A 72,089-nucleotide genomic window follows, 5' to 3' on the forward strand; every position below is an offset into this window, starting at 1 on the left:
ATATGATGTGTGATACATGATGTGTGATATATGATGTGTGATACATGATGTGTGATATATGATGTGTGATATATGATGTGTGATACATGTTTGATACATGATGTGTGATACATGTGTGACACATGATGTGTGATACATGATGTATGATACATGATGTGTGATACATGATGTGTGATACATGATGTGTGATATATGATGTGTGATACATGATGTGTGACACATGATGTGTGACACATGTGTGATATATGATGTGTGATATATGATGTGTGATACATGACGTGTGATACATGACGTGTGATACATGATGTGTGATACATGATGTGTGATACATGATGTGTGATACATGATGTGTGATACATGTGTGATACATGATGTGTGATACATGATGTGTGATACATGATGTGTGATACATGAAGTGTGATACATGAAGTGTGACACATGAAGTGTGACACATGATGTTTGATACATGATGTGTGATACATAATGTGTGATACATGATGTGTGATACATGATGTGTGATACATGATGTGTGATACATGATGTGTGATATATGATGTGTGATACATGATGTGTGATACATGATGTGTGATACATGATGTGTGATATATGATGTGTGATACATGATGTGTGATACATGATGTGTGATACATGATGTGTGATACATGATGTGTGATACATGACGTGTGATACGTGACGTGTGATACGTGATGTGTGATACATGATGTGTGATACATGATGTGTGATACATGATGTTTGATACATGTGTGATACATGTGTGATACATGATGTGTGATATATGATGTGTGATACATGATGTGTGATACATGATGTGTGATACATGATGTGTGATACATGATGTGTGATACATGATGTGTGACACATGTGTGACACATGATGTGTGATACATGTGTGATACATGACGTGTGATACAAGATGTTTGATACATGATGTGTGATACATGATGTGTGATATATGATGTGTGATACATGTGTGATACATGATGTGTGATACATGACGTGTGATACATGATGTGTGATACGTGATGTGTGATACATGATGTTTGATACATGACGTGTGATACATGATGTGTGATACATGACGTGTGATATATGATGTGTGATACATGATGTGTGATACATGACGTGTGATACATGATGTGTGATACATGACGTGTGATACATGACGTGTGATACATGATGTGTGATACATGATGTGTGATACATGATGTGTGATACATGACGTGTGATACATGATGTGTGATACGTGATGTGTGATACATGTTTGATACATGACGTGTGATACATGATGTGTGATACATGTGTGATATATGATGTGTGATACATGATGTGTGATACATGACGTGTGATACATGATGTGTGATACATGACGTGTGATACATGTGTGATACATGATGTGTGACACATGTGTGACACATGATGTTTGATACATGATGTGTGATACATGATGTGTGATATATGATGTGTGATACATGATGTGTGATACATGATGTGTGATACATGATGTGTGACACATGATGTGTGATACATGACGTGTGATATATGTGTGATACATGATGTTTGATACATGATGTGTGATACATGACGTGTGATACATGATGTGTGATACATGACGTGTGATACATGATGTGTGATACATGATGTGTGATACATGTGTGATACATGACGTGTGATACATGATGTGTGATACATGATGTGTGATGTGTGATACATGAAGTGTGACACATGATGTGTGATACATGATGTTTGATACATGATGTGTGATACATGTGTGATACATGTGTGATATATGATGTGTGATACATGATGTGTGATATATGATGTGTGATACATGATGTGTGATACATGATGTGTGATACATGATGTGTGATATATGATGTGTGATACATGATGTTTGATACATGATGTGTGATACATGATGTGTGATACATGATGTGTGATACATGATGTGTGATATATGATGTGTGATACATGTGTGATATATGATGTGTGATACATGATGTGTGATACATGATGTGTGATATATGATGTGTGATACATGTTTGATACATGATGTGTGATACATGATGTGTGATACGTGTGTGATATATGATGTGTGATACATGTGTGATATATGATGTGTGATACATGATGTGTGATACATGATGTGTGATATATGATGTGTGATACATGACGTGTGATATATGATGTGTGATACATGTGTGATATATGTGTGATACATGATGTGTGTTACATGATGTGTGATACATGATGTGTGACACATGTGTGACACATGATGTGTGATACATGACGTGTGATATATGATGTGTGATACATGATGTTTGATACATGTGTGATACATGACGTGTGATACATGACGTGTGATACATGACGTGTGATACATGACGTGTGATACATGATGTGTGATACATGATGTGTGATACATGACGTGTGATACATGATGTGTGATACGTGATGTGTGATACATGATGTTTGATACATGACGTGTGATACATGATGTGTGATATATGATGTGTGATACATGATGTGTGATACATGTGTGATACATGTTTGATACATGATGTGTGATACATGATGTGTGATACATGACGTGTGATACATGTGTGATACATGACGTGTGATACATGATGTGTGATACATGATGTGTGATACACGATGTGTGACACATGTGTGATACATGATGTTTGATACATGATGTGTGATACATGATGTGTGATATATGATGTGTGATACATGACGTGTGATATATGATGTGTGATATATGATGCGTTCAAAGGACTCCGGCTTGTTAGTGATTCCTAAAGCCCTAAAAAAGTCTGCGGGCTATAGAGCGTTTTCCGTTCGGGCTCCAGTACTCTGGAATGCCCTCCCGGTAACAGTTGGAGATGCCACCTCAGTAAAGCATTTAAGTCTCACCTTAAAACTCATTTGTATACTCTAGCCTTTAAATAGACTCCCTTTTTAGACCAGTTGATCTGCTGTTTCTTTTCTTTTTCTTCTGTGTCCCACTCTCCCCTGTGGAGGGGGTCCGGTCCGATCCGGTGGCCTTGTACTGCTTGCCTGTGTATCGGCTGGGGACATCTCTGTGCTGCTGATCCGCCTCCGCTTGGGATGGTTTCCTGCTGGCTCCGCTGTGAACGGGACTCTCTCTGCTGAGTTGGACCCGCTTTGGACTGGACTCTTGCGACTGTGTTGTATCCATTGTGGATTGAACTTTCACAGTATCATGTTAGACCTGCTCGACATCCATTGCTTTCCTCCTCTCTAAGGTTCTCATAGTCATTATTGTCACCAATGTCCCACTGGGTGTGAGTTTTCCTTGCCCTTATGTGGGCCTACCGAGGATGTCGTGGTGGTTTGTGCAGCCCTTTGAGACACTAGTGATTTAGGGCTATATAAGTAAACATTGATTGATTGATTGATTGATGTGTGATACATGATGTGTGATACGTGATGTGTGATACATGACGTGTGATACATGACGTGTGATACATGGTGTTTGATACATGTGTGATACATGACGTGTGATACATGACGTGTGATACATGACGTGTGATACATGACGTGTGATACATGATGTGTGATACATGTGTGATACGTGACGTGTGATACGTGACGTGTGATACGTGATGTGTGATACATGATGTGTGATACATGATGTGTGATACATGATGTTTGATACATGATGTGTGATACATGTGTGATACATGATGTGTGATATATGATGTGTGATACATGATGTGTGATAAATGATGTGTGATACATGATGTGTGATACATGATGTGTGACACATGTGTGACACATGATGTGTGACACATGATGTGTGACACATGATGTGTGATACATGATGTGTGATACATGTGTGATACATGATGTGTGACACATGATGTGTGATACATGATGTGTGATACATGTGTGATACATGATGTGTGATACATGATGTGTGATACATGATGTGTAATACATGACGTGTGATACAAGATGTTTGATACATGATGTGTGATACATGTGTGATATATGTGTGATACATGTGTGATACATGATGTGTGATACGTGACGTGTGATACGTGATGTGTGATACGTGATGTGTGATACATGTGTGATACATGATGTGTGATATATGATGTGTGATACATGACGTGTGATATATGATGTGTGATACATGATGTGTGATACATGATGTGTGATACATGACGTGTGATACATGTGTGATACATGATGTGTGATACATGATGTGTGATACATGTGTGATACATGATGTGTGATACATGATGTGTGATACATGACGTGTGATACATGTGTGATACATGATGTGTGATACATGATGTGTGATACATGATGTGTGATACATGATGTGTGATACATGTGTGATACATGATGTGTGATACATGACGTGTGATACATGACGTGTGATACATGACGTGTGATACATGATGTGTGATACATGACGTGTGATACATGATGTGTGATACATGAAGTGTGACACATGATGTGTGATACATGATGTTTGATACATGATGTGTGATACATGTGTGATACATGATGTGTGATACATGTGTGATATATGATGTGTGATACATGATGTGTGATATATGATGTGTGATACATGATGTGTGATATATGATGTGTGATACATGTGTGATATATGATGTGTGATACATGATGTTTGATACATGATGTGTGATACATGTGTGATACATGATGTGTGATACATGATGTGTGATATATGTGTGATACATGATGTGTGATATATGATGTGTGATACATGATGTGTGATACATGATGTGTGATATATGATGTGTGATACATGACGTGTGATATATGATGTGTGATACATGATGTGTGATATATGATGTGTGATACATGATGTGTGATACATGATGTGTGATACATGTGTGATACATGATGTGTGACACATGATGTGTGATACATGACGTGTGATATATGATGTGTGATACATGATGTTTGATACATGATGTGTGATACATGACGTGTGATACATGATGTGTGATACATGACGTGTGATACATGATGTGTGATACATGATGTGTGATACATGACGTGTGATACATGATGTGTGATACGTGATGTGTGATACATGACGTTTGATACATGATGTGTGATATATGATGTGTGATACATGATGTGTGATACATGATGTGTGATACATGTGTGATACATGTTTGATACATGATGTGTGATACATGACGTGTGATACATGTGTGATACATGACGTGTGATACATGATGTGTGATACATGATGTGTGACACATGTGTGACACATGATGTGTGATACATGATGTTTGATACATGATGTTTGATACATGATGTATGATACATGACGTGTGATATATGATGTGTGATATATGATGTGTGATACATGATGTGTGATACATGATGTGTGATGTGTGATACGTGATGTGTGATACATGATGTGTGATACATGTGTGATACATGATGTGTGATACATGATGTGTGATACATGATGTGTGATACATGACGTGTGATACATGGTGTTTGATACATGTGTGATACATGACGTGTGATACATGACGTGTGATACATGGTGTGATATATGATGTGTGATACATGATGTGTGATACATGATGTGTGACACATGATGTGTGATACATGATGTGTGATACATGATGTGTGATACATGTGTGACACATGATGTGTGATACATGATGTTTGATACATGATGTGTGATACATGTGTGATATATGATGTGTGATACATGATGTGTGATACATGATGTGTGATACATGACGTGTGATACATGTTTGATACATGATGTGTGATACATGTGTGATACATGATGTTTGATACATGATGTGTGATACATGATGTAAGTAGACACAGCATCGACCATAGACATGTTGTAAGTAGACACAGCATCGACCATAGACATGTAAGTAGACACAGCATCGACCATAGACATGTTGTAAGTAGACACAGCATCGACCATAGACATGTTGTAAGTAGACACAGCATCGACCATAGACATGTAAGTAGACGCAGCATCGAGCATAGACATGTTGTAAGTAGACGCAGCATCGACCATAGACATGTTGTAGACACAGCATCGACCATAGACATGTTGTAAGTAGACGCATCATCGACCATAGACATGTAAGTAGACACAGCATCGACCATAGACATGTTGTAAGTAGACACAGCATCGACCATAGACATGTTGTAAGTAGACACAGCATCGACCATAGACATGTTGTAAGTAGACACAGCATCGACCATAGACATGTTGTAAGTAGACACAGCATCGACCATAGACATGTAAGTAGACACAGCATCGACCATAGACATGTTGTAAGTAGACACAGCATCGACCATAGACATGTTGTAAGTAGACACAGCATCGACCATAGACATGTTGTAAGTAGACACAGCATCGACCATAGACATGTTGTAAGTAGACACAGCATCGACCATAGACATGTAAGTAGACACAGCATCGACCATAGACATGTTGTAAGTAGACACAGCATCGACCATAGACATGTTGTAAGTAGACACAGCATCGACCATAGACATGTTGTAAGTAGACACAGCATCGACCATAGACATGTTGTAAGTAGACACAGCATCGACCATAGACATGTAAGTAGACACAGCATCGACCATAGACATGTTGTAGACACAGCATCGACCATAGACATGTAAGTAGACACAGCATCGACCATAGACATGTAAGTAGACACAGCATCGACCATAGACATGTTCCAAGTAGACACAGCATCGACCATAGACATGTTGTAAGTAGACACATCATCGACCATAGACATGTTGTAAGTAGACACAGCATCGACCATAGACATGTTGTAAGTAGACACAGCATCGACCATAGACATGTAAGTAGACACAGCATCGACCATAGACATGTTGTAAGTAGACACAGCATCGACCATAGACATGTAAGTAGACACAGCATCGACCATAGACATGTAAGTAGACACAGCATCGACCATAGACATGTTCCAAGTAGACACAGCATCGACCATAGACATGTTGTAAGTAGACACATCATCGACCATAGACATGTTGTAAGTAGACACATCATCGACCATAGACATGTTGTAAGTAGACACAGCATCGACCATAGACATATTGTAAGTAGACACAGCATCGACCATAGACATGTTGTAAGTAGACAGAGCATAGACCATAGACATATTGTAAGTAGACACAGCATGGCACTGAGGAGACGTGGGGCCGCCATCTTGGAGTGGTGATGAGTACAATACATTAGTCAGGAGCAATTAAGTGTCAGCACATTTCATTCATCTTACCTCACTGAATACCACTCATTGTCACCCCTTTGTTCTCATGCGTGTAGCTATGATAAAGGACACATGTTTTCTTAACAGTAATAGAATATTCTTATATGCTAGAAGTGAGCAGACGTCCCAGATCTAAACTGGGAAGGGTCGGCTATTCCTAAGTTGAAGAAACAATATGATGAGGTTATATATACATGTTACATAAACAATATGATGAGGTTATATATACATGTTACATAAACAATATGATGAGGTTATATATACATGTTACATAAACAATATGATGAGGTTATATATACATGTTACATAAACAATATGATGAGGTTATATATACATGTTACATAAACAATATGATGAGGTTATATATACATGTTACATAAACAATATGATGAGGTTATATATACATGTTACATAAACAATATGATGAGGTTATATATACATGTTACATAAACAATGTATGATTACATTAAATATCTATATATCTTATAGACTGTATCTCTGTTTATTCTGTTTATTTATTCTGTCTTGACACTTTGTTTTGATATTTTCTATGACATTCTTCCCTTATATGATCATGTTTACACTGATTAACTTATATGTATTTTTGATGAATGTCGCTTTGCATAAAAGCAAGACTTGTATTGTTCAGCCACTGTTTGTTTAGTTAGCCAACATATATTAACTCCACACTGTAGTCCTAACTTTTAACCCCGTTGGCTTTTACAAACTTTATTTTCATCATTTATTTCAAGTTTGTTATATGACATTTTAAAATGTAAGTAATTTAATTGACCAAATATTCTATAATGGTCATACTCTTGTTTGCTAGCAGCTAGGACGTCAGCACTGTTGAAGATCTTTGCTCCTTCTCAACTCTGTGCTAATATTCTTTTCACAAAATACAAGCAATAGTACTTTAAGGTTAAATCTTACTTGTGAAAAGTAATCCCACGATTGCTATTTTCAACAGTCCGCTCATTCTGGCCAACCTTCAAAGAGAACAATATGACATTTTCATTCCCTAGAAAGTCCTAACAAACACAATCCTCATGATTGAATAAACGTTGACTTTATTCTGGAACAGAACATCATTCTAAGCATTTCCCATAAAAGTCTGTGTGCTAGCACCATTTATTAGTCCAGTTGCTTGATTCTTTTCACAGTTATGTTCTCTGGCAATAACTTATTTGTATATTTGGAGGGGAGAACAACTAAATAAACACCTGTACACCAAAACCCACTTTCTTTTTAGAAATAGATATGAACAAAGTAATGAAGATAATTTTGCACTCCTTGAAAAACAAATGATATTTACATGTTAAAAGCCAAGCATCTGCATGATGCCTTTTCTAGACTACATGTAGAAATGTCACATCCTGAAATGTTACATCCTCCATGTAGAAATGTTACATCCTCCCTGTAGAAATGTTACATCCTCCGTGTAGAAATGTTACATCCTCCATGTAGAAATGTTACATCCTCCATGCAGAAATGTTACATCTTCCATGTAGGAATGTTACATCCTCCATGTAGAAATGTTACATCCTCCATGCAGAAATGTTACATCCTCCATGTAGGAATGTTACATCCTCCATGTAGAAATGTTACATCCTCCATGCAGAAATGTTACATCCTCCATGCAGAAATGTTACATCCTCCATGCAGAAATGTTACATCCTCCATGTAGAAATGTCACATCCTGAAATGTTACATCCTCCATGTAGAAATGTTACATCCTCCCTGTAGAAATGTTACATCCTCCATGTAGAAATGTTACATCCTCCATGCAGAAATGTTACATCTTCCATGTAGGAATGTTACATCCTCCATGTAGAAATGTTACATCCTCCATGCAGAAATGTTACATCCTCCATGTAGAAATGTTACATCCTCCATGTAGAAATGTTACATCCTCCATGTAAAAATGTCACATCCTCCATGTAGGAATGTTACATCCTCCATGCAGGAATGTTACATCCTCCGTGTAGGAATGTTACATCCCCCGTGTAGAAATGTTACATCCTCCGTGTAGGAATGTTACATCCTCCGTGTAGAAATGTTACATCCTCCGTGTAGAAATGTTACATCCTCCATGTAGAAATGTTACATCCTCCATGTAGAAATGTTACATCCTCCATGTAGAAATGTTACATCCTCCATGTAGAAATGTTACATCCTCCATGCAGAAATGTTACATCTTCCATGTAGGAATGTTACATCCTCCATGTAGAAATGTTACATCCTCCATGCAGAAATGTTACATCCTCCATGTAGAAATGTTACATCCTCCATGCAGAAATGTTACATCCTCCATGTAGGAATGTTACATCCTCCATGTAGAAATGTTACATCCTCCATGCAGAAATGTTACATCCTCCATGCAGAAATGTTACATCCTCCATGCAGAAATGTTACATCCTCCATGTAGAAATGTCACATCCTGAAATGTTACATCCTCCATGTAGAAATGTTACATCCTCCCTGTAGAAATGTTACATCCTCCATGTAGAAAGAAATGTTACATCCTCCATGTAGAAATGTTACATCCTCCATGTAAAAATGTTACATCCTCCATGTAGGAATGTTACATCCTCCGTGTAGGAATGTTACATCCCCCGTGTAGAAATGTTACATCCTCCGTGTAGAAATGTTACATCCTCCATGTAGAAATGTTACATCCTCCATGTAGAAATGTTACATCCTCCATGTAGAAATGTTACATCCTCCATGTAGAAATGTTACATCCTCCATGCAGAAATGTTACATCTTCCATGTAGGAATGTTACATCCTCCATGTAGAAATGTTACATCCTCCATGCAGAAATGTTACATCCTCCATGCAGAAATGTTACATCCTCCATGTAAAAATGTTACATCCTCCATGTAGGAATGTTACATCCTCCATGCAGGAATGTTACATCCTCCGTGTAGGAATGTTACATCCCCCGTGTAGAAATGTTACATCCTCCGTGTAGGAATGTTACATCCTCCGTGTAGAAATGTTACATCCTCCGTGTAGGAATGTTACATCCTCCGTGTAGGAATGCTACATCCTCCGTGTAGAAATGTTACATCCTCCGTGTAGAAATGTTACATCCTCCATGTAGGAATGTTACATCCTCCATGTATAAATGTTACATGCTCCATGTAGAAATGTTACATCCTCCATGTAGAAATGTTACATCCTCCATGTAGGAATGTTACATCCTCCATGTAGAAATGTTACATCCTCCATGTAGAAATGTTACATCCTCCATGTAGGAATGTTACATCCTCCATGTAGAAATGTTACATCCTCCATGTAGAAATGTTACATCCTCCATGTAGAAATGTTACATCCTCCATGTAGAAATGTTACATGCTCCATGTAGAAATGTTACATCCTCCATGTAGAAATGTACATGCTCCATGTAGAAATGTTACATCCTCCATGTAGAAATGTTACAGGCTCCATGTAGAAATGTTACATGCTCCATGTAGAAATGTTACTTGCTCCATGTAGAAATGTTACATCCTCCATGTAGAAATGTTACATCCTCCATGTAGAAATGTTACATCCTCCATGTAGAAATGTTACATCCTCCATGTAGAAATGTTACATCCTCCATGTAGAAATGTTACATGCTCCATGTAGAAATGTTACATGCTCCATGTAGAAATGTTACATCCTCGTCCTTCCAAGCTTCAGCTTGTTCATCCAGTGGCATTGTGCTCCTTTTATACTTGAATGGTCCTTCACAGATTCTACAAGTCAAATATGAAGTTTCATGCAGAGCCAAATGTGACAGGGAAGGTGTTAGCGTCTTTGACAGGAAGGCAACTTGCTATCATTGCTTGTGATGTCCATGTTGCTAAAGTAAGAAAGAGCAGCTTGTGTAGCCAGAAAGAGGTCTTGTCTGTCTGCTGCAACACACCTTTCACTGCTTGTTGGGATCCCAGCTTGGCAGCCGCTCCAGGATGGACTTATGATCCACACCCACGCTGGCCACCAGACCCCCTGTGGTGAGCGCCGTCTCACTGTAGTCAATGTCTTCTCCCTTCAGAGATGTCATGTGTCCCCCTACAAGCAGGGTGACACACACACACACATTACAATGACATGTGTCCCCCTACAAGCAGGGTGACACACACACACATTACAATGACATGTGTCCCACTACAAGCAGGGTGACACACACACACATTACAATGACATGTGTCCCCCTACAAGCAGGGTGACACACACACACATTACAATGACATGTGTCCCCCTACAAGCAGGGTGACACACACACACATTACAATGACATGTGTCCCCCTACAAGCAGGGTGACACACACACACACATTACAAAGACATGTGTCCCCCTACAAGCAGGGTGACACACACACACACATTACAATGACATGTGTCCCACTACAAGCAGGGTGACACACACACACACACATTACAATGACATGTGTTCCACTACAAGCAGGGTGACACACACACACATTACAATGACATGTGTCCCACTACAAGCAGGGTGACACACACACACATTACAATGACATGTGTCCCCCTACAAGCAGGGTGACACACACACACATTACAATGACATGTGTCCCCCTACAAGCAGGGTGACACACACACACACATTACAATGACATGTGTCCCCCTACAAGCAGGGTGACACACACACACACATTACAATGACATGTGTCCCCCTACAAGCAGGGTGACACACACACACATTACAATGACATGTGTCCCACTACAAGCAGGGTGACACACACACATTACAATGACATGTGTCCCCCTACAAGCAGGGTGACACACACACACATTACAATGACATGTGTCCCCCTACAAGCAGGGTGACACACACACACACATTACAAAGACATGTGTCCCCCTACAAGCAGGGTGACACACACACACATTACAATGACATGTGTCCCCCTACAAGCAGGGTGACACACACACACATTACAATGACATGTGTCCCCCTACAAGCAGGGTGACACACACACACATTACAATGACATGTGTCCCCCTACAAGCAGGGTGACACACACACACATTACAATGACATGTGTCCCCCTACAAGCAGGGTGACACACACACACATTACAATGACATGTGTCCCCCTACAAGCAGGGTGACACACACACACACATTACAAAGACATGTGTCCCCCTACAAGCAGGGTGACACACACACACATTACAATGACATGTGTCCCCCTACAAGCAGGGTGACACACACACACACATTACAATGACATGTGTCCCCCTACAAGCAGGGTGACACACACACACACATTACAATGACATGTGTCCCCCTACAAGCAGGGTGACACACACACACATTACAATGACATGTGTCCCACTACAAGCAGGGTGACACACACACACATTACAATGACATGTGTCCCCCTACAAGCAGGGTGACACACACACACATTACAATGACATGTGTCCCACTACAAGCAGGGTGACACACACACACATTACAATGACATGTGTCCCCCTACAAGCAGGGTGACACACACACACATTACAATGACATGTGTCCCACTACAAGCAGGGTGACACACACACACATTACAATGACATGTGTCCCCCTACAAGCAGGGTGACACACACACACATTACAATGACATGTGTCCCCCTACAAGCAGGGTGACACACACACACATTACAATGACATGTGTCCCCCTACAAGCAGGGTGACACACACACACATTACAATGACATGTGTCCCCCTACAAGCAGGGTGACACACACACACACATTACAATGACATGTGTCCCCCTACAAGCAGGGTGACACACACACACACATTACAAAGACATGTGTCCCCCTACAAGCAGAGTGACACACACACACATTACAATGACATGTGTCCCACTACAAGCAGGGTGACACACACACACATTACAATGACATGTGTCCCCCTACAAGCAGGGTGACACACACACACATTACAATGACATGTGTCCCCCTACAAGCAGGGTGACACACACACACATTACAATGACATGTGTCCCCCTACAAGCAGGGTGACACACACACACACACATTACAAAGACATGTGTCCCCCTACAAGCAGGGTGACACACACACACATTACAATGACATGTGTCCCCCTACAAGCAGGGTGACACACACACACACACATTACAATGACATGTGTCCCCCTACAAGCAGGGTGACACACACACACATTACAATGACATGTGTCCCCCTACAAGCAGGGTGACACACACACACACATTACAATGACATGTGTCCCCCTACAAGCAGGGTGACACACACACACACATTACAAAGACATGTGTCCCCCTACAAGCAGGGTGACACACACACACATTACAATGACATGTGTCCCCCTACAAGCAGGGTGACACACACACACACATTACAATGACATGTGTCCCCCTACAAGCATGGTGACACACACACACATTACAATGACATTTGTCCCCCTACAAGCAGGGTGACACACACACACATTACAATGACATGTGTCCCCCTACAAGCAGGGTGACACACACACACACATTACAATGACATGTGTCCCCCTACAAGCAGGGTGACACACACACACACACACATTACAATGACATGTGTCCCACTACAAGCAGGGTGACACACACACACATTACAATGACATGTGTCCCACTACAACCAGGGTGACACACACACACACACATTACAATGACATGTGTCCCACTACAAGCAGGGTGACACACACACACACACACACATTACAAAGACATGTGTCCCACTACAAGCAGGGTGACACACACACACACACATTACAATGACATGTGTCCCACTACAAGCAGGGTGACACACACACACATTACAAAGACATGTGTCCCACTACAAGCAGGGTGACACACACACACACACATTACAAAGACATGTGTATGTTCACAGTGTGTGGCAGAGTAATACAGTAAGTGAGTACATGAAACATGAACACATGAAAAATGTGAATTAGTGGTAGCCCTTGGTTTTTTTTCCCCCTCTTTTGTTTTTGAGTCTTCTTTGCTAGTAGTAGGCTTTTTTTTGTCTTGAGTGTGTGATGTGTTGTTGGTACTGCTGTAACGGTACGCAAATATATATATATATATATATATATATATATATATATATATATATATACATATATATATATATATATATATATATATATATATATATACATATATATATATAAGGGGTGTAACGGTACACAAACATTTTGGTTCGGTACGTACCTCGGTTTAGAGGTTACAGTTCGGTTCATTTTCAGTACAGTAAGAAAACAACAAAATGTAAATTTTGGGGTTATTTCTATACCAAATTTGCAAAAATATTTTTTCTTAGTGGAATATTTGATGTGAAGTAATGGGGAACTTGGATAGGTCAATAATTCATAATGGCATTGATTTTGATTCAATATTGTGTTTTAAACAATGACAGTTTGAAAGAAAAAACAGCTTTTTTTTATTAGTAAACGTTACAAGTTTTTCTAAATTACATTTAGCCTTTAAGCTTTTTTATTTTCACTTCGGTTTTTGTTTATTTTAATAGCATTTTTAGAATGTGCCGTGGGTCTTTAAAACATTAGCTGTGGGCCACAAATGGCCTCCAGGACACACTTTTGACACCCCTGCTATAGATAATAAAAATAAAATCTGATAAATCTATGGATAAAAAGCAGAGGCTGGCGACGCATGCACATTTATCATAACTCTGTCTCTGCTCCTCCCTCACCAATGCTGCTGCGTGCACAATCTGTTTTCTTTTTAACCCCTTCTTAACCCTGAACGTACATTGAAAATACGCACAGCCCTAACTGAAAATGCTGGACATTTGAGGCATTTAAGAAACTCCACCCAGACAGCCCCGCAAAAGAGGACATGTCCGGTGAAAAGAGGAGGTATGGTCAGTCCATCGTAGCCCGTTAGCTGCTAGCATGCCTTGTGTTTTGCCTCGGTGTGCATTGTTTACCCAACGTGTATTACACTACTTAACATGTCCGTGTGGAAACTCGTTCGGTACCCCTCCGAACCGAACCGGAACCCCCGTAGTGAAACGGTTGAATAGAAATAGACGTAGCGCTACACCCCTAGTTGTTGGTGATACACGGCATTCAGGGACAAGAGCCAGAAATACTTGCCACTAGTAAGAATGCATTTCCATTTCCATTGTAAAAGTGATGTATTCATATGATATGATATATATATACCGCAGGGAATGGTGCTGGCCCCTCTTCTCTTCACCCTGTACACCGCTGACTTCTGCTACAACTCAGAGCTGTGTCACATCCAGAAGTACGCGGATGACACAGCCATGGTTGGGTGCATCAGGGACGGCAGAGAGGAGGAGTTTGGGAACCTGGTGAGGGACTTTGTTGTCTGGTGCCACACCAACCTCTTGCAGATCAATCCATCAAAGACCAAGGAGCTGGTCAGTGACTTTGGGAGGCCGAGTCCACGGTCACAACCTATTGTGATCGAGGGAGTTGAGGTACAGACCGTGGACTCATTCAAGTACCTCGGGGTTTGGGTGGACAATAAGCTGGACTGGACTGTTAACACGGACCATCAGTACAAGAAAGGACAGAGCAGGCTGTACTTCCTCAGGAGACTGCACTCCTTCAACATCCTGTGGATGTACTACCAGTCTGTGGTTGCCAGTGTTCTGTTCTACATGGTAGTGTGCTGGGGGGGGCAGTACATCTAAGAAGGACAGCTCCAGACTTGAGAAACTGATCAGGCGGGCCGGTTCTACAATGGGAATGAAAGTGGACTCACTGGTGAGGGTGGCAGAGAAGAGGACTGTGGACAAACTAGTGAGCATCCTGGATGATGCCAGTCACCCTCTGCATAGCCAGAGGAGCCTGTTCAGTGCTAGACTGCTTCACCCAAGTGCTGGACTAATAGACCCAAAAACTCCTTTGGGGGCGGGGGGTACTAGGATGACAGGGGATGCAAAACAATAACAGTGCGATAAGTTTTCATAACATGCTCACTATTGCGTACTTTGTCTTGTTAAAGTCTTATTTTACTGTTAGATTTTTATTCCCATTGTTGCTTTTTAGTTTTTATCCTTATTGTAATATTTCTCTATTTTGTTTCCATTTAAACCCCCATTATTTACTTTTTACTTCTATTTAAATTGATCTCAACTCTACACTGCTGCTGGAATTTTAATTTTCCTGAAGGAATCAATAAAGTACTATCTATCTATCTATTTATCTATATATGTCATATATTATTTATTATTATTATTGTTTATTGTGAGCAAACTGTGGTGCTGAATTTCCCCCAGGGATCAATAAAGTACTTTCTATTCTATTCATGTTAGCTTGTTTTGCTCCAATGTTCCATGCTAACTACTTGTGTAAGAGGACTTTGTGCAATAATATACTGCTGTGTATTTCCTTCCTTCTGCACAATTATTCAATGCAACAATGGAGCACTTCTGGTGACTTTGGTCCTGATCTTAGCTCACCACCCTGCTGCAGACTGCAGATGGAACCATTTACCATTCAGCATGACATCCTATATATTTCTTCAAGTGCGTTGTCACAAATGGTGACTTCCCATCAGGAGTTTTAGGAAGAAGCTGCTTGATAGGTGGGACTGGGGGTTCTAAATGATGTGTGCTCCAGAACCACTGCTTCAAAAGTCAGACTATTTCAATTGAAGACAAATATTCTTCTAAAGCATGCGCCTCCACCACTCTAATATTTACACTCAATCAGCAATCTTACTCTTCATTTCGATCACATTCAAGAACCTACTTGCAGTTTAACAGAATAAACCTTGTCATGTGTTCATCTTAAAGATAATTAGGTCAGGCTGATTACTAAAGAAACACTAATTAAATAGACTGCAAATGAAGGGAATACATTTAAATACAATTATGCAGTGCTAAAGTAAATACATTTTAATTAAATGAATACTACATAATAATAATGTAAATAAATAAACTGTAAATAAAATTCAAATGCAAATGAAAATACATCCTTCACCACTTGAGTCGTACTTTTTGCGCTTAAGAAACGTCATTGTAACTTTTGCCTCATACTTCCACAGTTTGTTTGATATCAGGGGTGGAAAAGAACATTACAAGAGTGCAAACCACAGCTGGGAAACTGCTCTTTAATCTCCCTACGCAGCTGGAAAGACCTGCTCATGGATTTGACTTCAGCATTGACTTTGCTTCCTAAATCCTTCTCTAGCACTCACGGACCAGGTCGCGGACCAGGCCCCGCGAGGTCACGGACCAGGTCACGCCAGGTCACGGACCAGGTCACGGACCAGGTCATGGACCAGATCGTGAACCAGGTCATGGACCAGGTCGTGAACCAGGTCATGGACCAGGTCGTGGACCAGGTCACGCCCCAGGTCACGGACCAGGTCACGCCCCAGGTCACGGACCAGGTCGCGAACCAGGTCATGGACCAGGTCATGGACCAGGTCATGGACCAGGTCACGGACCAGGTCATGGACCAGGTCATGGACCAGGTCATGGACCAGGTCATGGACCAGGTCATGGACCAGGTCACGCCAAGTCGCGGACCAGGTCATGGACCAGGTCACTGACCGGGTCACGCCAGGTCGCGGACAGGGTCACGGAACGGGTCACGGAACGGGTCACGGAACGGGTCACGCCATGTCATGCAAACATCGCCAGCATCCTAAAGCCCTTTCATCTCAGAGGCTCCATTGTCACATCCGTCCATTTTCTACCTTTTGTCCCTTTTCACAGTCAAAAAGCGAAAAAGTCAATGACTAATTAGAGGTGTTATGGTTGTTGAATTACCCATGGCAGTCAGAAGTGCTGCCCCAGCACAGATGTCCCACTTCTTAATGAAAGTGATGTGGACGTAGACGTCGGCCTGGTCCACATCGTCCTGATCACCTGCCGGCATTTGCAACAGCGACAGCACCTTGTACCCTGAAAGGAGAGGAAAGATGTTGGACGTGTTCTGTTGATGTGACACCAGTAAAGTATTCTGTTGATGTGACACCAGTAAAGTATTCTGTTCTTGTGACACCAGTAAAGTATTCTGTTGATGTGACACCAGTAAAGTATTCTGTTGATGTGACACCAGTAAAGTATTCTGTTGATGTGACACCAGTAAAGTATTCTGTTCATGTGACACCAGTAAAGTATTCTGTTGATGTGACACCAGTAAAGTATTCTGTTCATGTGACACCAGTAAAGTATTCTGTTGATGTGACACCAGTAAAGTATTCTGTTCATGTGACAGCAGTAAAGTATTCTGTTGATGTGACACCAGTAAAGTATTCTGTTGATGTGACACCAGTAAAGTATTCTGTTGATGTGACACCAGTAAAGTATTCTGTTCATGTGACACCAGTAAAGTATTCTGTTGATGTGACACCAGTAAAGTATTCTGTTCATGTGACACCAGTAAAGTATTCTGTTGATGTGACACCAGTAAAGTATTCTGTTCATGTGACACCAGTAAAGTATTCTGTTGATGTGACACCAGTAAAGTATTCTGTTCATGTGACACCAGTAAAGTATTCTGTTCATGTGACACCAGTAAAGTATTCTGTTCATGTGACACCAGTAAAGTATTCTGTTGATGTGACACCAGTAAAGTATTCTGTTGATGTGACACCAGTAAAGTATTCTGTTGATGTGACACCAGTAAAGTATTCTGTTCATGTGACACCAGTAAATTATTCTGTTCATGTGACACCAGTAAAGTATTCTGTTCATGTGACACCAGTAAAGTATTCTGTTGATGTGACACCAGTTAAGTATTCTGTTCATGTGACACCAGTAAAGTATTCTGTTCATGTGACACCAGTAAAGTATTCTGTTGATGTGACACCAGTTAAGTATTCTGTTCATGTGACACCAGTAAAGTATTCTGTTGATGTGACACCAGTTAAGTATTCTGTTCATGTGACACCAGTAAAGTATTCTGTTCATGTGACACCAGTAAAGTATTCTGTTCATGTGACACCAGTAAAGTATTCTGTTCATGTGACACCAGTAAAGTATTCTGTTCATGTGACACCAGTAAATAGAGGGCAAACTACAATTTCAATGTTTCTCTTCTCCAACTTCCCTCCTCATGTTTATATTCCTCAGGCAGAAGATGCTGCCTTCTATGGATTTTAACATAAGTATGTCAGTGCAGCTTTAGTATGTCCTAAATAATATTCACAACTAATTAGGACTTTAACATAAGTATGTCAGTGCAGCTTTAGTATGTCCTAAATAATATTCACAACTAATTAGGACTTTAACATAAGTATGTCAGTGCAGCTTTAGTATGTCCTAAATAATATTCACAACTAATTAGGACTTTAACATAAGTATGTCAGTGCAGCTTTAGTATGTCCTAAATAATATTCACAACTAATTAGGACTTTAACATAAGTATGTCAGTGCAGCTTTAGTATGTCCTAAATAATATTCACAACTAATTAGGACTTTAACATAAGTATGTCAGTGCAGCTTTAGTATGTCCTAAATAATATTCACAACTAATTAGGACTTTAACATAAGTATGTCAGTGCAGCTTTAGTATGTCCTAAATAATATTCACAACTAATTAGGACTTTAACATAAGTCTGTCAGTGCAGCTTTAGTATGTCCTAAATAATATTCACAACTAATTAGGACTTTAACATAAGTATGTCAGTGCAGCTTTAGTATGTCCTAAATAATATTCACAACTAATTAGGACTTTAACATAAGTATGTCAGTGCAGCTTTAGTATGTCCTAAATAATATTCACAACTAATTAGGACTTTAACATAAGTATGTCAGTGCAGCTTTAGTATGTCCTAAATAATATTCACAACTAATTAGGACTTTAACATAAGTATGTCAGTGCAGCTTTAGTATGTCCTAAATAATATTCACAACTAATTAGGACTTTAACATAAGTATGTCAGTGCAGCTTTAGTATGTCCTAAATAATATTCACAACTAATTAGGACTTTAACATAAGTATGTCAGTGCAGCTTTAGTATGTCCTAAATAATATTCACAACTAATTAGGACTTTAACATAAGTCTGTCAGTGCAGCTTTAGTATGTCCTAAATAATATACACAACTAATTAGGACTTTAACATAAGTATGTCAGTGCAGCTTTAGTATGTCCTAAATAATATTCACAACTAATTAGGACTTTAACATAAGTATGTCAGTGCAGCTTTAGTATGTCCTAAATAATATTCACAACTAATTAGGACTTTAACATAAGTATGTCAGTGCAGCTTTAGTATGTCCTAAATAATATTCACAACTAATTAGGACTTTAACATAAGTCTGTCAGTGCAGCTTTAGTATGTCCTAAATAATATACACAACTAATTAGGACTTTAACATAAGTATGTCAGTGCAGCTTTAGTATGTCCTAAATAATATTCACAACTAATTAGGACTTTAACATAAGTATGTCAGTGCAGCTTTAGTATGTCCTAAATAAGATGTAGAGCTCACTAGGATGAAGTAGAATACATGATAAGATAAAAAGAGGTGTTATATGGGATATTGTTCTGGTAGTTAGGGGTGTCCCAATACTACCTTTTTATTGCCATAAGTACGGGCCGATACTGCTATGAATCTGACAGGATATTATTGACCTGTATACTTCTATCCAGTGTGGATGTTAGAAAGGTCTCGGTCAAGTGGTATTTTATTGTGATCACGTGGTATCTGGAATGGACTGCTTGTATTGCAATGCTTACATCGGACATTTTAGGCACACTTATTTTTCAGGGATGATACTTGTGAGAAACTTACTTTGGAGGCAAGGATTAGTGACTTTGAAGGAGCTTCAACATTGCCAACTGCACGTCAGCTGCTAGCTAGCTATGTTTTAAAGGAGAGCAGTGTAGCACTTCTGTTGTGTCCATTCTCCTCTCATGTCTCCACACTGTGTCTGCTTGGAAGTACTCTAGTGTCTAATGACCAAGCAGGACAGCACAATAAGACACTTGTGTCCATTCTCCTCTCATGTCTCCACACTGTGTCTGCTTGGAAGTACTCTAGTGTCTAATGACCAAGCAGGACAGCACAATAAGACACATGTGTCCATTCTCCTCTCATGTCTCCACACTGTGTCTGCTTGGAAGTACTCTAGTGTCTAATGACCAAGCAGGACAGCACAATAAGACACTTGTGTCCATTCTCCTCTCATGTCTCCACACTGTGTCTGCTTGGAAGTACTCTAGTGTCTAATGACCAAGCAGGACAGCACAATAAGACACTTGTGTCCATTCTCCTCTCATGTCTCCACACTGTGTCTGCTTGGAAGTACTCTAGTGTCTAATGACCAAGCAGGACAGCACAATAAGACACTTGTGTCCATTCTCCTCTCATGTCTCCACACTGTGTCTGCTTGGAAGTACTCTAGTGTCTAATGACCAAGCAGGACAGCACAATAAGACACATGTGTCCATTCTCCTCTCATGTCTCCACACTGTGTCTGCTTGGAAGTACTCTAGTGTCTAATGACCAAGCAGGACAGCACAATAAGACACTTGTGTCCATTCTCCTCTCATGTCTCCACACTGTGTCTGCTTGGAAGTACTCTAGTGTCTAATGACCAAGCAGGACAGCACAATAAGACACTTGTGTCCATTCTCCTCTCATGTCTCCACACTGTGTCTGCTTGGAAGTACTCTAGTGTCTAATGACCAAGCAGGACAGCACAATAAGACACATGTGTCCATTCTCCTCTCATGTCTCCACACTGTGTCTGCTTGGAAGTACTCTAGTGTCTAATGACCAAGCAGGACAGCACAATAAGACAAAAAGAGGGTTAAGAGTTGTACCGATACCAATATTTTGGTAACAGTACCGAAAAGTATTTTTATACTTTGATGCTTTTCAAAATAGAGTGGACCACAAACAAAATGTCATTATTGGCTTTATTTGAACAGAAAAGCCTAAAATACATTAAACATGTCTTTTTTATTTCAACCAAAGAGCAATGTAGTCATGAAATAAGAGTGAACGTTCTAGTCATCTTGTCTTTCACTAGTAAGTAAACAAAGGCTCCTGGTTGGCTGTAACATATTGTGTCATTTAGCATTCTATATTTTCTCAACATTATGATGGATTATTCATTTACTTTTAATATCTGTTGACTTTCTATCTACACTTCTCTTGAAGTGGAATATTCACTTCTCTTCTCTGATACTTGACAGTAGTTTTGGCTGATACTACAAATGTGAATATCAATGCAATAACAATTGTTGTGCCATGTGTGTCTTAGATGCTACTACTAACTAACTCACTCACTCACCTGCTCCTCCTGCTCCTACAATTGTTGTGCCATGTGTGTCTTAGATGCTACTACTAACTAACTCACTCACTCACCTGCTCCTACGATTGTTGTGCCATGTGTGTCTTAGATGCTACTAACTAACTCACTCACTCACTCACCTGCTCCTACAATTGTTGTGCCATGTGTGTCTTAGATGCTACTACTAACTAACTCACTCACTCACCTGCTCCTACAATTGTTGTGCCATGTGTGTCTTAGATGCTACTACTAACTAACTCACTCACTCACCTGCTCCTACAATTGTTGTGCCATGTGTGTCTTAGATGCTACTAACTAACTCACTCACTCACTCACCTGCTCCTACAATTGTTGTGCCATGTGTGTCTTAGATGCTACTACTAACTAACTCACTCACTCACCTGCTCCTACAATTGCTGTGCCATGTGTGTCTTAGATGCTACTACTAACTAACTAACTCACTCACCTGCTCCTACAATTGTTGTGCCATGTGTGTCTTAGATGCTACTACTAACTAACTCACTCACCTGCTCCTACAATTGTTGTGCCATGTGTGTCTTAGATGCTACTACTAACTAACTCACTCACCTGCTCCTACAATTGTTGTGCCATGTGTGTCTTAGATGCTACTACTAACTAACTCACTCACTCACCTGCTCCTACAATTGCTGTGCCATGTGTGTCTTAGATGCTACTACTAACTAACTAACTCACTCACCTGCTCCTACAATTGTTGTGCCATGTGTGTCTTAGATGCTACTACTAACTAACTCACTCACCTGCTCCTACAATTGTTGTGCCATGTGTGTCTTAGATGCTACTACTAACTAACTCACTCACCTGCTCCTACAATTGTTGTGCCATGTGTGTCTTAGATGCTACTACTAACTAACTCACTCACTCACCTGCTCCTACAATTGTTGTGCCATGTGTGTCTTAGATGCTACTACTAACTAACTCACTCACCTGCTCCTACAATTGTTGTGCCATGTGTGTCTTAGATGCTACTACTAACTAACTCACTCACCTGCTCCTACAATTGTTGTGCCATGTGTGTCTTAGATGCTACTACTAACTAACTCACTCACCTGCTCCTACAATTGTTGTGCCATGTGTGTCTTAGATGCTACTACTAACTAACTCACTCACCTGCTCCTACAATTGTTGTGCCATGTGTCTTAGATGTTACTACAAACTAACTCACTCACCTGCTCCTACAATTGTTGTGCCATGTGTGTCTTAGATGCTACTACTAACTAACTCACTCACTCACCTGCTCCTACAATTGTTGTGCCATGTGTGTCTTAGATGCTACTACTAACTAACTCACTCACCTGCTCCTACAATTGTTGTGCCATGTGTGTCTTGGATGCTACTACTAACTAACTCACTCACTCACCTGCTCCTACAATTGTTGTGCCATGTGTGTCTTAGATGCTACTACTAACTAACTCACTCACTCACCTGCTCCTACAATTTTTGTGCCATGTGTGTCTTAGATGCTACTACTAACTAACTAACTCACTCACCTGCTCCTACAATTGTTGTGCCATGTGTGTCTTAGATGCTACTACTAACTAACTAACTCACTCACCTGCTCCTACAATTGTTGTGCCATGTGTGTCTTAGATGCTACTACTAACTCACTCACTCACCTGCTCCTACAATTGTTGTGCCATGTGTGTCTTAGATGCTACTACTAACTAACTCACTCACCTGCTCCTACAATTGTTGTGCCATGTGTGTCTTAGATGCTACTACTAACTAACTCACTCACCTGCTCCTACAATTGGTGTGCCATGTGTGTCTTAGATGCGACTACTAACTAACTCACTCACCTGCTCCTACAATTGTTGTGCCATGTGTGTTTTAGATGCTACTACTAACTAACTCACTCACCTGCTCCTACAATTGTTGTGCCATGTGTGTCTTAGATGCTACTACTAACTAACTCACTCACCTGCTCCTCCCGCTTCTACAATTGTTGTGCCATGTGTGTCTTAGATGCTACTACTAACTAACTAACTCACTAACCTGCTACTCCTGCTTCTACAATTGTTGTGCCATGTGTGTCTTAGATGCTACTACTAACTAACTAACTCACTCACCTGCTCCTCCTGCTTCTACAATTGTTGTGCCATGTGTGTCTTAGATGCTACTACTAACTAACTAACTCACCTGCTCCTCCTGCTTCTACAATTGTTGTGCCATGTGTGTCTTAGATGCTACTACTAACTAACTAACTCACTCACCTGCTCCTACAATTGTTGTGCCATGTGTGTCTTAGATGCTACTACTAACTAACTCACTCACCTGCTCCTACAATTGTTGTGCCATGTGTGTCTTAGATGCTACTACTAACTAACTCACTCACCTGCTCCTCCTGCTTCTACAATTGTTGTGCCATGTGTGTCTTAGATGCTACTACTAACTAACTAACTCACTCACCTGCTACTCCTGCTTCTACAATTGTTGTGCCATGTGTGTCTTAGATGCTACTACTAACTAACTAACTCACTCACCTGCTCCTCCTGCTTCTACAATTGTTGTGCCATGTGTGTCTTAGATGCTACTACTAACTAACTAACTCACTCACCTGCTCCTCCTGCTTCTACAATTGTTGTGCCATGTGTGTCTTATATGCTACTACTAACTAACTAACTCACTCACCTGCTCCTACAATTGTTGTGCCATGTGTGTCTTAGATGCTACTACTAACTAACTCACTCACCTGCTCCTACAATTGTTGTGCCATGTGTGTCTTAGATGCTACTACTAACTAACTCACTCACCTGCTCCTACAATTGTTGTGCCATGTGTCTTAGATGTTACTACAAACTAACTCACTCACCTGCTCCTACAATTGTTGTGCCATGTGTGTCTTAGATGCTACTACTAACTAACTCACTCACCTGCTCCTACAATTGTTGTGCCATGTGTGTCTTAGATGCTACTACTAACTAACTAACTCACTCACCTGCTCCTACAATTGTTGTGCCATGTGTGTCTTAGATGCTACTACTAACTAACTCACTCACTCACCTGCTCCTACAATTGTTGTGCCATGTGTGTCTTAGATGCTACTACTAACTAACTCACTCACTCACCTGCTCCTACAATTGTTGTGCCATGTGTGTCTTAGATGCTACTACTAACTAACTCACTCACTCACCTGCTCCTACAATTGTTGTGCCATGTGTGTCTTAGATGCTACTACTAACTAACTAACTCACTCACCTGCTCCTACAATTGTTGTGCCATGTGTGTCTTAGATGCTACTACTAACTAACTCACTCACTCACCTGCTCCTACAATTGTTGTGCCATGTGTGTCTTAGATGCTACTACTAACTAACTCACTCACCTGCTCCTACAATTGGTGTGCCATGTGTGTCTTAGATGCGACTACTAACTAACTCACTCACCTGCTCCTACAATTGGTGTGCCATGTGTGTCTTAGATGCGACTACTAACTAACTCACTCACCTGCTCCTACAATTGTTGTGCCATGTGTGTCTTAGATGCTACTACTAACTAACTCACTCACCTGCTCCTACAATTGTTGTGCCATGTGTGTCTTAGATGCTACTACTAACTAACTCACTCACCTGCTCCTCCCGCTTCTACAATTGTTGTGCCATGTGTGTCTTAGATGCTACTACTAACTAACTCACTCACCTGCTCCTCCTGCTTCTACAATTGTTGTGCCATGTGTGTCTTAGATGCTACTACTAACTAACTAACTCACTCACCTGCTACTCCTGCTTCTACAATTGTTGTGCCATGTGTGTCTTAGATGCTACTACTAACTAACTAACTCACTCACCTGCTTCTCCTGCTTCTACAATTGTTGTGCCATGTGTGTCTTAGATGCTACTACTAACTAACTAACTCACTCACCTGCTCCTCCTGCTTCTACAATTGTTGTGCCATGTGTGTCTTAGATGCTACTACTAACTAACTAACTCACTCACCTGCTCCTACAATTGTTGTGCCATGTGTGTCTTAGATGCTACTACTAACTAACTCACTCACCTGCTCCTACAATTGTTGTGCCATGTGTGTCTTAGATGATACTACTAACTAACTCACTCACCTGCTCCTACAATTGTTGTGCCATGTGTCTTAGATGTTACTACAAACTAACTCACTCACCTGCTCCTACAATTGTTGTGCCATGTGTGTCTTAGATACTACTACTAACTAACTCACTCACCTGCTCCTACAATTGTTGTGCCATGTGTGTCTTAGATGCTACTACTAACTAACTAACTCACTCACCTGCTCCTACAATTGTTGTGCCATGTGTGTCTTAGATGCTACTACTAACTAACTCACTCACTCACCTGCTCCTACAATTGTTGTGCCATGTGTGTCTTAGATGCTACTACTAACTAACTAACTCACTCACTCACCTGCTCCTACAATTGTTGTGCCATGTGTGTCTTAGATGCTACTACTAACTAACTCACTCACTCACCTGCTCCTACAATTGTTGTGCCATGTGTGTCTTAGATGCTACTAACTAACTAACTAACTCACTCACCTGCTCCTACAATTGTTGTGCCATGTGTGTCTTAGATGCTACTACTAACTAACTCACTCACCTGCTCCTCCCGCTTCTACAATTGTTGTGCCATGTGTGTCTTAGATGCTACTACTAACTAACTCACTCACCTGCTCCTCCTGCTTCTACAATTGTTGTGCCATGTGTGTCTTAGATGCTACTACTAACTAACTAACTCACTCACCTGCTACTCCTGCTTCTACAATTGTTGTGCCATGTGTGTCTTAGATGCTACTACTAACTAACTAACTCACTCACCTGCTCCTCCTGCTTCTACAATTGTTGTGCCATGTGTGTCTTAGATGCTACTACTAACTAACTAACTCACTCACCTGCTCCTCCTGCTTCTACAATTGTTGTGCCATGTGTGTCTTAGATGCTACTACTAACTAACTAACTCACTCACCTGCTCCTACAATTGTTGTGCCATGTGTGTCTTAGATGCTACCACTAACTAACTCACTCACCTGCTCCTACAATTGTTGTGCCATGTGTGTCTTAGATGCTACTACTAACTAACTCACTCACCTGCTCCTACAATTGTTGTGCCATGTGTCTTAGATGTTACTACAAACTAACTCACTCACCTGCTCCTACAATTGTTGTGCCATGTGTGTCTTAGATGCTACTACTAACTAACTCACTCACCTGCTCCTACAATTGTTGTGCCATGTGTGTCTTAGATGCTACTACTAACTAACTAACTCACTCACCTGCTCCTACAATTGTTGTGCCATGTGTGTCTTAGATGCTACTACTAACTAACTCACTCACTCACCTGCTCCTACAATTGTTGTGCCATGTGTGTCTTAGATGCTACTACTAACTAACTAACTCACTCACTCACCTGCTCCTACAATTGTTGTGCCATGTGTGTCTTAGATGCTACTACTAACTAACTCACTCACTCACCTGCTCCTACAATTGTTGTGCCATGTGTGTCTTAGATGCTACTACTAACTAACTAACTCACTCACCTGCTCCTACAATTGTTGTGCCATGTGTGTCTTAGATGCTACTACTAACTAACTCACTCACTCACCTGCTCCTACAATTGTTGTGCCATGTGTGTCTTAGATGCTACTACTAACTAACTCACTCACCTGCTCCTACAATTGTTGTGCCATGTGTGTCTTAGATGCTACTACTAACTAACTAACTCACTCACCTGCTCCTACAATTGTTGTGCCATGTGTGTCTTAGATGCTACTACTAACTAACTCACTCACCTGCTCCTACAATTGTTGTGCCATGTGTGTCTTAGATGCTACTACTAACTAACTCACTCACCTGCTCCTACAATTGTTGTGCCATGTGTGTCTTAGATGCTACTACTAACTAACTCACTCACCTGCTCCTCCCGCTTCTACAATTGTTGTGCCATGTGTGTCTTAGATGCTACTACTAACTAACTCACTCACCTGCTCCTCCTGCTTCTACAATTGTTGTGCCATGTGTGTCTTAGATGCTACTACTAACTAACTAACTCACTCACCTGCTACTCCTGCTTCTACAATTGTTGTGCCATGTGTGTCTTAGATGCTACTACTAACTAACTAACTCACTCACCTGCTCCTCCTGCTTCTACAATTGTTGTGCCATGTGTGTCTTAGATGCTACTACTAACTAACTAACTCACTCACCTGCTCCTACAATTGTTGTGCCATGTGTGTCTTAGATGCTACTACTAACTAACTCACTCACCTGCTCCTCCCGCTTCTACAATTGTTGTTCCATTCCCAAAAGCATTCCGAATGTAGCTCTTCACCTTCCCCGAGTGGGAACGGGACACGATGACCTTGGGAGGGCTAACACTGTACGCCGAGCGAGGACTCATGTTGGATCCATGATGCACCAGCGCCCAGGCTGTCACACACACCAACACCACACAATACAATCAGTCATATAAACAACATCACATATTTAAACAGTAATATAAACAACAACATAATATATTTAAACAGTAATATAAACAACAACATCACATATTTAAACAACACCATCACATATTCAAACAGTAATATAAACAACAACATCACATATTCAAACAGTAATATAAACAACATCATATATTTAAACAGTAATATAAACAACAACATCATATATTTAAACAGTAATATAAACAACAACATCACATATTCAAACAGTAATATAAACAACAACATCATATATTTAAACTGTAATATAAACAACAACATCATATATTTAAACAGTAATATAAACAACAACATCATATATTTAAACAGTAATACAAACAACAACATCACATATTGAAACAGTAATATAAACAACAACATTACATATTTAAACAGTAATATAAACAACAATTACTGACAGGGAGGTTTACTATCCTGCCTTCAAAAAGTCACTAGTTGTGTTGATGGGAAATGAACAAGTCTATGCTGGAGAGCCCAAAATAATAATTAGAATTAGAGATGGGACTTCAAAATTCACAGACTTTTGGTACTTATTTTCTTCTACTCGCTCACTTACTGCTCGTGTCCCTAAATGTGCACTTTGTTACTGGACTTGCACTTCTTTAAATGTGTTAACCCAGGCATCATGTCAAAGACTGTGGGCTCCATCACATGGGAGGTCATGACCACACACTTTTATAGCACAGTGTTAGATACAATTGAAGAGAACAGGTGGGAAGTCATGAACACACACTTTTATAGCACAGTGTTAGATAAAATTGAAGAGAACAGGTGGGAGGTCATGAACACACACTTTTATAGCACAGTGTTAGATAAAATTGAAGAGAACAGGTGGGAAGTCATGAACACACACTTTTATAGCACAGTGTTAGATAAAATTGAAGAGAACAGGTGGGAGGTCATGAACACACACTTTTATAGCACAGTGTTAGATAAAATTGAAGAGAACAGGTGGGAGGTCATGAACACACACTTTTATAGCACAGTGTTAGATAAAATTGAAGAGAACAGGTGGGAGGTCATGAACACACACTTTTATAGCACAGTGTTAGATAAAATTGAAGAGAACAGGTGGGAAGTCATGAACACACACTTTTATAGCACAGTGTTAGATAAAATTGAAGAGAACAGGTGGGAGGTCATGAACACACACTTTTATAGCACAGTGTTAGATAAAATTGAAGAGAACAGGTGGGAGGTCATGACCACACACTTTTATAGCACAGTGTTAGATAAAATTGAAGAGAACGGGTGGGAGGTCATGAACACACACTTTTATAGCACAGTGTTGGATAAAATTGAAGAGAACAGGTGGGAGGTCATGAACACACACTTTTATAGCACAGTGTTAGATAAAATTGAAGAGAACAGCAGTACAGGTGGGAGGTCATGAACACACACTTTTATAGCACAGTGTTGGATAAAATTGAAGAGAACAGCAGTACAGGTGGGAGGTCATGAACACACACTTTTCTAGCACAGTGTTAGATCTCTTGAAGAGAACAGGTGGGAGGTCATGAACACACACTATTCTAGCACAGTGTTAGAAGGAAATTATAAGAGCTGTGGAATAAAATGACATTTACACTTCTTTGCATGGGAGTCCTGTGTAAGTTTAACTTTGCATGGGAGTCCTGTGTAAGTTTAACTTTGCATGGGAGTCTTGTGTAAGTTTAACTTTGCATGGGAGTCTTGTGTAAGTTTAACTTTGCATGGGAGTCCTGTGTAAGTTTAACTTTGCATGGGACTCTTGTGTAAGTTTAACTTTGCATGGGACTCTTGTGTAAGTTTAACTTTGCATGGGAGTCTTGTGTAAGTTTAACTTTGCATGGGAGTCCTGTGTAAGTTTAACTTTGCATGGGAGTCCTGTGTAAGTTTAACTTTGCATGGGAGTCTTGTGTAAGTTTAACTTTGCATGGGAATCTTGTGTAAGTTTAACTTTGCATGGGAGTCCTGTGTAAGTTTAACTTTGCATGGGAGTCCTGTGTAAGTTTAACTTTGCATGGGAGTCCTGTGTAAGTTTAACTTTGCATGGGAGTCTTGTGTAAGTTTAACTTTGCATGGGAGTCCTGTGTAAGTTTAACTTTGCATGGGAGTCCTGTGTAAGTTTAACTTTGCATGGGAGTCTTGTGTAAGTTTAACTTTGCATGGGAGTCTTGTGTAAGTTTAACTTTGCATGGGAGTCCTGTGTAAGTTTAACTTTGCATGGGAGTCTTGTGTAAGTTTAACTTTGCATGGGAGTCCTGTGTAAGTTTAACTTTGCATGGGAGTCCTGTGTAAGTTTAACTTTGCATGGGAGTCCTGTGTAAGTTTAACTTTGCATGGGAGTCCTGTGTAAGTTTAACTTTGCATGGGAGTCCTGTGTAAGTTTAACTTTGCATGGGAGTCCTGTGTAAGTTTAACTTTGCATGGGAGTCTTGTGTAAGTTTAACTTTGCATGGGAGTCCTGTGTAAGTTTAACTTTGCATGGGAGTCTTGTGTAAGTTTAACTTTGCATGGGAGTCCTGTGTAAGTTTAACTTTGCATGGGAGTCCTGTGTAAGTTTAACTTTGCATGGGAGTCCTGTGTAAGTTTAACTTTGCATGGGAGTCCTGTGTAAGTTTAACTTTGCATGGGAGTCCTGTGTAAGTTTAACTTTGCATGGGAGTCCTGTGTAAGTTTAACTTTGCATGGGAGTCCTGTGTAAGTTTAACTTTGCATGGGAGTCCTGTGTAAGTTTAACTTTGCATGGGAGTCTTGTGTAAGTTTAACTTTGCATGGGAGTCTTGTGTAAGTTTAACTTTGCATGGGAGTCCTGTGTAAGTTTAACTTTGCATGGGAGTCCTGTGTAAGTTTAACTTTGCATGGGAGTCCTGTGTAAGTTTAACTTTGCATGGGAGTCCTGTGTAAGTTTAACTTTGCATGGGAGTCCTGTGTAAGTTTAACTTTGCATGGGAGTCCTGTGTAAGTTTAACTTTGCATGGGAGTCCTGTGTAAGTTTAACTTTGCATGGGAGTCCTGTGTAAGTTTAACTTTGCATGGGAGTCCTGTGTAAGTTTAACTTTGCATGGGAGTCCTGTGTAAGTTTAACTTTGCATGGGAGTCCTGTGTAAGTTTAACTTTGCATGGGAGTCCTGTGTAAGTTTAACTTTGCATGGGAGTCCTGTGTAAGTTTAATGACATCAGCAAAGCACACAAGTAAGCCAAAGCTTCTTTTTTAAAGCTGGTCTCTGGCAACAGTGACTCAAAGGGTGAGAGAAGTTTCTAGTGACCTTATAGTATTTGGTGTTTGAGCATGGACTGTGTGGATGACATCCTGCCATGATTTCAACCTTCCAACACTGTGTGTGTGTGTGTGTGTGTGTGTGTGTGTGGGGGGGGGGGGGGGGGGGCGCTTACCTGTGAAGCCAGTGAAGGGCTGGTGTATGACCCCAATGACAGGTCTCCCGTCCACAGCCACACACACCATGGTGGTCACGTACTTGACCAGGTTCTCTGGGGGGGGGGGGGGGTGAGGTCAGCATTTAGAAATAAGATGTCACTTCACAATCCAACACCCACCTGTATACTCCTGCGTGGCGTCCAAAGGGTCAATCCACACTGTCACACTCTCTGCAGGAACTTTCCTGCCTCCTTCTATCTTTTCCACAATGTCGGCTGGGATGTCCCGGCTCCAGACTGCAATCTGGTCCACCATGTTGTCATGCTCCTCACTGTTCACCTGGTGGACAAGAGGAGGACTACAGCTGATATAAACATCACCTCAGCAATGAAATGAGCATACTTTCAAATAAAAAGTATCAAATGTTGAATGAGTTCTCCTATTTGACACGACTTCCGCTCTTTATTAGTTTAAATAGGACTGGGCAACAGAACAACATCAATATATGTCACCATAGACACGTAATCCATATCAATTTAAAAAATGTATTCGACAAAACACTCAAAAGTTTTTTTCTTTCTTCCTGGGAAGAAAGCGGAAGTTGCCCTCTGGTTACCTAGCAACGCAGGAAGTGATCACTGATCAGTGGGAGTGACACGCCAACAGCCAACCAGGTAACAGTATCAACTATCATGTTTGTTTGATTCTTTGTTTGAAGTCAGAAGAGAAAGTCAACATGAAGAAATTGTGGATAAAAGAGGAAAAGTCACCTGGATAGGATGACACTTTTTTTTGTTTTAAAGGAGCATAGTCCGACCAATGTGGTGTGTAAATGATGCACTAATAACACACCAGCTTTGTTTATTTTAAAGGAGCATAGTCCGACCAATGTGGTGTGTAAATGATGCACTAATAACACACCAGCTTTGTTTGTTTTAAAGGAGCATAGTCCGACCAATGTGGTGTGTAAATGATGCACTAATAACACACCAGCTTTGTTTGTTTTAAAGGAGCATAGTCCGACCAATGTGGTGTGTAAATGATGCACTAATAACACACCAGCTTTGTTTATTTTAAAGGAGCGTAGTCCGACCAATGTGGTGTGTAAATGATGCACTAATAACACACCAGCTTTGTTTATTTTAAAGGAGCATAGTCCGACCAATGTGGTGTGTAAATGATGCACTAATAACACACCAGCTTTGTTTTTTTTAAAGGAGCGTAGTCCGACCAATGTGGTGTGTAAATGATGCACTAATAACACACCAGCTTTGTTTGTTTTAAAGGAGCATAGTCCGACCAATGTGGTGTGTAAATGATGCACTAATAACACACCAGCTTTGTTTATTTTAAAGGAGCGTAGTCCGACCAATGTGGTGTGTAAATGATGCACTAATAACACACCAGCTTTGTTTGTTTTAAAGGAGCATAGTCCGACCAATGTGGTGTGTAAATGATGCACTAATAACACACCAGCTTTGTTTGTTTTAAAGGAGCATAGTCCGACCAATGTGGTGTGTAAATGATGCACTAATAACACACCAGCTTTGTTTGTTTTAAAGGAACATAGTCCGACCAATGTGGTGTGTAAATGATGCACTAATAACACACCAGCTTTGTTTGTTTTAAAGGAGCATAGTCCGACCAATGTGGTGTGTAAATGATGCACTAATAACACACCAGCTTTGTTTTTTTTAAAGGAGCATAGTCCGACCAACGTGGTGTGTAAATGATGCACTAATAACACACCAGCTTTGTTTATTTTAAAGGAGCATAGTCCGACCAATGTGGTGTGTAAATGATGCACTAATAACACACCAGCTTTGTTTTTTTTAAAGGAGCGTAGTCCGACCAATGTGGTGTGTAAATGATGCACTAATAACACACCAGCTTTGTTTGTTTTAAAGGAGCATAGTCCGACCAATGTGGTGTGTAAATGATGCACTAATAACACACCAGCTTTGTTTGTTTTAAAGGAGCATAGTCCGACCAATGTGGTGTGTAAATGATGCACTAATAACACACCAGCTTTGTTTTTTTTAAAGGAGCATAGTCCGACCAACGTGGTGTGTAAATGATGCACTAATAACACACCAGCTTTGTTTATTTTAAAGGAGCATAGTCCGACCAATGTGGTGTGTAAATGATGCACTAATAACACACCAGCTTTGTTTTTTTTAAAGGAGCATAGTCCGACCAATGTGGTGTGTAAATGATGCACTAATAACACACCAGCTTTGTTTATTTTAAAGGAGCATAGTCCGACCAATGTGGTGTGTAAATGATGCACTAATAACACACCAGCTTTGTTTTTTTTAAAGGAGCGTAGTCCGACCAATGTGGTGTGTAAATGATGCACTAATAACACACCAGCTTTGTTTGTTTTAAAGGAGCATAGTCCGACCAATGTGGTGTGTAAATGATGCACTAATAACACACCAGCTTTGTTTGTTTTAAAGGAGCATAGTCCGACCAATGTGGTGTGTAAATGATGCACTAATAACACACCAGCTTTGTTTATTTTAAAGGAGCATAGTCCGACCAATGTGGTGTGTAAATGATGCACTAATAACACACCAGCTTTGTTTATTTTAAAGGAGCATAGTCCGACCAATGTGGTGTGTAAATGATGCACTAATAACACACCAGCTTTGTTTATTTTAAAGGAGCGTAGTCCGACCAATGTGGTGTGTAAATGATGCACTAATAACACACCAGCTTTGTTTTTTTTAAAGGAGCGTAGTCCGACCAATGTGGTGTGTAAATGATGCACTAATAACACACCAGCTTTGTTTGTTTTAAAGGAGCATAGTCCGACCAATGTGGTGTGTAAATGATGCACTAATAACACACCAGCTTTGTTTGTTTTAAAGGAGCATAGTCCGACCAATGTGGTGTGTAAATGATGCACTAATAACACACCAGCTTTGTTTATTTTAAAGGAGCATAGTCCGACCAATGTGGTGTGTAAATGATGCACTAATAACACACCAGCTTTGTTTATTTTAAAGGAGCATAGTCCGACCAATGTGGTGTGTAAATGATGCACTAATAACACACCAGCTTAGCTCACCTTTTACAGCACGGCTGGAACTTCCTGCCACTAAACCTGCAGACAATACTTCTTCCCAGCTTTACATTTTCACACTTTGCACTCCTTTATCAAGCATGTCTTACATATTCCTTATTTTTAAGAGATTATTGTTAAGTGTTCAATTTTGTTGACATTGTTTGTTTTCCACGCTTGTGTTGACATTTCCTTTCCTTTCTGACTTGAAAGATGAGGGATTATATTCAGAGAAAGGTTACATTTGAAATATAATACATGCTGTTCTGATCCTTCTTTTCCATAGGTCATAAACAATATCAATTTCCATCAATTGTGCAAAGGTTGGTTTATTCCAGCAATTACATCTACAAGCTGAAATTAATACATGACAAAGTTTCATCACATACAACTCAAGATATTTCAAGCCTTCTTTTGATATCATTTGTAAAATTATAAAAATTACAGGTTATCAAAACAACAACAAAATTTCAATTTTTTGGTGAAGAACACTTTTTTAAAACAATCTATATTTCTTGCGTTCTAAATTAAGCATTTTCAAGCATAAAAATGACTACATAAACTAAAAAATGATGTATTGGCCACTAGATGGCAATACATTAAAATACAGCAGCGTAGTAGGCCTAAATATTCATATAAAACAAGGCAAATGTTGTCATTAGCTAGTATATTTTATATCTCTGGCCACTGTAACATTATAGTTTGAACAGTAATACTGTGTTTGAATATTTCATTAAGTGATTCATTGGCCTACCACTAGATGGAGCCTGAGTACCACAGTTTGAGAATCTGGCTATATAGGATAAAAATAACTGTGAAAAGAGGTCAAAGAGTGTTATTTCATGTCTGAAGTGCTCTCAAAGTGTTAGAAAACTTCTTGAAAATAGAGGAAAATATAAGCCTTATAATGAATCAATTAACCGCCATAAATGAGGGCGAGGACTGCAATGTTTAGGAAGTTTATTTTGGACCGTGACTGGGGAAAAAAACCCAGCGGTGATGTTTGACTTGAAGACAAATATTTAAACAGTTGGATACTTAAGGAGAAGGCGTGGATGATTAGTAAGACCTACACAAACACACAAAACAGGGCTTCCAAAAGTGACCAAAGCATATCCAGCAGTTATCATTTATACCTGTTTGGGATGTCGACTACACTTCACACTGCAATTAACTTTTGACATACCTCAACTTTCTTCTGCATTATCATTTGAATTAGTGTGATTGTCTGCTCTTGTTTACAAGTGTTTGGCAGGTTGTTGTGATTGTCTGCTCTTGTTTACAAGTGTTTGGCAGGTTGTTGTGATTGCCTGCTCTTGTTTACAAGTGTTTGGCAGGTTGTTGTGATTGCCTGCTCTTGTTTACTAGTGTTTGGCAGGTTGTTGTGATTGCCTGCTCTTGTTTACAAGTGTTTGGCAGGTTGTTGTGATTGCCTGCTCTTGTTTACAAGTGTTTGGCAGGTTGTTGTGATTGCCTGCTCTTGTTTACTAGTGTTTGGCAGGTTGTTGTGATTGCCTGCTCTTGTTTACAAGTGTTTGGTAGGTTGTTGTGATTGCCTGCTCTTGTTTACAAGTGTTTGGCAGGTTGTTGTGATTGCCTGCTCTTGTTTACAAGTGTTTGGCAGGTTGTTGTGATTGCCTGCTCTTGTTTACAAGTGTTTGGCAGGTTGTTGTGATTGCCTGCTCTTGTTTACAAGTGTTTGGCAGGTTGTTGTGATTGCCTGCTCTTGTTTACAAGTGTTTGGCAGGTTGTTGTGATTGCCTGCTCTTGTTTACAAGTGTTTGGTAGGTTGTTGTGATTGCCTGCTCTTGTTTACTAGTGTTTGGCAGGTTGTTGTGATTGCCTCCTCTTGTTTACAAGTGTTTGGCAGGTTGTTGTGATTGCCTGCTCTTGTTTACAAGTGTTTGGCAGGTTGTTGTGATTGCCTGCTCTTGTTTACAAGTGTTTGGTAGGTTGTTGTGATTGCCTGCTCTTGTTTACTAGTGTTTGGCAGGTTGTTGTGATTGCCTGCTCTTGTTTACAAGTGTTTGGCAGGTTGTTGTGATTGCCTGCTCTTGTTTACAAGTGTTTGGCAGGTTGTTGTGATTGCCTCCTCTTGTTTACTAGTGTTTGGCAGGTTGTTGTGATTGCCTGCTCTTGTTTACAAGTGTTTGGCAGGTTGTTGTGATTGTCTGCTCTTGTTTACTAGTGTTTGGCAGGTTGTTGTGATTGCCTGCTCTTGTTTACAAGTGTTTGGCAGGTTGTTGTGATTGCCTGCTCTTGTTTACAAGTGTTTGGCAGGTTGTTGTGATTGCCTGCTCTTGTTTACTAGTGTTTGGCAGGTTGTTGTGATTGCCTGCTCTTGTTTACAAGTGTTTGGCAGGTTGTTGTGATTGCCTGCTCTTGTTTACTATTGTTTGGCAGGTTGTTGTGATTGCCTGCTCTTGTTTACAAGTGTTTGGCAGGTTGTTGTGATTGCCTGCTCTTGTTTACTATTGTTTGGCAGGTTGTTGTGATTGCCTGCTCTTGTTTACAAGTGTTTGGTAGGTTGTTGTGATTGCCTGCTCTTGTTTACAAGTGTTTGGCAGGTTGTTGTGATTGCCTGCTCTTGTTTACAAGTGTTTGGTAGGTTGTTGTGATTGCCTGCTCTTGTTTACTAGTGTTTGGCAGGTTGTTGTGATTGTCTGCTCTTGTTTACAAGTGTTTGGCAGGTTGTTGTGATTGCCTGCTCTTGTTTACAAGTGTTTGGCAGGTTGTTGTGATTGCCTGCTCTTGTTTACTAGTGTTTGGCAGGTTGTTGTGATTGTCTGCTCTTGTTTACAAGTGTTTGGCAGGTTGTTGTGATTGCCTGCTCTTGTTTACTAGTGTTTGGCAGGTTGTTGTGATTTCCTGCTCTTGTTTACTAGTGTTTGGCAGGTTGTTGTGATTGTCTGCTCTTGTTTACAAGTGTTTGGCAGGTTGTTGTGATTGCCTGCTCTTGTTTACAAGTGTTTGTCAGGTTGTTGTGATTGCCTGCTCTTGTTTACTAGTGTTTGGCAGGTTGTTGTGATTTCCTGCTCTTGTTTACTAGTGTTTGGCAGGTTGTTGTGATTGTCTGCTCTTGTTTACAAGTGTTTGGCAGGTTGTTGTGATTGCCTGCTCTTGTTTACAAGTGTTTGTCAGGTTGTTGTGATTGCCTGCTCTTGTTTACTAGTGTTTGGCAGGTTGTTGTGATTGCCTGCTCTTGTTTACAAGTGTTTGGTAGGTTGTTGTGATTGCCTGCTCTTGTTTACAAGTGTTTGGCAGGTTGTTGTGATTGTCTGCTCTTGTTTACAAGTGTTTGGCAGGTTGTTGTGATTGCCTGCTCTTGTTTACAAGTGTTTGGCAGGTTGTTGTGATTGCCTGCTCTTGTTTACAAGTGTTTGGTAGGTTGTTGTGATTGCCTGCTCTTGTTTACAAGTGTTTGGCAGGTTGTTGTGATTGCCTGCTCTTGTTTACAAGTGTTTGGCAGGTTGTTGTGATTGCCTGCTCTTGTTTACAAGTGTTTGGCAGGTTGTTGTGATTGCCTGCTCTTGTTTACAAGTGTTTGGCAGGTTGTTGTGATTGCCTGCTCTTGTTTACAAGTGTTTGGTAGGTTGTTGTGATTGCCTGCTCTTGTTTACAAGTGTTTGGCAGGTTGTTGTGATTGCCTGCTCTTGTTTACAAGTGTTTGGTAGGTTGTTGTGATTGCCTGCTCTTGTTTACAAGTGTTTGGTAGGTTGTTGTGATTGCCTGCTCTTGTTTACAAGTGTTTGGCAGGTTGTTGTGATTGCCTGCTCTTGTCCAAATTCCTTGCAACAGCTGCTTGAGAAATGTTGTTTTCTCAGGCATTTGTTGACAAAGTGGTGACCTTCGCTCCGTCCTTGTTTGTGAATGAGTGAGAATTTCATGGAAGCTGCTTTTATAGCCAATCATGGCACCCACCTGTTCCCAATTAGCCTGTTCACCTGTGCGATGTTCCAAATAAGTCTTTGATGAACATTCCTCAACTTTTTTGCCACTTGTACCAGCTTTTTTGAAACATGTTGCAGCCATCAAATTCCAAATGAGCGAATATTTGCAAACAAGAACAAAGTTTGTCAGAGTGAAGATGAAATATCTTGTTTTTGCAGTCTATTCAATTGAATATAAGTTGAAAAGGATTTGTTGTATTTTCTTTTAGTATTGTATATCACAGATTGATTATTGATTGCTTGTGTTTGTTCAGAAATGCATGAAAATAGGACGTTGAAAAAAAGAATGACATATTAAATTGCTACTTGTAATATTTTGATAGTCTGATGTAATTGTCCGTCATATTTGCCAATGAGCGTGTACATTGTGAATATTGTACATTGTGATAGTGTACATTGTGAATATTGTACATTGTGATAGTGTACATTGTGAATATTGTACATTGTGATAGTGTATTTTGTGAATATTGTACATTGTGATAGTGTACATTGTGAATATTGTACATTGTGAATATTTACATTGTGATAGTGTACTTTGTGAATATTGTACATTGTAATAATGTACATTGTGATAATGTACTTTGTGAATATTGTACATTGTGATAGTGTACATTGTGAATATTGCGCTGATGAAAAGCTTGAAATGGCAAAATCTGCCAACAAAAGGATTGTGTGCACTTACCGTGACTTCAGGGAAGGTGTTCCTAATAAGGTTGTACATCTTTCTATGTGAGAGCAGGTCACCCATGGTCAGAAGCTCATTCTCCCCCTCCTTTGTCTTGCCCTTTGATCTCTCCTTTAGACTGTTTTCCTCACGCACCTTTTTCACCTAAGAAGAAAAAGAAGTATACACTAGGTTACAGAAAAAGCAGTATACACTAGGTTACAGAAAAAGCAGTATACACTAGGGTACAGAAAAAGCAGTATACACTAGGTTACAGAAAAAGCAGTATACACTAGGGTACAGAAAAAGCAGTATACACCAGGTTACGGAAAAAGCAGTATACACTAGGTTACAGAAAAAGCAGTATACACCAGGTTACAGAAAAAGCAGTATACACTAGGTTACAGAAAAAGCAGTATACACTAGGGTACAGAAAAAGCAGTATACACTAGGTTACAGAAAAAGCAGTATACACTAGGGTACAGAAAAAGCAGTATACACTAGGGTACAGAAAAAGCAGTATACACTAGGGTACAGAAAAAGCAGTATACACTAGGGTACAGAAAAAGCAGTATACACTAGGGTACGACTGATTGGAAGTAGTTGTGATTGTAGTATGCGCACGCACACAAGCAATATGATTGTTAATAGTTAACAAATGTTGTGATTTCTGATGGTTTGTGAGGGCGTATGTACGAGTGTTGGCAACAGGACAGTTCAGGTGGTGGTTATGGCCGGTTAATAAAGAGGCATTACGTCCTTGTTATGTGTGTTTGATATACAATACTGTATAGCACTTGGTATTGTGTCCAGGCCCGAAGCCATTATACATATTGACCAGACGACAGAGCACGCCGGTATATAAGCCACACCCACTAAAATTTACAAGAAAAAAGTATGTTCCATATATTAGCCACACTGGACTATAAGCGACAGATATATATGTTGTGAAATTTGTTATTTACACAGAAATATTTTGTAAATGTTTATTTACATACTTCTATTGTTAGCATATTAGCTAATGCTAACGACACTAGCTTCATTACATTACGATAACAGATACAAATATGCATAAAAACACTACTACAGACATCACACATGGGACGCTTTGGTGAGTGAGAATAGTTTTAGTTATATTGAAAAACGTACAAACGTAGATTGGTGTGATGACTGAAGAATCCATACGAGTAGAAACGCTATAGACAACTTACATTGTACTGCAAGTTCAAAGCTCTAAACAGAGGAGCACTGCAAGTGAGCAAACTCCTCCAAAATATGGCGTCATAGCATAGCTCAAACAATAACACACATTTTCAGTAAATTTGCCCCTTTTTTCTTTTAAACCATTTGTATTATGACCGTCAGCAAAGAAAAATCTAAATATTACCTGCACCATTTTATAAGCCGCAGGATTTAAAGTGTAGGAAAGTAGTAGCGTCTTATAGTCTGCATGATTTTTATATGGAGGAATTTTTTTCACCATACAAACTTTTTGATTTACGAACCCTGTTCAAAATTTTAGGTTCCACTGTGTGTGTGTGGGTGTGTGTGTGTGTGTATATATATATATATATATATATATATATATATATAGTAAATTTCTTAACCTCTTTGCCTCCAAGAACTGCAGCCTCCACTGATGCAGCCAGAAGTTCTCTCAGATCCACGTCTTTTTTTCTGCAGATATAAAGGAAATCAGTTTTGAGAAGAACCTTAATAAAACTAAGTCGGAAACAGTTTGTGTGCATGCAGTATTGACAGAGTTGCATCATAAGCTGCCTGCACAAGTACAGTACAGACAAGGGGTGTACGTTATACTGGTACTAACAAAGTACTGCAGTACTAATAAATACCAAATAAAAAGGTACTATACTGCCTTTGAACGTGATGGTATTTTTTCTTTCATCCTCTGGGCTGCTTTTTCCACATTTTGTTCTCTTACAGCCTTATTCCAAAATGGAATAAGTTCATGTATGTCCTCAAAATTCTACACACAATACCCAATAATGATAAAGTATTTTTGTAATTTTGCAGATGTACTAAAAAACTAAAAAAAAGAACCATCTGTGCAGCAATCAGGCCTGCACGTCAGAGGGACCAGACGTTTGCCATTTCTTAGTCCAAAGTTTGCCACCTTGCACCTGAAAGACTCTCAGGCGACCATGAGAAAGTCAATTCTCTGTCTGATGAGACAAAGATTGAAGTGTCATGTTGGGACGAAAGCAGGCACCACTCATCACCAGGACAATACCATCCCTACACTGAAGCATGCTGGTGGCAGCATCATGCTGTGGGGATGACAGTGAAGCATGCTGGTGGCAGCATCATGCTGTGGGGATGACAGTGAAGCATGCTGGTGGCAGCATCATGCTGTGGGGATGACAGTGAAGCATGCTGGTGGCAGCATCATGCTGTGGGGATGACAGTGAAGCATGCTGGTGGCAGCATCATGCTGTGGGGATGACAGTGAAGCATGCTGGTGGCAGCATCATGCTGTGGGGATGACAGTGAAGCATGCTGGTGGCAGCATCATGCTGTGGGGATGACAGTGAAGCATGCTGGTGGCAGCATCATGCTGTGGGGATGACAGTGAAGCATGCTGGTGGCAGCATCATGCTGTGGGGATGCTTTCCAGTGGCAGGAAACAGGAGACTCGTCATGATAGAGCGAAAGATGAATGCAGCAATGTACAGAGACATCCTGGCTGAAAAGAAACACTTCCCATCCAATCTGATGGAGCTTGAGAGATGCTGCAAAGAGGAATGTAAGAATCTCACCTGAAAGCAACACCATTGAGGTGGAAGAAAGCAACACTACTGATGTGTAAGAATCTTACCTGAACGCAACACTATTGACATGTAAAAATCTCACCTGAACGCAACACTATTGACATGTAAGAATCTCACCTGAACGCAACACTATTGACGTGTAAGAATATTACCTGAACACAACACTATTGACGTGTAAGAATATTACCTGAACACAACACTATTGACGTGTAAGAATATTACCTGAACACAACACTATTGACGTGTAAGAATCTTTACCTGAACGAGGTGTAAGAGTATTATTTGAGGTGTAAGAGTATGACTTGTGTAAGAGTATTACTTATGTAAGAGTATGACTTGTGTAAGAGTATTATTTGAGGTGTAAGAGTATGACTTGTGTAAGAGTATTATTTGAGGTGTAAGAGTATGACTTGTGTAAGAGTATGACTTATGTAAGAGTTTGACTTGTGCAAGAGTATTACTTATTTGAGGTGTAAGAGTATTATGTAAGAGTATTACTTATGTAAGATTGGGGTTAGCATAAGAGTATTATGTAAGAGTATTATTTGAGGTGTAAGAGTATTATTTGTGTAAGAGTATTATTTATGTAAGAGTATTACCTGTGTAAGAGTATTATTTATGTAAGAGTATTACCTGTGTAAGAGTATTATTACCTGTGTAAGAGTATTAGTTATGTAAGAGTATTACCTGTGTAGTAGTATTATTTATGTAAGAGTATTACCTGTGTAAGAGTATTATTTATGTAAGAGTATTACCTGTGTAAGAGTATTATTTATGTAAGAGTATTACCTGGTAAGAGTATTACCTGTGTAAGAGTATTATTTATGTAAGAGTATTATTTATGTAAGAGTATTACCTGTGTAAGAGTATTATTTATGTTAGAGTATTATTTATGTTAGAGTATTATTTATGTAAGAGTATTACCTGTGTAAGAGTATTATTTATGTAAGAGTATTACCTGTGTAAGAGTATTATTTATGTAAGTGTATTACCTGTGTAAGAGTATTATTTATGTTAGAGTATTACCTGTGTAAGAGTATTATTTATGTAAGAGTATTACCTGTGTAAGAGTATTATTTATGTAAGAGTATTATCTGTGCAAGAGTATTATTGCCTGTGTAAGAGTAATACCTGTGTAAGAGTATTATTTATGTAAGAGTATTATTTATGTAAGAGTATCATTACCTGTGTAAGAGTATTATTACCTGTGTAAGAGTATTATTACCTGTGTAAGAGTATTACCTGTGTAAGAGTATTACTTATGTAGGAGTATTGTTTATGTACGAGTATCATTATCTGTGTAAGAGTATTACCTGTGTAAGAGTATCATTATCTGTGTAAGAGTATTACCTGTGCAAGAGTATTACCTGTGTAAGAGTATTATTACCTGTGTAAGAGTATTATTACCTGTGTAAGAGTATTATTTATGTAAGAGTATCATTATCTGTGTAAGAGTATTACCTGTGTAAGAGTATTACCTGTGTAAGAGTATTAGCTGTGTAAGAGTATTATTTATGTAGGAGTATTATTTATGTAAGAGTATCATTATCTGTGTGAGAGTATTACCTGTGTAAGAATATTACCTGTGTAAGAGTATCATTATCTGTGTAAGAGTATTACTTGTGTAAGAGTATTACCTGTGTAAGAGTATTATTACCTGTGTAAGAGTATTATTTATGTAAGAGTATCATTATCTGTATAAGAGTATTACCTGTGTAAGAGTATTATTACCTGTGTAAGAGTATTACCTGTGTAAGAGTATTATTACCTGTGTAAGAGTATTATTACCTGTGTAAGAGTATTACCTGTGTAAGAGTATTATTTATGTAAGAGTATCATTATCTGTGTAAGAGTATTACCTGTGTAAGAGTCTTACCTGTGTAAGAGTATTATTTATGTAGGAGAATTACTTATGTAAGAGTATCATTATCTGTGTAAGAGTATTACCTGTGTAAGAGTATTACCTGTGTAAGAGTATCATTATCTGTGTAAGAGTATTATTACCTGTGTAAGAGTATTATTTATGTAAGATTATTGCCTGTGTAAGAGTATTGCCTGTGTAAGAGTATTACCTGTGTAAGAGTATTACCTGTGTAAGAGTATCATTATCTGTGTAAGAGTATTACCTGTGTAAGAGTATTATTTATGTAGGAGTATTATTTATGTAAGAGTATCATTATCTGTGTAAGAGTATTACCTGTGTAAGAGTATTATTTATGTAGGAGTATTATTTATGTAAGAGTATCATTATCTGTGTAAAAGTATTACATGTGTAAGAGTATTACCTGTGTAAGAGTATCATTATCTGTGTAAGAGTATTACCTGTGTAAGAGTATTATTACCTGTGTAAGAGTATTATTTATGTAAGATTATTACCTGTGTAAGAGTATTGCCTGTGTGAGAGTATTGCCTGTGTGAGAGTATTGCCTGTGTATGAGTATCATTATCTGTGTAAGAGTATTGCCTGTGTAAGAGTATTATTTATGTAGGAGTATTATTTATGTAAGAGTATCATTATCTGTGTAAGAGTATTACCTGTGTAAGAGTATTATTTATGTAGGAGTATTATTTATGTAAGAGTATCATTATCTGTGTAAAAGTATTACCTGTGTAAGAGTATTACCTGTGTAAGAGTATCATTATCTGTGTAAGAGTATTACCTGTGTAAGAGTATCATTATCTGTGTAAGAGTATTACCTGTGTAAGAGTATTATTACCTGTGTAAGAGTATTATTTATGTAAGATTATTACCTGTGTAAGAGTATTACCTGTGTAAGAGTATCATTATCTGTGTAAGAGTATTATTATCTGTGTAAGAGTATTATTTATGTAAGAGTATCATTATCTGTGTAAGAGTAGTATTACCTGTGTAAGAGTATTATTACCTGTGTAAGAGTATTACCTGTGTAAGAGTATTACCTGTGTAAGAGTATTACCTGTGTAAGAGTATTATTACCTGTGTAAGAGTATTAATACCTGTGTAAGAGTATTATTACCTGTGTAAGAGTATTACCTGTGTAAGAGTATTATTACCTGTGTAAGAGTATCATTATCTGTGTAAGAGTATTACCTGTGTAAGAGTATTATTACCTGTGTAAGAGTATTATTTATGTAAGATTATTACCTGTGTAAGAGTATTACCTGTGTAAGAGTATCATTATCTGTGTAAGAGTATTACCTGTGTAAGAGTATTATTTATGTAAGAGTATCATTATCTGTGTAAGAGTATTACCTGTGTAAGAGTATTATTTATGTAAGAGTATCATTATCTGTGTAAGAGTATTATTGCCTGTGTAAGAGTATTATTACCTGTGTAAGAGTATTACCTGTGTAAGAGTATTACCTGTGTAAGAGTATTATTACCTGTGTAAGAGTATTAATACCTGTGTAAGAGTATTATTACCTGTGTAAGAGTATTACCTGTGTAAGAGTATTATTACCTGTGTAAGAGTATCATTATCTGTGTAAGAGTATTATTACCTGTGTAAGAGTATTACCTGTGTAAGAGTATTACCTGTGTAAGAGTATTACCTGTGTAAGAGTATTATTACCAGTGTAAGAGTATTACCTGAGAGCCGCCAGTCTGCCGGTGAGGACGCCGGCGTACAGGTGGTACAAGACGATGGCCACCCCGAAGAAGCAGAAGACGGCCACACCAAAAGGAGACATTCTGATGCCCATGGGAGACATGCTGCTGGACAGATGTCCAAGTGGGAGATGGCAGCAATAAAAGGCGCCAAGGGAATGAAGCTGACACGCTAAGTGACGTGGCTACTTCGCCCACGTGGACCACCAATGGCCGGCCTTCAAGTGTGTACTAAAGACGCGAGCTGTGGATTCAAGTGTGTACTAAAGAAGCGAGCTGTGGATTCAAGTGTGTACTAAAGAAGTGAGCTGTGGATTCAAGTGTGTACTAAAGAAGCGAGCTGTGGATTCAAGTGTGTACTAAAGAAGCGAGCTGTGGATTCAAGTGTGTACTAAAGAAGCGAGATGTGGATTCAAGTGTGTACTAAAGGAGCGAGCTGTGGATTCAAGTGTGTACTAAAGAAGCGAGCTTCGGATTTAAGTGTGTACTAAAGAATCGAGCTGTGGATTCAAGTGTGTACTAAAGAAGCGAGCTGTGGATTTAAGTGTGTACTAAAGGAGCGAGCTGTGGATTCAAGTGTGTACTAAAGAAGCGAGCTGTGGATTTAAGTGTGTACTAAAGAAGCGAGCTGTGGATTTAAGTGTGTACTAAAGGAGCGAGCTGTGGATTTAATAAAATGTGTAGTGAAGAAGCACGATGTGAGCTGTAGTCGAGCAGTAAGTACACAGAGATATGAGCAGTACGTACACTGAGATGTTGTCTTAGGCGGAAGGCGAGTTACAGAATAAGCGCGACTGCTTAAAACGACATTATATGTCCTTGTTGCTGACTGCCTAACACGACATTACATGTCCTAGCGGAGTGTAAGACGACATTACATGTCATTGTCGCTGGCTGCCAGAGGAGATATTTGAGTCCGGCGACGTGGAAGCAGACGAGAAGAATTAAGTCTTGTGTTCACATAGTTGCTTCTTTTCCGGGTTGCCGCTGGCGACGTCATCACTGTGCGTCACATAGATCCCTTCTCTTCCAGCATATCACCATAGACATGTTGTAAGTAGACACAGCATCTTCTTCTTCTTCTTCTTCTTTTGTTTTTATGGCGGTTGGCAAGCAACCTTCTGGTGTGCATTAGCGCCACCTACTGTAATGGAGTGTGGACCGAGGTGGATCCCTACTCTATATTCTTTTACTTAACCCAGTGTTCTTTAAATATGTGTATATTGCTTTGTATCCTATGTTTTCTGAATGCAATCCTAATATATCTCCCACTTCTAACCTAATATTTTCTTTTGCTAACTTATTTTCCATTATTTCTCTTTCTCTATTATATTTCCTACATTGTATTAAGACATGGTCAACATTTTCTATCTGGTGGCAAAAATCACACAGCCCTGTAGTATGTTTGCCTATCAATTTTAGTCAACTATTTAGATATGTATGGCCTAATCTCATTCTAGTAATAATGTATTCTTCTTTCCTATTTCTACCCCCTCCTCTCATTACACCTACTCTCCTCTGGACTTTGTAAAACTCTCTACCTTTTGTTTCCTTATTCCAATTATCCTGCCACTTTTTATTGTGTTCTATCTTAATTATGCTCTTCACTTCTTCTTTACTGTGCTTCATCTCCATGTTTACTTCTGTTTTAGTGCTTGCTTGTTTTGCGTATCTATCAGCTAACTCATTTCCCTACAACTCCTACATGAGCAGGAACCCAGAGAAATGTTACCACACCTCCCGCTTTATTTATCCTGTAGATTGCCTGAACTATTTCATAAACTATATCTAGTCTTATTTCTGATGTTATGTTTTTTATGCTCGTCAATTCACTGCTGGAGTCCGAGCACACGACTACTTTCCTTGCTTTGTTTTCCTCTATCCAGTTAACTGCCATATAAATTGCCACCAATTCCCCCGTAAAAACAGATAGTTTATCACTGATTCTTTTATTCAACACTATATTTCCTTGTGGGATAACTGCAGCAGCTCCTACTTTACTATTTATAGTTTTTGATGCATCTGTGAATATCATGATGTTATCAAAAAACATTTCCTCAATCCAATGTTCTATCTGGTAACTATTTAAATGTCTATTCTTCAGTAACTGCATGTCTACCTTTGGGTTTTCATACATCCACGGTGGTATTGCAGGAATTGGTACTGTAGGGCTAACTTTAATATTGTCAATTTGTGTTTTTTTACATATATCTCCTATTATCCACCCAAAACTATTCATTTTTTTCTTCCCTTTTTCTTGTCAGTTTATTAGCACTTGACGGGTTGGATGTCCTTGCTTGGATCCTTTTAAGTTTGCCCAATAAACTGCTGAGAGTTGATCTCTCCTCATGTCCAAAGGTCTTTCGTTCATTTCTACTTGTAATGTTGCCACTGGAGTAGATTTAGTAGTTCCACAACATAAACTTAACGCCTGCGACTGGATCCGGTCTATTTTCTCAAGTAGAGTTTTTGAAGCAGATCGATAAATAATGCATCCGTAGTCGATAACAGACCGAATTAAAGTGATATATATTGTTTTCAATGTCAACCTATCAGCCCCCCAATCTTTACCCCTCAAAGCCCTCATTATATTTAACACCTTTTTACTTTTCTCCACTATCTTGCTGATGTGGGTTGACCAGTTCATATTTTTATCAAACCATATTCCTAAATATTTAAATACTTGTACCTCTTCTATGTTTTCTCCATAGAGTTTTATTTGGAGCTTGTTTTGTACTTTCCTCTTCATAAAATTTATGACTTTTGTCTTTCCAACAGAGAATCTTAAACCCCAAGCCGTCCCCCAGTCTTGAACATTATTTACCGCTTTTTGAATCTTCTTTTCTATATGATGTGTATTTCTACCTCTCTTCCACATCACTCCATCATCACAAACAATGCCACCTCCACTAACCCTTCCACTTCACTAAAAACTTCATTTATCATGATGGGAAATAGTACTGGACTTATTATAGTCCCTTGTGGGGTCCCATTTTCCACTTTGTATTCTCTGCTATATTCATTCTCTATTTTTACTAATAATGTTCTACTTGTTAAAAAGTCTTTTATCCATCTGTACATTCTTCCTCTAATCCCAATCTTATTTAGTTTCATCAGCAAGCCCTGTTTCCACAACATATCATACGCTTTCTCTATGTCAAAAAATACCGCAATTCTACTTCCTTTATTTATTTGTCCCTTTCTAATTTCCTCTTCCAGCTGCACTGCTGGGTCATTTGTGCTTCTTGCTTTGCGAAAACCACTTTGGTAGTTTTTTATAATTTATTTTGACTCTAAATAATATATTAATCTTTCATTAATCATTTTTTCCATTACTTTGCCCAAATTTGAGGTCAATGCAATCGGCCTATAATTTCCTGCCTCTTCCGGATCTTTCCCTGGCTTGCATATTGGAATTATTACAGCTGTTTTCCACTCATCTGCTCATTTTCCTTCTTCATATATCCTATTATATAATTTCAAGACCACTTCTTTGCCGATGCTACCTAAGTTTTTGATCATTTGATAACTCACCAGGTCTTTCCCTGGCGTCGTATTTTTAACTTTTTTTAAAATTGGAACCATTTCATCCAAAGAAAATGTCATATCCATAGTGTTGATAAAACTATTATCGTTGTCTTCCTTCATTTCCTCAATATTTACACTAATTGTTTCTTCTCTCTTTTGTTTTTCTACATTTCTCAAATGATCATTACTGTGCACTTTAACAAAGGTTTTTGCTAAAAGTCTGCTTTTTCTTTATTTCCTACCACACTCCCCGTTCCATCTTTCATCACATGATGTTTATGTTCTTTTCTGAGCCCTGACATTCTCTTGATCATTCCCCACACTTGGCTTAAAGGAGTAGTTCTATTTAGTGTTTCACAAAAAGTTCTCCAATGGTGTTTTCTTGTTTTTTTAATAACATACCTTACTCTAGCTTGATGCCTTTTATATTGGATCATGTCTTGGAAATGATGTGTTCTTCTCAATATTCTAAATGCTCTATTCCGTTCTTGTATTGCATCTGTGCACTCTTGTGTCCACCACGGCACTATCTTCCTTCTTCTCCCTATACTATTCCTTGGTATGCTCTGTTCGGCTGCTTCTATTATGCACCCCGTAATATCTGTATTTAATTGTTCAATATCTTGATTTATATCTACTTCCTTTAAAGTTATGTCGGTAATTTCCCTACATTTCCCCCAGTCACCATGAGTATACTTCCATCTTCCTTCTATCCTAGTGCTTTCTGTCCTATGATTTATGTTTATGTGAATGAAGATTGGATAGTGATCACTTCCCATTGTGCTGTATTTATTTACTTCCCACTCCACCTTTCCTGCTAACCCTTGTGACACTAGTGTTAAATCTATTGCTGTTTCTTTACCCGTGACGACATCTAACCTTGTTCCCGACCCATCATTCACACACACCACTTCTTTTTCCTCCAAAAGTGCTTCCAATGTATCCCCATTCCAGTCATCCCTTTCACCCCACATTGTGCTATGTGCATTAAAGTCACCACACCAAATAATATTGCCACTCCAGTGCTCCATTATTGTTTCTAGTTGGTGAATTTCTAATTTCTTGCATGGATTATAGAAGTTTAGTACTTTGTATCTTTCTTTATTATTCCATACTTCTACCCCTACTATCTCTAGTTCTTGTTTTACTTTTAATATTGAATAATGCATATCTTCCTTAATAAATATGGCACATCCTCCTCCTTGTCCATCATTCCTATCTTTACGTATCGTTATATATCCTTTTATTATAAAGTTTAATTTTGGCTTCAGCCATGTTTCTTGAATACATATTATATGTGGTTTATTTTTCATATTATTAATATATCCCTTTAATTCCTGTCCGTTTGCTATCAAACTTCTGGCATTCCACTGAACAATTAACATGGCGTTGGATTGTGGTCACATGACTCAGTCTCGTCTACTCTCTGTAGCTCACCTTGCACCTGTTCCCAGGATAGTTCTTTTAAATTTAAAAACTTTGCTGCTGCTTTGACAATTATTTTGATTTTCTCAGTCTTGTTTCTAGCCTGTTCTGTACAATTTATTACGTAAGCCAGGAATACAACTAGTTTGTCCATGGAAATTCCTGTATTTGCTGCCTCTTGTTTTTTATTTCTTGAACTATTTTCACTTCTGTCCTGTTCTGCACTTGCTTGATTTCTTATTTGAACTGCCTCTGCGTATGTAATATTTCGTTCAACTCTGATTTGCTGTACTTCTGTTGCCTGTTTTCTTATGATGCAGCCCCCATACGCTGCTGTGTGATTCCCGCCACAATTACAACACTTGACCTGTTCATTTTCTCCACATTGTCCATATTCATGCTCTCCTCCACACCTTCCACATCTCATCTTAGCATGACACACACTACTATGTGCCCATAGCGTTGGCACTTGAAACAACGTACTGGGGGTGGCACGTAAGCTCTAACATAGAAGCTTAGATACCCAATCATGATTCTCTCTGGTAGGACCTCCTCTGCAAATTGCACTAGCACGGATTCGCTCTCAGTCTTTTCACCGTTCCTAAATGCCATCATTCTTTTCATCGTAGTGACAGTTCCTCCTTTTATTTCTCTTTTCAGATCATCTAAATGTTCTCCTCTTGGGATTCCTGTCACGACTCCTCTTGCCCCCTTTCGTTCTCCCACTTCGTTTTTTTCCTTTATTATTTTGTTGCACAGTTTTTGCAATCGCATTGCTTTGTTCTTTTGCTCTCCATTTTTGCATTTAATCAACAGCCGTCCGTCCCTGAGCACTTTCGCTATCTCCACCTCTCCAATGTCCTTCTTTAATCCCTTAACCTGTGTCATCTAACTAATGTCATTCATATCTTGGTTTGATTTAAATGTATAAATTATCTTATATTCATCCATCATAACCCTTTTCCTCTTATCAACCTCTTCATGGTCTTCATGCACTCTTTTAGTACTCGCCTTTCCTTCACTCCCTCCTCTCCCCTTCTTTCCTCTCTCCACTCTAGTCCTATCCATTTCCATACTATCCTCATACATCCCGTCACTATCCCCTTCCATCTCGATCCAGTCACAAAACAGCTTATGCTCAACCGCCAAAACAGATTTAGATCCAGCCAAACACTTTGACAGCCCGAGCTCAATCTAACCCCGCCAGAGGGCCAGTCCCACAGCCGGCTAGACACAGCATCGACCATAGACATCTTCTAAGTAGACACAGCATCGACCATAGACATCTTCTAAGTAGACGCAGCATCGACCATAGACATCTTCTAAGTAGACACAGCATCGACCATAGACATGTTGTAAGTAGACACAGCATCGACCATAGACATGTTGTAAGTAGACACAGCATCGACCATAGACATGTTGTAAGTAAACACAGCATCGACCATAGACATGTAAGTAGACACAGCATCGACCATAGACATGTAAGTAGACACAGCATCGACCATAGACATGTTGTAAGTAGACACAGCATCGACCATAGACATGTTGTAAGTAGACACAGCATCGACCATAGACATGTTGTAAGTAGACACAGCATCGACCATAGACATGTTGTAAGTAGACACAGCATCGACCATTCAACTATGAAATCCTATCAGATGATGTTGTATGGATCTTTGATGAACCACCTGAAATGAACTCATGCATTTGACCTACTTGTGCACTTTTTTACTCCAGACTTCTAAACTGCTACTGGTAAAAGCAAAAAGGAAGAGCAATGAATCTTTTTGAAATATATATTGCAGTAATCATCTGCAAATTTAACATCTACAAAAGTAAAACAAAAAATAAAGCAGCCCTACATCTCTGGCTTCTTTTATATGATTTAATTTCCATTTCTGGCAATGTGGCTTATCCTTTTTCAGATACACAAAACTATCAAATATACACAAAACAATAAAGCCACAGTAGTAGAATAAATGAACAACTGTTGTGTGTCTGTTCAGGGAATCATTTTCTGAGAAGTAAACTTTTCATTTTTGCAAAGTGGTCAATCACTCTGGACAGACATGGAAATATTACAGTAACTGTTATACAGTTGACCAGTGGTTCCCAACTGCTGGGTCGCGACATAAAAGTGGATTGTGTGTCATTTTCAGTCACGTGTGCATGAAGAAAAAAAAGTTTAGGGAGAAAAAAATCAAATTGTGGCAACAAAACCAGATTATTTTAGCCTTTTTTCTAGTGACTATTTGTGAGTATTTTAGCAAAAGGCAAAGCGACTAACAAGTTGGAGGAGGACTCAGGACAGACATGGAAATATATTTTTCAAAAATCTAAATGGGGCAACAAAACCCGATATTTTCAGCCATCTTTCTGAAAACAAATACAGAAATGTTACTATTTTTTCTGGAAACAAAAGCAGATGCTTTAGCTGTAGCCATTTTTCTGCTGACAAAACAAGATTATTTTAGTCAAAGTCACAGCGATTAACAAGACAAGTCTACTGTGCTATTTTTCTGTCAAATAAACTTGAATGATTTAAAAATGTGGCTCACTACTTGATATGGAAAAAAGTTTTTCTTGCTGAAGATAAAGCATTTGAGAAGCACTCAACTCACACATGCTGACTCCAAATCATCTTTGATGCAGAAGCAGCAGACAATAACCAACATGATGTTTCATGTTCATTGGAAATTCCCCCGACAGCTCGTACAGCAAATGAATATGTTTGTCTTGATACAAGGAATAATGTTAGCTAACTTAGCATCAACTTAATGAATATGTTTGTCTTGATACAAGGAATAATGTTAGCTCACTTAGCATCAACTTAATGAATATGTTTGTCTTGGTACAAGGAATAATGTTAGCTAACTTAGCATTAACTTAATGAATATGTTTGTCTTGATACAAGGAATAATGTTAGCTAACTTAGCATCAACTTAATGAATATGTTTGTCTTGATACAAGGAATAATGTTAGCTCACTTAGCATCAACTTAATGAATATGTTTGTCTTGATACAAGGAATAATGTTAGCTCACTTAGCATCAACTTAATGAATATGTTTGTCTTGATACAAGGAATAATGTTAGCTCACTTAGCATCAACTTAATGAATATGTTTGTCTTGATACAAGGAATAATGTTAGCTAACTTAGCATCAACTTAATGAATATGTTTGTCTTGATACAAGGAATAATGTTAGCTAACTTAGCATCAACTTAATGAATATGTTTGTCTTGATACAAGGAATAATGTTAGCTCACTTAGCATCAACTTAATGAATATGTTTGTCTTGATACAAGGAATAATGTTAGCTAACTTAGCATCAACTTAATGAATATGTTTGTCTTGGTACAAGGAATAATGTTAGCTAACTTAGCATCAACTTAATGAATATGTTTGTCTTGATACAAGGAATAATGTTAGCTCACTTAGCATCAACTTAATGAATATGTTTGTCTTGATACAAGGAATAATGTTAGCTCACTTAGCATCAACTTAATGAATATGTTTGTCTTGATACAAGGAATAATGTTAGCTCACTTAGCATCAACTTAATGAATATGTTTGTCTTGATACAAGGAATAATGTTAGCTAACTTAGCATTAACTTAATGAATATGTTTGTCTTGATACAAGGAATAATGTTAGCTAACTTAGCATCAACTTAATGAATATGTTTGTCTTGATACAAGGAATAATGTTAGCTCACTTAGCATCAACTTAATGAATATGTTTGTCTTGATACAAGGAATAATGTTAGCTAACTTAGCATCAACTTAATGAATATGTTTGTCTTGATACAAGGAATAATGTTAGCTAACTTAGCATCAACTTAATGAATATGTTTGTCTTGATACAAGGAATAATGTTAGCTCACTTAGCATCAACTTAATGAATATGTTTGTCTTGGTACAAGGAATAATGTTAGCTAACTTAGCATCAACTTAATGAATATGTTTGTCTTGATACAAGGAATAATGTTAGCTCACTTAGCATCAACTTAATGAATATGTTTGTCTTGATACAAGGAATAATGTTAGCTCACTTAGCATCAACTTAATGAATATGTTTGTCTTGATACAAGGAATAATGTTAGCTCACTTAGCATCAACTTAATGAATATGTTTGTCTTGATACAAGGAATAATGTTAGCTCACTTAGCATCAACTTAATGAATATGTTTGTCTTGATACAAGGAATAATGTTAGCTAACTTAGCATCAACTTAATGAATATGTTTGTCTTGATACAAGGAATAATGTTAGCTAACTTAGCATCAACTTAAGACAATGATGTTGCCTAGCTAGCTAGGACTTCACTTACTCTCTCATTCCTGCTGCTTCTTCTCTGCTGCGGGACAATAACTTTCTGATATCCATCTAGGAGTTACAGTTTGAGTCAAATCAAAATCAAAATAATATAATTAACAAATTGTTGTTGGCTGACGGTAGCTACCTCAGCAGTGATTCGCATCCTCTCTCTCTCTCTCTCTCTCTCTCTCTCAACTGAAGTCTCTGATCCACACGTGAATAAATTACCATATTAATTAGCCATGTGCTCATTATTACGTGGAGTGAATACAGTAGCAATCAATTACCATACTAAGTAGTATGTGCGCTGTTGTCTATGTTATGTAGACTTAAAACTCTGAAGCGTTTTGTTTTATTGGTGATATTTTTACTGGGGCACTGCAGATCAACAGTGGGGCACGTGCCCCAGTGAAATATGTCTGGCGACGCCCCTGCCTTATAGACTGTATCTCTGTTGCTGAGAGTTTATTCTGTGTTAGGCTTAGACAAACTTTAATGATCCACAAGAGAAATACTTCAACACAGTAGCTCAGTTACAATGATGGAAAGTGTAAGGATGGAAAGGACAATGCAGGTAAAATAGACTAGATGTAGCAATGCAAAATATAACATATCTGCAAATATGTACAATATATACTTAATGTGTACACTATATTATATATACAGATATGTCTATGACATATATAGCAATTACTATGTACACTATTACAGTATATGTGGCAGCCCCAGCATAAAAAAACTGAGTAAATCCATCAGAAAACAGAATATAGACATTAAACAAAGAGAAGTAGCTGACATGTCAGGTAATAGAAGTACATCATCTACTGCTGTGTGGGGAGTGATGATACTGCTGCATGGAGTGTGGAATGAAGGACTTCTTGGATGGCACAGTGCAGGAAGGAAGCTGAAGGAGCCTGTTGGAGGATGAACTCCACTGTCCCTCAATTGTCTGCTGGAGTAGTTGGGCAGGATTGTCCATGATGGCCAGCACTTTGTCCAGTGTCCTCCTGTCCCTCAATGATACAAACGCCTCCAACTGCCAGCCAATAGTTTGGCCGGCTTTCCGGATAAGTTTATCAATCCGGTTTGAGTCCCTTTTGCTGGTGCTGCTCCCCCAACAAAGCACAGCGGAGTGCAGGGCACTGACCACAACAGACTGATGGAAGATCTCCAACTGCTTGCTGCACACATCCAAGGACCTAAGCTTCCTCAGTTAGAAGATCTCCAACTGCTTGCTGCACACATCCAAGGACCTAAGCTTCCTCAGTTAGAAGATCTCCAACTGCTTGCTGCACACATCCGAGGACCTAAGCTTCCTCAGTTAGAAGATCTCCAACTGCTTGCTGCACACATCCAAGGACCTAAGCTTCCTCAGTTAGAAGATCTCCAACTGCTTGCTGCACACATCCAAGGACCTAAGCTTCCTCAGTTAGAAGATCTCCAACTGCTTGCTGCACACATCCAAGGACCTAAGCTTCCTCAGTTAGAAGATCTCCAACTGCTTGCTGCACACATCCAAGGACCTAAGCTTCCTCAGTTAGAAGATCTCCAACTGCTTGCTGCACACATCCAAGGACCTAAGCTTCCTCAGTTAGAAGATCTCCAATTGCTTGCTGCACACATTAAAGGACCTAAGCTTCCTCAGTTAGAAGATCTCCAACTGCTTGCTGCACACATTCAAGGACCTAAGCTTCCTCAGTTAGAAGATCTCCAACTGCTTGCTGCACACATCCAAGGACCTAAGCTTCCTCAGTTAGAAGATCTCCAACTGCTTGCTGCACACATCCAAGGACCTAAGCTTCCTCAGTTAGAAGATCTCCAACTGCTTGCTGCACACATCCAAGGACCTAAGCTTCCTCAGTTAGAAGATCTCCAACTGCTTGCTGCACACATCCAAGGACCTAAGCTTCCTCAGTGTCAACTGTCACTTTAGCATCTTTGTTTTCTACCTGTCAACTGTCACTTTAGCATCTTTGTTTTCTACCTGTCAACTGTCACTTTAGCATCTTTGTTTTCTACCTGTCAACTGTCCTTTTAGCATCTTTGATAATATTTATTGATATTTTGTTGCATTATTTTTCATACATAAGTCGATTTCTTGATGTGAACCCCAAAATCTCCCTTTGGATTAATGAGTTTAAATTATTAATAACATTTTGGATAATGGTAAAAGAAAAGAAAATCCCTGAATTTATTGTCTTTATTGGAAGAATTTTTGTTGATTTGGATTAGCCCAGTTTTTAATATATATATTTTATTTTAATCCATATACTTCAAAAAAATGTGTTTGAATATGTATGAGGGGTGTTCATCATCGATAAAAAGTCGATTTCATTCCGATTCCTGGGGTGACGATTCGATTCGGGATCGATTCTTGATTCAACACGATTCTCTATTCAAACTCTTAAATTTAAACTTTTTGAAAAGTTTACAGGTTAGAAAAACTCATTTTGGCTGCATGGAGATGGCCTAAAAACCTAGTTTAAAATGAGAGGATAATTTAAAAATATATACACATATATAATAAACATATATGAAGAGAAAATATAGGTTATAATTATATTTGTGTTGGATATTCATAAATTGATGACACTACCTTAAATGAATGCAATCAAATAAAGGTACATGCCATGTGAAGTCTCAAGTGAAAGAACGTACTTACCAGTGCTGACAAAGCATTATTTTCAAATCACATTTCTGCATTTTGATTCGTCACATTAACTACTCGTGTGCTTCAGTGAAATGAACTTTCAAACATAAACTACTCGTGTGCTTCAGTGAAATGAACTTTCAAAAAGACCCCAATGTTGCCACACAAATGTAAGTGTCTTGCCGGAGTTAGGATAGGATGGTCTTGATTTATCCCACAATGGGGGTCCACAAGATAGGATGGTCTTGATTTATCCCACAATGGGGGTCCACAAGATAGGATGGTCTTGATTTATCCCACAATGGGGGTCCACAAGAAATAAAGTAAACAAACACATGAAAAGAAGAGAAAAAACATGAAATACCACAAAAGATGTTGAAAGAGCACATAAGTGATGCAAACAGCTGACGTTTCAGTGGCGCAATTTCTACATACAGCTACAAAAATGAAACAAGGAGAAAAGAAAAAAATGATGCGATTGCAGAAACAGAGCATTTCAACAGCCACAGACTCTAAACTGCACATTTTGAAGCAAAGTTTGCCAGCGAGAACAGAAGTCCAGGTCACCGTGCTCCTCTTTGTGTGAAGGTCAGCTCTTTCCTAAAAGCAGGTAGTTCATGATGTTCACCTGCTCTACTTTGTTTGTGTTGTTGACAGAGCCACTGCAGGATTTATGATCAGTGTTTGTCTAAGTCTCTGGGTGCCATTAAAGTCTTCTTTCCAAATCTGCACGTGTGGTCTTGTCCTGCTGGTCCTGGGTGGTCCACTGCTAGGTGGTACCAGCTCCTCCTGGGTGGTCCACTGCTAGGTGGTACCAGCTCCTCCTGGGTGGTCCACTGCTAGGTGGTACCAGCTCCTCCTGGGTGGTCCACTGCTAGGTGGTACCACCTCCTCCTGGGTGGTCCACTGCTAGGTGGTACCAGCTCCTCCTGGGTGGTCCACTGCTAGGTGGTACCAGCTCCTCCTGGGTGGTCCACTGCTAGGTGGTACCACCTCCTCCTGGGTGGTCCACTGCTAGGTGGTACCACCTCCTCCTGGGTGGTCCACTGCTAGGTGGTACCAGCTCCTCCTGGGTGGTCCACTGCTATGTGGTACCACTTCAGCTCCTCCTCCGACAGCGCGTGTGGGGCGCCGCTCATGAGGTCGCGACCTCGGAAGGACTTGGGGAAGGCTATGACATCACGTATGCTGGAGGCGCCCACCAGGATGGACACCAGCCGGTCCAAACCTACAAAATAAAAGAGCTTTGGGTTTGTAGCGCGGCACTACTTTGGCTTTCTAGTTCTCTTTTTGAAGCAGGACCCTGATGAGGACCAGCTGGTCAATTGTCCTTCATCTTACTTACCAAGGGCGATGCCACCATGGGGGGGCGCTCCCGAGTCCAGAGCCTCCAGCAGGTGAGAAAGAAGACTGGGATCCTCCTGGGCAGGTCAAGGTCACTCAGTCACTCATCCATTTCAACTGTGAAGGTCACTCAGTCACTCATCCATATCAACTGTGAAGGTCACTCACTCACTCATCCATATCAACTGTGAAGGTCACTCAGTCACTCATCCATATCAACTGTGAAGGTCACTCATCCATATCAACTGTGAAGGTCACTCAGTCACTCATCCATATCAACTGTGAAGGTCACTCAGTCACTCATCCATATCAACTGTGAAGGTCACTCATCCATATCAACTGTGAAGGTCACTCAGTCACTCATCCATATCAACTGTGAAGGTCACTCATCCATATAAACTGTGAAGGTCACTCAGTCACTCATCCATATCAACTGTGAAGGTCACTCATCCATATCAACTGTGAAGGTCACTCAGTCACTCATCCATATCAACTGTGAAGGTCACTCATCCATATAAACTGTGAAGGTCACTCAGTCACTCATCCATATCAACTGTGAAGGTCACTCATCCATATCAACTGTGAAGGTCACTCAGTCACTCATCCATATCAACTGTGAAGGTCACTCAGTCACTCATCCATATCAACTGTGAAGGTCACTCATCCATATCAACTGTGAAGGTCACTCAGTCACTCATCCATATCAACTGTGAAGGTCACTCAGTCACTCATCCATATCAACTGTGAAGGTCACTCATCCATATCAACTGTGAAGGTCACTCAGTCACTCATCCATATCAACTGTGAAGGTCACTCATCCATATAAACTGTGAAGGTCACTCAGTCACTCATCCATATCAACTGTGAAGGTCACTCAGTCACTCATCCATATCAACTGTGAAGGTCACTCATCCATATCAACTGTGAAGGTCACTCAGTCACTCATCCATATCAACTGTGAAGGTCACTCATCCATATCAACTGTGAAGGTCACTCAGTCACTCATCCATATCAACTGTGAAGGTCACTCATCCATATCAACTGTGAAGGTCACTCAGTCACTCATCCATATCAACTGTGAAGGTCACTCAGTCACTCATCCATATCAACTGTGAAGGTCACTCATCCATATCAACTGTGAAGGTCACTCATCCATATGAACTGTGAAGGTCACTCAGTCACTCATCCATATCAACTGTGAAGGTCACTCAACATCACATTTTGTCCAGCACATCACTTCAACTGATGCGGATATCAGACACCACACCTTTATCATCACTTCAACTGATGTGGATATCAGACACCACACCTTTATCATCACTTCAACTGATGTGGATATTAGACACCACACCTTTATCATCACTTCAACTGATGTGGATATCAGACACCACACCTTTATCATCACTTCAACTGATGCGGATATCAGACACCACACCTTTATCATCACTTCAACTGATGTGGATATCAGACACCACACCTTTATCATCACTTCAACTGATGCGGATATCAGACACCACACCTTTATCATCACTTCAACTGATGCGGATATCAGACACCACACCTTTATCATCACTTCAACTGATGTGGATATCAGACACCACACCTTTATCATCACTTCAACTGATGTGGATATTAGACACCACACCTTTATCAACACTTCAACTGATGTGGATATTAGACACCACACCTTTATCATCACTTCAACTGATGTGGATATTAGACACCACACCTTTATCATCACTTCAACTGATGTGGATATCAGACACCACACCTTTATCATCACTTCAACTGATGTGGATATTAGACACCACACCTTTATCAACACTTCAACTGATGTGGATATTAGACACCACACCTTTATCAACACTTCAACTGATGTGGATATTAGACACCACACCTTTATCATCACTTCAACTGTTGTGGATATTAGACACCACACCTTTATCAGTATGGTGCATCACAGCCACTTTAAAAAAGTCTTCATTGTTGTCTTTAATCCTCATTTTTAAATAAAAACAAGCTCCATCTATTATCTTCTACTCTGCTCCTTCATTAATGTTGCTCAACATAATTCATTCTTTTTTATTTATTCACTTTTTTTCATTTTCACTATCAAATGGTTTGAATCGGCCTTCAAAAAATGTAGGATTAAAATTAGGAATTGTTTTATTTCAGGCAAATTGATGCACTTGAAATCTTCTCTGTTACAAACTAAATAGTTTATAAAGTTGTTATTTGTTCTAAGTTGATGTACATTTATGTCATGTCAATTAGGAGAGAGTCTGATGCAGATGTGTACTTCTTACACTCTTATATGGTAGTGACACCTGACAGGGGGAGGACTAAGTCTAACACTTTTAAAGTCATTTTAACCAATATAGACACTTACATCATGTGTTGTCTTCTTTATAACACTTATATAAGACTTTTAAAGTCATGTTGACTAATATAGACACTTACATCATGTGTTGTCTTCATTATAGGTGTTTTACCTTGAGAATATTCTTCAAGATGTGAAGCTGCTGAGAAGCGTTATGGATCCGAATGGATCCTCCTGCGATCTCCCAGCCGTTCAAGACCAGGTCATAGTGCTGACCACGCACCTGGGGAGGCAAAAAGCCCAGCTGGTGAAGAAGGAAGTCGAGCAGCTAGTAGGTGAGCTAGAAGACCTACCTGCTGTGGTTAGTAGGTGAGCTAGAAGACCTACCTGCTGAGGTTAGTAGGTGAGCTAGAAGACCTACCTGCTGAGGTTAGTAGGTGAGCTAGAAGACCTACCTGCTGAGGTTAGTAGGTGAGCTAGAAGACCTACCTGCTGAGGTTAGTAGGTGAGCTAGAAGACCTACCTGCTGAGGTTAGTAGGTGAGCTAGAAGACCTACCTGCTGAGGTTAGTAGGTGAGCTAGAAGACCTACCTGCTGAGGTTAGTAGGTGAGCTAGAAGACCTACCTGCTGAGGTTAGTAGGTGAGCTAGAAGACCTACCTGCTGAGGTTAGTAGGTGAGCTAGAAGACCTACCTGCTGTGGTTAGTAGGTGAGCTAGAAGACCTACCTGCTGAGGTTAGTAGGTGAGCTAGAAGACCTACCTGCTGAGGTTAGTAGGTGAGCTAGAAGACCTACCTGCTGAGGTTAGTAGGTGAGCTAGAAGACCTACCTGCTGAGGTTAGTAGGTGAGCTAGAAGACCTACCTGCTGAGGTTAGTAGGTGAGCTAGAAGACCTACCTGCTGAGGTTAGTAGGTGAGCTAGAAGACCTACCTGCTGAGGTTAGTAGGTGAGCTAGAAGACCTACCTGCTGAGGTTAGTAGGTGAGCTAGAAGACCTACCTGCTGAGGTTAGTAGGTGAGCTAGAAGACCTACCTGCTGAGGTTAGTAGGTGAGCTAGAAGACCTACCTGCTGAGGTTAGTAGGTGAGCTAGAAGACCTACCTGCTGAGGTTAGTAGGTGAGCTAGAAGACCTACCTGCTGAGGTTGTGTGTAGAGCAGGGCTGCGTCCTCTGCCACTGGAGCAGTGAATGGATGATGGGCAGACTCAAGCTGCTCAGGATCCTCCCCCTTAGGCAGGAAGAGAGGGAAATCCACAACCCACAGAAAGTGGAAGCTTGAAGGGTCACGGACTGAAGAGCCGTGAGACTCCAGGAGATCTGCACACCTCAAACGAAGACTACCCAGCAGTGGTTGCTGCCATGGCAACAGTCATGTTTAGTCCAAAGCCTCACTCTCCAGGATCCCTCCCAGAGTCTCTTACCACAGTGTGAGTAGGACCAGCAGCTATCAGGAGCAGGTCTCCAGGCTGGGCTCTGGTCTTCTCCAACAAGGCATCAGTCACCGAGTCCGCCAGCAGCTTCTTCAGGGGAGACTTCAGTGTTCCGTCAGCTCGGACCAGCACCACACTCACCTCCTTGGGACCAGAGAAACCACTTTGCTCTTATTGGGCACCACGTGCTGCAAACCTCTGGACACCCCTGGTCTACAGAGTACTACCATCTGGACACCCCTGGTCTACAGAGTACTACCATCTGGACACCCCTGGTCTACAGAGTACTACCATCTGGACACCCCTGGTCTACAGAGTACTACCATCTGGACACCCCTGGTCTACAGAGTACTACCATCTGGACACTCCTGGTCTACAGAGTACTACCATCTGGACACCCCTGGTCTACAGAGTACTACCATCTGGACACCCCTGGTCTACAGAGTACTACCATCTGGACACCCCTGGTCTACAGAGTACTACCATCTGGACACCCTTGGTCTACAGAGTACTACCATCTGGACACCCCTGGTCTACAGAGTACTACCATCTGGACACCCCTGGTCTACAGAGTACTACCATCTGGACACCCCTGGTCTACAGAGTACTACCATCTGGACACCCCTGGTCTACTGAGTACTACCATCTGGACACCCCTGGTCTACAGAGTACTACCATCTGGACACTCCTGGTCTACAGAGTACTACCATCTGGACACCCCTGGTCTACAGAGTACTACCATCTGGACACTCCTGGTCTACAGAGTACTACCATCTGGACACCCCTGGTCTACAGAGTACTACCATCTGGACACCCCTGGTCTACAGAGTACTACCATCTGGACACCCCTGGTCTACAGAGTACTACCATCTGGACACCCCTGGTCTACAGAGTACTACCATCTGGACACCCCTGGTCTACAGAGTACTACCATCTGGACACCCCTGGTCTACAGAGTACTACCATCTGGACACCCCAGGTCTACAGAGTACTACCATCTGGACGCCCCTGGTCTACAGAGTACTACCATCTGGACACCCCTGGTCTACAGAGTACTACCATCTGGACACCCCTGGTCTACAGAGTACTACCATCTGGACACTCCTGGTCTACAGAGTACTACCATCTGGACACCCCTGGTCTACAGAGTACTACCATCTGGACACCCCTGGTCTACAGAGTACTACCATCTGGACACCCCTGGTCTACAGAGTACTACCATCTGGACACTCCTGGTCTACAGAGTACTACCATCTGGACACCCCTGGTCTACAGAGTACTACCATCTGGACACCCCTGGTCTACAGAGTACTACCATCTGGACACCCCTGGTCTACAGAGTACTACCATCTGGACACCCCTGGTCTACAGAGTACTACCATCTGGACACCCCTGGTCTACAGAGTACTACCATCTGGACACCCCTGGTCTACAGAGTACTACCATCTGGACACCCCTGGTCTACAGAGTACTACCATCTGGACACCCCTGGTCTACTGAGTACTACCATCTGGACACCCCTGGTCTACAGAGTACTACCATCTGGACACCCCTGGTCTACAGAGTACTACCATCTGGACATCCCTGGTCTACAGAGTACTACCATCTGGACACTCCTGGTCTACAGAGTACTAACACCCCTGGTCTACAGAGTATTACCATCTGGACACCCCTGGTCTACAGAGTACTACCATCTGGACACCCCTGGTCTACAGAGTACTACCATCTGGACATCCCTGGTCTACAGAGTACTACCATCTGGACACTCCTGGTCTACAGAGTACTAACACCCCTGGTCTACAGAGTATTACCATCTGGACACCCCTGGTCTACAGAGTACTACCATCTGGACACCCCTGGTCTACAGAGTACTACCATCTGGACACCCCTGGTCTACAGAGTACTACCATCTGGACATCCCTGGTCTACAGAGTACTACCATCTGGACACTCCTGGTCTACAGAGTACTAACACCCCTGGTCTACAGAGTATTACCATCTGGACACCCCTGGTCTACAGAGTACTACCATCTGGACACCCCTGGTCTACAGAGTACTACCATCTGGACACCCCTGGTCTACAGAGTACTACCATCTGGACACCCCTGGTCTACAGAGTACTACCATCTGGACACTCCTGGTCTACAGAGTACTAACACCCCTGGTCTACAGAGTATTACCATCTGGACACCCCTGGTCTACAGAGTACTACCATTTGGACACCTCTGGTCTACAGAGTACTACCATCTGGACACTCCTGGTCTACAGAGTACTAACACCCCTGGTCTACAGAGTACTACCATCTGGACACCCCTGGTCTACAGAGTACTACCATCTGGACACCCCTGGTCTACAGAGTACTACCATCTGGACACCCCTGGTCTACAGAGTACTACCATCTGGACACCCCTGGTCTACAGAGTACTACCATCTGGACACCTCTGGTCTACAGAGTACTACCATCTGGACACTCCTGGTCTACAGAGTACTAACACCCCTGGTCTACAGAGTACTACCATCTGGACACCCCTGGTCTACAGAGTACTACCATCTGGACACTCCTGGTCTACAGAGTACTACCATCTGGACACCCCTGGTCTACAGAGTACTACCATCTGGACACCCCTGGTCTACAGAGTACTACCATCTGGACACCCTGGTCTACAGAGTACTACCATCTGGACACCCCTGGTCTACAGAGTACTACCATCTGGACACCCCTGGTCTACAGAGTACTACCATCTGGACACCCCTGGTCTACAGAGTACTACCATCTGGACACCCCTGGTCTACTGAGTACTACCATCTGGACACCCCTGGTCTACAGAGTACTACCATCTGGACACCCCTGGTCTACAGAGTACTACCATCTGGACATCCCTGGTCTACAGAGTACTACCATCTGGACACCCCTGGTCTACAGAGTACTACCATCTAATATATCTTGGAAGTACAACTTCATTGCAAATGATACTCTAATGTGTAATAAAAGAAAATAAAAAAATACAGTTATCATAATCAGCTCATTTTTCAATATTACATTAAAAAATTAAATGTTATTATCAACAACAATTACTGTTTATTAACATACACAAAAAACTCTCAGGTACCATGAACAGGTACCATGAAGATGTACCATGAACAGGTACCATGAAGAGGTACCATAATTAGGTACCATGAAGAGGTACCATGAACAGGTACCATGAAGAGGTACCATGATTAGGTACCGTCTCGGCTCAAACATGAACACTAGTCATCCCTACCAAAGTCTCGCCTGGTGAAAGTGAGTCTTTGACACCTGCTTCAGTTCCTCCACATCTTTAGCAGTCAATACTTCCTGTAGGCAAGACAAAGAAGCATGTTAGAAAAGTGGGAAGTAATGTGTTGCAGACACACACACACACATTTAAAATGTAATGTGTTGCTTCTTACTGCTCCAGCAGACACACACACACATTTAAAATGTAATGTGTTGCTTCTTACTGCTCCAGCAGACACACACACACATTTAAAATGTAATGTGTTGCTTCTTACTGCTCCAGCAGACACACACACACATTTAAAATGTAATGTGTTGCTTCTTACTGCTCCAGCAGACACACACACACATTTAAAATGTAATGTGTTGCTTCTTACTGCTGCAGCAGACACACACACACATTTAAAATGTAATGTGTTGCTTCTTACTGCTCCAGCAGACACACACACACATTTAAAATGTAATGTGTTGCTTCTTACTGCTGCAGCAGACACACACACACATTTAAAATGTAATGTGTTGCTTCTTACTGCTCCAGCAGACACACACACACATTTAAAATGTAATGTGTTGCTTCTTACTGCTGCAGCAGACACACACACACATTTAAAATGTAATGTGTTGCTTCTTACTGCTCCAGCAGACACACACACACACATTTAAAATGTAATGTGTTGCTTCTTACTGCTGCAGCAGACACACACACACATTTAAAATGTAATGTGTTGCTTCTTACTGCTCCAGCAGACACACACACACATTTAAAATGTAATGTGTTGCTTCTTACTGCTCCAGCAGACACACACACACACATTTAAAATGTAATGTGTTGCTTCTTACTGCTCCAGCAGACACACACACACACATTTAAAATGTAATGTGTTGCTTCTTACTGCTGCAGCAGACACACACACACATTTAAAATGTAATGTGTTGCTTCTTACTGCTCCAGCAGACACACACACACATTTAAAATGTAATGTGTTGCTTCTTACTGCTCCAGCAGACACACACACACACATTTAAAATGTAATGTGTTGCTTCTTACTGCTCCAGCAGACACACACACACACACATTTAAAATGTAATGTGTTGCTTCTTACTGCTGCAGCAGACACACACACACATTTAAAATGTAATGTGTTGCTTCTTACTGCTCCAGCAGACACACACACACATTTAAAATGTAATGTGTTGCTTCTTACTGCTCCAGCAGACACACACACACATTTAAAATGTAATGTGTTGCTTCTTACTGCTCCAGCAGACACACACACACACATTTAAAATGTAATGTGTTGCTTCTTACTGCTCCAGCAGACACACACACACACACATTTAAAATGTAATGTGTTGCTTCTTACTGCTGCAGCAGACACACACACACATTTAAAATGTAATGTGTTGCTTCTTACTGCTCCAGCAGACACACACACACATTTAAAATGTAATGTGTTGCTTCTTACTGCTCCAGCAGACACACACACGGCCAAAACGGAGCTTCCTGGTTGGCTGACGGCTGATTTGAAGAAGCTGATGTCTGCCGACAGGAAAATGTCTCTGACGTCCATCAACTGGACACAACAGCAAGAGAAATATGTGAGGATTATATTTCATACAAAGTCAGGCCAAAGTATTCACAGCACTTCTTTTCTTAGTCTTATTCGGAAATTAAATGTATTGTGGGTGGTTGATGAGCCTTTTGTGTATTTCTGCACCATGTTGAGGCCATTGGGAAGTGCAGTTGTGTGTCTCTACTTATTTGACAGTTGCGTGTCTCGACTTATTTGACAGTTGCGTGTCTCTACTTATTTGAAAGTTGCGTGTCTCTACTTATTTGACAGTTGCGTGTCTCTACTTATTTGACAGTTGCGTGTCTCTACTTATTTGACAGTTGCGTGTCTCTACTTATTTGACAGTTGCGTGTCTCTACTTATTTGACAGTTGCGTGTCTCTACTTATTTGACAGTTGCGTGTCTCTACTTATTTGACAGTTGCGTGTCTCTACTTATTTGACAGTTGCGTGTCTCTACTTATTTGACAGTTGCGTGTCTCTACTTATTTGACAGTTGCGTGTCTCTACTTATTTGACAGTTGCGTGTCTCTACTTATTTGACAGTTGCGTGTCTCTACTTATTTGACAGTTGCGTGTCTCTACTTATTTGACAGTTGCGTGTCTCTACTTATTTGACAGTTGCGTGTCTCTACTTATTTGACAGTTGCGTGTCTCTACTTATTTGACAGTTGCGTGTCTCGACTTATTTGACAGTTGCGTGTCTCGACTTATTTGACAGTTGCGTGTCTCGACTTATTTGACAGTTGCGTGTCTCGACTTATTTGACAGTTGCGTGTCTCGACTTATTTGACAGTTGCGTGTCTCGACTTATTTGACAGTTGCGTGTCTCGACTTATTTGACAGTTGCGTGTCTCGACTTATTTGACAGTTGCGTGTCTCGACTTATTTGACAGTTGCGTGTCTCGACTTATTTGACAGTTGCGTGTCTCGACTTATTTGACAGTTGCGTGTCTCGACTTATTTGACAGTTGCGTGTCTCGACTTATTTGACAGTTGCGTGTCTCGACTTATTTGACAGTTGCGTGTCTCGACTTATTTGACAGTTGCGTGTCTCGACTTATTTGACAGTTGCGTGTCTCGACTTATTTGACAGTTGCGTGTCTCGACTTATTTGACAGTTGCGTGTCTCGACTTATTTGACAGTTGCGTGTCTCGACTTATTTGACAGTTGCGTGTCTCGACTTATTTGACAGTTGCGTGTCTCGACTTATTTGACAGTTGCGTGTCTCGACTTATTTGACAGTTGCGTGTCTCGACTTATTTGACAGTTGCGTGTCTCGACTTATTTGACAGTTGCGTGTCTCGACTTATTTGACAGTTGCGTGTCTCGACTTATTTGACAGTTGCGTGTCTCGACTTATTTGACAGTTGCGTGTCTCGACTTATTTGACAGTTGCGTGTCTCGACTTATTTGACAGTTGCGTGTCTCGACTTATTTGACAGTTGCGTGTCTCGACTTATTTGACAGTTGCGTGTCTCGACTTATTTGACAGTTGCGTGTCTCGACTTATTTGACAGTTGCGTGTCTCGACTTATTTGACAGTTGCGTGTCTCGACTTATTTGACAGTTGCGTGTCTCTACTTATTTGACAGTTGCGTGTCTCTACTTATTTGACAGTTGCGTGTCTCTACTTATTTGACAGTTGCGTGTCTCGACTTATTTGACAGTTGCGTGTCTCGACTTATTTGACAGTTGCGTGTCTCTACTTATTTGACAGTTGCGTGTCTCGACTTATTTGACAGTTGCGTGTCTCTACTTATTTGACAGTTGCGTGTCTCGACTTATTTGACAGTTGCGTGTCTCGACTTATTTGACAGTTGCGTGTCTCGACTTATTTGACAGTTGCGTGTCTCGACTTATTTGACAGTTGCGTGTCTCGACTTATTTGACAGTTGCGTGTCTCGACTTATTTGACAGTTGCGTGTCTCGACTTATTTGACAGTTGCGTGTCTCGACTTATTTGACAGTTGCGTGTCTCGACTTATTTGACAGTTGCGTGTCTCGACTTATTTGACAGTTGCGTGTCTCGACTTATTTGACAGTTACGTGTCTCGACTTATTTGACAGTTGTGTGTCTCGACTTATTTGACAGTTGTGTGTCTCGACTTATTTGACAGTTGTGTGTCTCGACTTATTTGACAGTTGTGTGTCTCGACTTATTTGACAGTTGTGTGTCTCGACTTATTTGACAGTTGTGTGTCTCGACTTATTTGACAGTTGTGTGTCTCGACTTATTTGACAGTTGTGTGTCTCGACTTATTTGACAGTTGTGTGTCTCGACTTATTTGACAGTTGTGTGTCTCGACTTATTTGACAGTTGTGTGTCTCGACTTATTTGACAGTTGTGTGTCTCGACTTATTTGACAGTTGTGTGTCTCGACTTATTTGACAGTTGTGTGTCTCGACTTATTTGACAGTTGTGTGTCTCGACTTATTTGACAGTTGTGTGTCTCGACTTATTTGACAGTTGTGTGTCTCGACTTATTTGACAGTTGTGTGTCTCGACTTATTTGACAGTTGTGTGTCTCGACTTATTTGACAGTTGTGTGTCTCTACTTATTTGACAGTTGTGTGTCTCTACTTATTTGACAGTTGTGTGTCTCTACTTATTTGACAGTTGTGTGTCTCTACTTATTTGACAGTTGTGTGTCTCTACTTATTTGACAGTTGTGTGTCTCTACTTATTTGACAGTTGTGTGTCTCTACTTATTTGACAGTTGTGTGTCTCTACTTATTTGACAGTTGTGTGTCTCTACTTATTTGACAGTTGTGTGTCTCTACTTATTTGACAGTTGTGTCTCTACTTATTTGACAGTTGTGTGTCTCTACTTATTTGACAGTTGTGTGTCTCTACTTATTTGACAGTTGTGTGTCTCTACTTATTTGACAGTTGTGTGTCTCTACTTATTTGACAGTTGTGTGTCTCTACTTATTTGACAGTTGTGTGTCTCTACTTATTTGACAGTTGTGTGTCTCTACTTATTTGACAGTTGTGTGTCTCTACTTATTTGACAGTTGTGTGTCTCTACTTATTTGACAGTTGTGTGTCTCTACTTATTTGAAAGTTGTGTGTCTTTACTTATTTGACAGTTGTGTGTCTCTACTTATTTGACAGTTGCGTGTCTCTACTTATTTGACAGTTGTGTGTCTCTACTTATTTGACAGTTGTGTGTCTCTACTTATTTGACAGTTGCGTGTCTCTACTTATTTGACAGTTGTGTGTCTCTACTTATTTGACAGTTGTGTGTCTCTACTTATTTGACAGTTGTGTGTCTCTACTTATTTGACAGTTGTGTGTCTCTACTTATTTGACAGTTGCGTGTCTCTACTTATTTGACAGTTGCGTGTCTCTACTTATTTGACAGTTGCGTGTCTCTACTTATTTGACAGTTGCGTGTCTTTACTTATTTGACAGTTGCGTGTCTCTACTTATTTGACAGTTGTGTGTCTGTACTTATTTGACAGTTGTGTGTCTACTCATTTGACAGTTGTGTGTCTCTACTTATTTGACAGTTGTGTGTCTCTACTTATTTGACAGTTGTGTGTCTCTACTTATTTGACAGTTGTGTGTCTCTACTTATTTGACAGTTGTGTGTCTCTACTTATTTGACAGTTGTGTGTCTCGACTTATTCGACAGTTGTGTGTCTCTACTTATTTGACAGTTGTGTGTCTCTACTTATTTGAAAGTTGTGTGTCTCTACTTATTTGACAGTTGTGTGTCTCTACTTATTTGACAGT

At 40.1% G+C, this 72,089-nt stretch overlaps 2 protein-coding genes across 4 annotated transcripts in view; both read right to left on the reverse strand.

The window, feature by feature from the left end:
* Positions 1 to 8,013: 8,013 nt before the first annotated feature.
* bpnt2 (3'(2'), 5'-bisphosphate nucleotidase 2) lies at positions 8,014 to 47,555 on the reverse strand. 2 transcript variants are annotated; one of them, XM_061891478.1, is made up of 9 exons: positions 46,486 to 47,555; positions 41,736 to 41,805; positions 40,147 to 40,293; positions 32,627 to 32,786; positions 32,465 to 32,560; positions 28,854 to 29,015; positions 18,103 to 18,237; positions 11,230 to 11,375; positions 8,014 to 8,304 (listed from the first exon to the last, which is right to left on the reverse strand). In XM_061891478.1, exons 1-8 carry the CDS (start codon positions 46,605 to 46,607, stop codon positions 11,233 to 11,235), a joined length of 1,035 nt encoding a protein of 344 aa, XP_061747462.1. In that variant the 5' UTR covers positions 46,608 to 47,555; the 3' UTR covers positions 8,014 to 8,304; positions 11,230 to 11,232. The 2 variants fall into 2 exon arrangements, with proteins under 2 accessions (XP_061747462.1, XP_061747461.1); XM_061891477.1 differs by lacking the exon at positions 8,014 to 8,304 and having other exon boundaries at positions 8,369 to 11,375; positions 46,486 to 47,554.
* Positions 47,556 to 58,316: 10,761 nt separating this feature from the next.
* Positions 58,317 to 72,089, reverse strand: part of dars2 (aspartyl-tRNA synthetase 2, mitochondrial) — a 22,853-nt gene continuing 9,080 nt past the window's right edge. The window contains exons 11-17 of one of the 2 annotated variants that reach the window (XM_061891483.1): positions 68,240 to 68,347; positions 66,789 to 66,851; positions 63,507 to 63,659; positions 63,221 to 63,439; positions 62,258 to 62,368; positions 59,767 to 59,842; positions 58,317 to 59,649 (exon numbers count right to left, since the gene is read on the reverse strand). In XM_061891483.1, the coding sequence (XP_061747467.1) occupies positions 59,471 to 59,649; positions 59,767 to 59,842; positions 62,258 to 62,368; positions 63,221 to 63,439; positions 63,507 to 63,659; positions 66,789 to 66,851; positions 68,240 to 68,347 (909 nt within the window). In that variant the 3' untranslated portion in view covers positions 58,317 to 59,470. The remainder of the gene's footprint in view (positions 59,650 to 59,766; positions 59,843 to 62,257; positions 62,369 to 63,220; positions 63,440 to 63,506; positions 63,660 to 66,788; positions 66,852 to 68,239; positions 68,348 to 72,089) is intronic. The other variant, XM_061891484.1, reaches the window with a different exon arrangement.

The sequence above is a fragment of the Nerophis ophidion genome, linkage group LG28 (genome assembly GCF_033978795.1).
Source record: "Nerophis ophidion isolate RoL-2023_Sa linkage group LG28, RoL_Noph_v1.0, whole genome shotgun sequence".
NCBI classification, from domain to species: Eukaryota; Metazoa; Chordata; class Actinopteri; order Syngnathiformes; family Syngnathidae; genus Nerophis; species Nerophis ophidion.

Bases quoted from the DNA above. Each gene is read 5' to 3' on its own strand.
- bpnt2 (XM_061891478.1), bottom strand. From the start codon at position 46,607: ATGTCTCCCATGGGCATCAGAATGTCTCCTTTTGGTGTGGCCGTCTTC. The intron at 32,787-40,146 runs GTAAGTGCACAC...CTTGTCCACCAG, and splicing joins ACACCTTCCCTGAAGTCACG to GTGAACAGTGAGGAGCATGA. The intron at 32,561-32,626 runs GTGGGTGTTGGA...CCCCCCCCCCAG, and splicing joins CGCCACGCAGGAGTATACAG to AGAACCTGGTCAAGTACGTG.